Source organism: Periplaneta americana, chromosome 1, assembly GCF_040183065.1.
Source record: "Periplaneta americana isolate PAMFEO1 chromosome 1, P.americana_PAMFEO1_priV1, whole genome shotgun sequence".
In the NCBI taxonomy this organism is placed as follows: domain Eukaryota; kingdom Metazoa; phylum Arthropoda; class Insecta; order Blattodea; family Blattidae; genus Periplaneta; species Periplaneta americana.
This window is the reverse complement of record NC_091117.1, coordinates 139,960,239-140,032,327: the sequence shown is the minus strand read 5'-3', so window position 1 is coordinate 140,032,327 and position 72,089 is coordinate 139,960,239. Positions and strand designations below refer to the sequence as shown.

Sequence of the window (72,089 nt, the reverse complement as noted above, 5' to 3'; positions counted from 1 at the left end):
TTCTGTGATTACTGCTATGATTTTATACATATTGAAGATTTACGAATCTATTCAGCCGGGAAGTATGTACATGAATTATAATAATGTTTACTCCATAGAATATCATTGGACGTTTTCATGTCAAATTTACACAAAATTGCTATTTATTCAGTCTTCCCCTGTTTTCTTCTTTATTCATAAAAATTCATACCAATTAGTACACAAGATCTATCAAGTGTTAGGATGTTGATTGTATCTGCATGTTTGTGTTTAGGGGTTTAAGGAGAGAAACATTTCTGGCTCTTAACAGGGTCGATTGGTTAAATGACAATTACCTATTCAAGTCTTCATCACATAATGTATTGCTGCACTGTTCTACAGTCACCAATCTGGGTCCTGACCACACTTAACATTTCTGCTACCACCCATCCAGGTCTTGACCGTACACTATGATGCTGCACTTTCTGTGAGCCAGCTATTTCGAGAATAACTCTTGGTAACTGACCCAACAAATAGGTTTCCTTTTCCATACCATGGCTGACAGACATGCAACTCAGAAGCATTGGATGTCTCTACATCTAGAACATAGTGCAAATACCTAAAAACCTCACACCATGGTTTGCGGAGAGAACTCAGGAATGTATCAGCTATTAAGAGTGGTAGTACTCTTCACTGTTATTATGTATCATAAAATGTCCCAACGGCAGATGTTAAAGCAGATATACATCATTATCACAAAAGGAACTTCAATATGTTATAAAATCATGACCATTGAAAGTATAAAAATTCTATTTGCAGATTTTGTTCAACAACAAAAATGAAATACAGTCAACTCTGGGTATAGTGAACTCGGTTATAGTGAACATTCGGCTATAGTGAACCTAAATCGTTGGTCCCGACCCGCATACATTATAAAGTACATTAATATTTCCGTTTATAATGGACCTTGTATCCTGACAAATTCTTATTTGAAGTCAGACCTTCTTGTATAAAATTGAAAGAATATGTTGAGAACAACATTCTAAGTTTCTTCTTTAGTCAAAGGATAAAGGTAGGATTAGTGATTCCTAGACAATGAGCTGCACTGTAAATCCAGGCAACGCGTGACGACCTTGCCTTACTCCACCGTCGAAGGGTTGACATTCTGTTCTCAGGCACTCTACTCTAATGTTATTTCTAATCCTCCACCGTCAAAGGGTTGCCTTTTGTTCTCAGAAACATTGAAGGACAGCATTGAAACAACAGAAAATGAAATTGCCTTCTTTTATTAAAAGGGGACGGACGTTATGTCCAGAGCATAAATGAAGGTAAGATTTCGATAGCTTTCAAACTCCATTAGCCCCCTCCCAATTTCCATTAAGTGATCCGGGAAATTTCAAGGCTGAGTACACAGTCACACCATAACAGCGTTTGTCAGTTCTACCTGATCAGTCTGTTTCTAGTGTTCCAACAGTGAATGTACTGTATTAAAATGTCGAAGCTTAAAGTGTTTTCTTTGAAAGATAAGGCGAATATTATAAGTGACATTGAACGTGATCTTTCACAAGCAGACTTGGGGCAACAGCACAGTTTAAGTAAATCAACTATGAGTAACAGTTTACAGTGTAATCCATTCCACAAAAATGAAATATTTTAGTTTCTTGTTCACAATTCCATTCATTTCTGTCATTTAAGGTTAGGGGAGAGAGACTTCGGATATAGTGAATGAAATATGCAAGTCCACAGTGGTTCACTATATTCGAAGTTGACTTTATATACATATCAGTTAGGAAGTGGCATTTTAGACTACATTTAAAAAAAAAAAAATACCACCAACTAGGCCAGCCATCGGCAAGTTTGTACTCACAATGACACTAGATGCAAGCCGCAAAAGTAAGATGTAATATCAATTGAGGAGTATAGAGCACTCCATACAGATGCCAGTGGCAGACTCTCAACATAAGCATCTGATGCAGAGTACACATTTATGATTTATAGATAGGTAAATTATATTTTATTTCACCTTAATTTTTACTGTGCCATAACAAGGTAGGAAAATACGTCACTATTTGTCACTCTTAATACAACTAATAAATTTTCGTCTGTTAGCTATCTTTGTTTCGATTTTACAAGTTTTCGTTCAGAAAGCAATTGTTTGGAAATATACTGAATGTAGAGCCAAACATAGCAGCTATGTATGGTAGCTGCAGGCGACCTAAGATAGGGCTGTAGATATTTTTCTATGAAGAATATTTTAAATAAATCTAAGCCAGTCTGATGTGTTATATAATGAAACATTTTATGTCCTCACTTATTTCCAGGTCTCTTTAGTCCATCTAGTAGACTTTTCTTAAACCACTCTTATTTCTAGCCCCATCTGTTACTACAGATACAATTGCTTATATTCAGATTCTTTTCTTCTATGCATTTTTTTTATGCTTGAAATAACTCTTCTTCTGTTGTATTTCCTTTAAGTGGAATGACATCGAGCAAAATTCTTATATGGAAAGATCCTCCGTAATTCCGCTTGTGAAAATTACCAAATTCTACTGTAGCAATACCGGTGTTTATACCTAAAGCAAGAAAATAGATCACATATTTATACATTTTTTATTTTATTTCTCGTTTAGCTAGTGTTTCAGTGTCCATTATCCTCCTCTGTATTGTCTGTTTGGATTTCATACTATTAAAAACAACAGATTATTCGGGACAAACAATGTCAGGAACTTTATTCAGACATGTTTTAATGAACTCTCCTTCCTTATTGCACTTCAATGATTTTACGATTTTCAAACATAACTGACATGGAGTTCTCTTTCACTCATGTCTTGTTCATCATATTTTAGTACCGAAACTATTATTTCAATTTCGTTTTTTTAAATGTTTTAATTGCTTCGCCCTGTCCAGTTCTACGAAAAGAAAATGATTTTTATCCTTATTTTCTGCTATACACAATTCTGTTTACAATTAGATTAGATATGTTCATGCTTACCTATTATTTCGTGATAATCATTATAGCATGTGTCATAATGCCGTCCGATGTTTGATAAGTGCCACAACAAATACTGTTCCTCCCATTCTTCCTTAAACACACGTTTCCAAGCAGACATTGTAGATTTTGAGAAAGAAGCAATCTAAATCTAAGCAGCTAACCCGCCACTGGCAGGTGCTTGTGTACTGGAGTTGTAGGGGAATTGGAGGAAAGGAAGGGGGTGAAGCAAAGACAGTTTACTGCGCTGCCCAAGTGGCGTCACTATTGCTAGTAATCACGGTTACATTTTTGTCAATCCCTGAACTAGGCTGTCCATTTATGATTGGCACAAGAAATTTGAAGTACAGTAATTACAGTAACGTGACTTCTATATCAGAATAAAAGTCCTGAAAAACCACGTGTGTCAAATAAAAAAGTCCATTATTTAGAAAATCTAAAGAAATCGACAAGAAATGGAAATTTAAAGCTATAAATTCCACTGCTGACCATTTGGAAAATTTTACAGAAGAGCTAAAAATTGCTTACAAACTTTAGTTTCTACATGCTCTAACTGACATATTTGGCAGGAATTTGACTACTGCCTTGAAATATACCGTGTGTTTCAGAATGTACACTGTAGATATCGAACATTTTGTGAACTATTGAAAGGAACTTCAAGAATGTATTTACAAAACAATGTAAGTTGGTTTTCGATATCTTACAGTTCTGTTCCTGTAACTTGTTGAAGTTGTCTGTTTCTTTTTTAATCACTAGCTATAACAGCAGTCTTGAGAATGTTGTCATTTTGTAAATGAAAGGTAAAGTATCTGTAAGAATGTAATGATAAATAATTTAATGAACCTTTATTTGTTGTCAGAGTATAAATGTTGTTTTAATTTCTGCGTAAAATATATATATATATATATATATATATATATATATATATATATATATAATTGAATGATATACTGATATTTTATTTGTGCATATATATGTTAACATAATTTTAAGAATGTAAGCTTAATTTTAGATGGAATGATTTTCCTTGAAGACAGCGTTTTTTTTTTTTTTTTTTTTCCCCACATAGAATATTTGGTTCTATGCTGGGCTGTACTCATTCGATATGCAAATGAAGAAAAATATTTATATAATATTAACAAAACCTTAACAGATTTGAGTAAATTTATGGAAAACTGTGACATTCATCTTAAGCTGAAAACAAGGAATGCAAATAAATCGTTATATGGCTGCAAAATAAAACTCATGGATTTATTATACAGCCTTGAAGTATAAGGAAGGAATACAGGTTTACTTTGAATAGTTACTGAAGATTATCCTTATGAGATCCCATTATGCTGAGAAAGTACAGTCAACTCACGATAATTTTCCATAATTAATGCACAAACAAACTTCCGTGAAATATCGAAAATAGCTAATTATCCGCAAAATTATTATTATTATTTATAATCCAGTAAAAGTTGCTCTGATAGGTTTAATTACTAAGATACATTTCAAATTCAATTTCAAAATGTAAAACAGTGTAAAACATTTTGAAACATTATAATATTATACAGTACTGCAGTGGGATATAATCTTAAGACAAGAAACATCAAGTTTTATAAAATATCATAAGACACTTTGCTTTAAAAAATATATTGTTATTCTTTTTTTGTTTCTTAGAGGAGTGTTCATTTTACTGATTTAAGATCGCAAATTTCCTTAGAGGAAGGAAGAGAGCATAAATCGAGTAAAAACAGAAATGACGTAACTTCGCCCCCTCCCCTCCCCCAGAAGAAAAGGATCGATCATGAATTACCTGGAAAGCAAATTAACCACACGTGAATTATCGGGAGTTAACTGTACTCTGATTTATGTAACATAGCATAGAATGGCAATATGAGTACTGATACACATAATTTTTTTCAATTTTTCCAGTTTTCCAGTTGCATTTGGTGAAGTGGTCTTATTTAATTTGTATCATTTTTCAGGTCTCCAGCTACCCCTATAACACACACAGAAGACAGCAATTCAGCTGCTACTCCCATCGTGGCTTCCCCTTCAGTATCCCAGTCTGCACCAACTACTCCAAATAAAAAAGAGAGAGGGAAGAAACTATCAAAGGATTTGAATCCGTGTAAAATTCTACTTGAAGATTTGGAATCACATGACGAAGCATGGCCTTTCTTACTTCCTGTGAACACGAAGCAGTTTCCTACATACCGCAAAATCATCAAGAGTCCTATGGATCTGAGCTCCATCAAAAAGAAGTTGCAGGATGCTCAGTGAGTTACCATTTCATGATAAGTCTTAAAGTTATTGTTGTTTTCTAATGCCAGGCATTTGACAATAAAGTCATTTGACCTCTTGCACTCCAATATTTTTCCAAGATAATGTCATGGTCAGCCACTGAAGCACAGATTTTGAGGTGTTACGAATCTATTTCTTGGTTTGATGATGAGTCTTAAAGTACTTACAGAGAAATCGCCAGGATAACAGCTGTGACAGTTTTTGATAGTCATGTCATTAAATATTAGTCAGCAGTAGAGCTTACCTCAAAAATCAGAAGGAAGTAAATCCAAAGTCTCCATTTTGTAATGTGATGAGTTAAGCCTGCTATAAATGTCTCATGAAAATACGGAACATTTTTATTATGGAACTTTTTGTAAGGAAATTGAAGTTAGAGGTTACTGAAAAATGTATTAAGTAAGATTGAAACAAGGAAGCTAACGAAAGAAAGAACATTATTGCCTTTAAACGATGTCTATTCTTGTCAATTTATTTATATCACTTGTCAGTATGTAGGCCTACTTATCATTTTCCACTTTTTTTTCTTTCATTTTCATTCATTGTATTCCATAGATCTTACTGACATTGAAGCTTTAAAATGTAAAACAAGTAAAGAGTCTAACAGTAACCGTTTGGTTATTTCAAAACCAAATATTCGCAAACATTATTTTATACAAATCAAAATAATTTAACTAGGGATGCCAACTATCTGTTAGCTGATTCCTGGACATACTGTACTTCAAATTTTACATTTGAGCCTGAATGTAAATACTGACACGAAATAACTATAGAAGTGTATATACTGATCATCAATTATAATAGACTAGTGTCCAAAAGTTAAGCATAATTCGTAAAATAGAGAAATGAAAGGGAAAACGGTGAGCAATCGCTATAAAACTTTATCACAGTGTGTGTCGCATCATACTTGTGCGCTGTGCATAAGGAGGGGGTACTCCAACCTCTGCCTCCCCTCCGAATAAACACGTGTTTCGAAGGTAAGCAAACAGACCCAGTGCGACTCATTCGTTCTTGTTCTCTCATTGTGAACAGAGGGTAGTTTCTTATCACAGTGTATACAGGACAGCACCAACATGCCACAGAGACGCCAACTGGACCCTGTTTTAAAGGGTAGAATAATCAAACGTCTGGAAGCAGGTCAGACACAGACCGAAGTCTCTCGAGCCCTGAATGTGGCACAAAGTGTCATTTCCAGGCTTTGGCGACGGTTCGAAGACACAGGAGATGTTCGTCGTATGCCTGTACAAGGTCTCCCATGGGTCACAATGCTGCAAGAGGACCGATATTTGACCTTAACAGCACGACGTAATCGGACAATGCCGGAAAGACAACTGTCTTCTGAGCTTGCAGATGCCTCAGGCGTTCGAGTTTCCAGGCACACTGTATACTGGAGGCTCAGAACAGGCGGTCTCTGTGACAGATGACCAGTAGTGTGTATCCAGCTCACTCGAGTACACATAAGGAACCGTTTACAGTGGAGTCGGCAATATCAACATTGGACTTTGGATGAAAGGAGGAACGTGCTGTATACAGACGAGTCCAGATTCAGTTTGATCAATGAATCCCGTTGCACAATAATCTGGAGGGAACGTGGAACCAGGTTTCATCACACAAAAATCGTGGAAAAACGCCATTTTGTGGTGGTGGCGGCATACTCATGTGGGCAAGCATAATGTTCAATGGACGTACAGATCTGCACATCTTCGCAGCTGGTACTGTGAATGCCCAGAGGTACAGAGACGAGGTATTGGAACGACATGGGCAACTTTTCAGAGATTCAGTTAGTCCACACTTCATCTTTATGGACGACAATGCACGTCCACATAGAGCCAATCTGGTGGACGAGTATCTTAAGGGGGAAGATATCCAGTGCATGGACTGGCCAGCGATGTCCCTGGATCTGAACCCTATAGAGCATGCCTGGGATGCATTAGGACACTTTCAACCCTCCGCAATGCTCTTCATCAGGTTGGAAACAGCTGTCTGCAGAGCTCTTGCACCACCTGACAGAGGGCATGCCATGGCACTGCGACGCCTGTGTAGCCATGAGGGGTAACCACACCCCATATTAACTGCTCAGCATCATCATTGTTGTGGAAGTGATAGTCAGATTTTGTACCATGATTGTGTAAAATGTGTCCCTACGCCACAATAAAACAAAATTTGCTGATGTGTGTTACTTTGTTGCATACTAGATTCTGTGTGATTCATTTGATAGGTTGGGAACAAAATATTGAATTATGCTTAACTTTTGGACACTAGTGTATTTAATGGTCTCCACAACCACAACACAGCACAATGGAAATTTGAAACACTAGGTAGGCAGTATTAACTTTTTAATGAAAAATCATCATTAATTAAAACTGTATTTCTTTTCACATTTTACTAGGATTGTTCTTAAGAAACTGGACAATTTCAAAACATGATACTCCAAAATTAACTTTTACTTGCAACTCTGCCTTGCTACAGTCCATGAGGATTTACTTGTCTAGTCCCTTTTAGAAAGAGAGAGAATGCTCACCTTCTCTCTCTACCCTCATTTATGATGGTCGACACTCCTTCAAACGACCACGAGTTACCAGTGGTGGCATTCTCTTCCTCTTCAAATTCTGACTCCACTCCGCCAGAAAGTTCGTCCATGTCCGTGTCGTCCAAATTGATTACGAATGAATAATAAATTTCCATCTACAAGTCCATCCTTCGCCCAATAAAATTTTTCAACTTTTTCTACGTGTTTACAGGCCTTCCTCTAATTTTCTTCCGTCACTTTTGCAAGTGCGCTCATTTTTAACCTGTTACACACGTTTTTTAAGAATCCTATTCGGGGGTTTCTTTCCTGGAGATCGCAGCACGCTTCCAATTCCGCTTCCGCTTTCTTTCTTTTTTTTTTTCTTTTTTTTTTTCTTTTTTTTCTTTTTTTTTTAATCCTGTTAACACCACGAGATGATATATCTGTCGCTGCAGCAGTTCTTTCGATAAAACTCGGCACAGATATTGTTTGTTTTCCGCATTTCAGTGCCTCATATTCTCCAGTAAAGAATTTATGTGCATTAATAACCATGTTCATACCGTCCGACTTCAAGGCTTTCCCTCGTTTTCCCATATTGCCTACCATTATTATTAAATACAAGAGCACAACACTCTTTACAATATTTAAGGTAACAGTGAAACCATGCATCTCCGAAAACATTTTAATTTGTGAATTATATTATATTAAATTGGTACAACAAGATACAAACTCGTCCACACCTGTGGAGTAACGGTCAGCGCGTCTGGCCGCGAAACCAGGTGGCCCGGGTTCGAATCCCGGTCGGGGAAAGTTACCTGGTTGAGGTTTTTTCCGAGGTTTTCCCTCAACCCAAAACGAGCAAATGCTGGGTAACTTTCGGTGGTGGACCCTGGACTCATTTCACCGGCATTATCACCTTCATTTCATTCAGATGCTAAATAACCTAAGCTGTTGATACAGCGTCGTAAAATAACCCAATAAAAAAAAAGACACAAACTCACTTCACTATTCACAAAATACTACTAACTAATGAACTCAGACAACCCCGAGACGCCACTGAGAGATCCACTAATTGGGTTTGCAAAAGTGTGAAGGGAGAAGGGAGGAGAAAGGGAATTCCAAGAATTTTACAAAAGGAAACCTCTTGCCCGTCACATCTGGTGGCATTCGGTAGACAAGGACCTCAGACAAGAGCAGTAGAAATCACGCCAACTTAATCCTCATGCACTGTAGATTTTCAGACAGTTTGTTTCAGTTATCTGTCTAGATGTGATCAAGTAAACTGAAAATTCTTTCACAGAAGGCATTAGATACTGGAATTAGCATGAAAAAGGTTACAAATTTCAGTAATTCACTCATATCCACAGACTGTTCATCAGGAGCATTATATTCATACACACTTCTTAAAATACAGAGACCATCATATCATCCAAGTGAATATCCAGCATGAAATCTCAATTCCTGGACATTTCGACATTCAGGACAGGATTAAAATGTTGCGTGGACCAAAAGTCCTTGTCTAATTTCAACATTAATTTATGAAGTAAACATCAGTTAGAGAAATTATTGATTTTCATATTGTGAAATAAAATTTGATTAAAATACAGGACTTCTGTGTGTCCTTTCTAAAATTACCAGGATGCAGGAACACAGGCCAAAAAAAGGAAACTGTCTCGTTTTTTACAGAATATATGGTAAGCTTGTGATGAGGTGAATGTTTCACTTTGCACATAGCTTTATGACTTAATCCCTTTGTATATCGAAAAATATATCCATCCCTACAATTCGGAAGTACAAACGTCACAACAAGCATAAAATTGTATACCATATATGAATCAATTATAATCTAAAAATCCACGTTTTAGCACATACTTTCTTTTGCCTTCTGATGCAAGAAGCTTAGTTCTGTCCAATCTCCTTCTTAAAGTGCCACAACTTCGAAGTATTAAAAGTTTTGGTCTTCTCAACAATTTTCCTTCACTCTTTTCGTCTTGGATGCATTTTATTTAATTTTTAATTTTCAAATCTTGGAGAGGCCGAGACGTAGATGGGAGGATAATATTAAACTGGATTTGAGGGAGGTGGGATATGATGATAGAGACTGGATTAATCTTTCACTGATGGCGGGCTTATGTGAAGGTGGCAATGAACCTGCGGGTTCCTTAAAAGCCATTTGTAAATAAGTATATATGATTAGGTTTGAGACTCCTATAATTATATTTTTAGCTTGTTTTCTTCCAAAACAACACGAATCCTTATCTAAAGGTTTCTGTTATTGTGCATGTCATCTGAAAACTCGCTAAGTCCATAGACAGGTGGATAAAAAACTAGCCCAGTCCTTTCATAAAAATGGACTTAACGCGTTTTGGGATCACGTTCTTCAGTTGTAGGAAGCTTGTTATTTTCATTGCTCAAACGCAAAAAAAAAAAAAAAAAAAAAAAAGCATAATAGATACCAAGAGAAAAATTTTTTATTTATTTAGTTTTATATTTTATTTATAGTAACTCCTAGGCCATATTGTGACTGTCTTCAGTTTACTGTTGGAAATGCTTGTTGCTGTTGTTTTGTGTCTATTATTTCGTGGTAATTTGAGTCCAATCCAGTATTCGCCTTCATTTAACTGAAAATTAGTTATATCCAATCGAGAAAAACAACGAAGAAACCTCGATCAGATTTGTTGTCACCGGGAATCGAACCCAGGCCCTCCCGAATGCGAGTCGAGTGCGTTATCACTGATTCATCTCTCGCTTGGTCCGAGTATTTTTCATACAGCTATGTTAAAAAATATTGCACCGAGTTTGTTTGTCTATTAAAATCAATTTTTATGCTTGTAATGTTTTAATATTTTGTTCTTGTTTCAGGTACAAATCAAGAGAAGAGTTTTGTGCAGATGTGCGTCTCATATTTAATAATTGTGAAACATTTAATGAAGACGATTCTCCAGTGGGAAAAGCTGGTCATAGCATGCGATCATTCTTCGAGACTCGGTGGGGTGAACTTAATGGTAGCCATCCTAAGACATCAACAACAACAGCAACAGCAGCGACAACAACAACAACAATAACAACAACAACTACAACGCCACTGTCTTAAAGGATATCTGCACGAAGGTGACAGTGATAGTAGACAATGTTTGGGGGTACATGTAGCGGTATTTAGGATACTGGAATTGCTAACTAGTGAGAAGTGACACTGTGTCTGTCTTGTGAGTGCTGTTGTACGGGTTTTTTAGTGTGTTTGTCATTCCTGTAAACCTGGGGATCCCATCTTGTGATTGCCTTACAATAGACTTGGATTGTAGGTAGTGAACACACGAGTAGAGAAGTGAACTCCTGTCGTCGCTACTATTACCCACCATTCTGACTGCCATGATTAGTTTGAAGAGAGCAGCTTTGTTTTAAAATGATCTCGTGTTATAATGTTTAGTACTGTCAATGCTTGCATTTATTGCAGTTGAGATTAAATGCGTAATCGAGGCAAACAAAGATCAATTGTAATTGAAGACTTTGGTGTGAAGAAATAATTTGCTTTCCGACATGTGGTACACTGCTGTTCCGTTTTTCTGGACTATAAATTAATTTTCTTTATGTTGAGAACAGTAAAATTGTGCAAAAAAATTACAAAAAATTAATAAGAAAAAGTCAGTGTGTTAAATTGTGTGTTTTCAGAAGTTGAAGAACATTTGAGAGTGATGGGAAGATCGTAGTATATACTGCTGTTAGTAGTGTAATTGAATTATTTAATTATTTTAATTTTCGGGAGAGATAAAGTATTTACTTTGTATATGTCTAGGTGTTAAAGCTCTCTAACCATAAAAAATGAAATTGTTTGAATTAACTTTTTCGCAATGCTTCATTCCACTGGCAATGTTTTTTTCCTAGTATTGTGTTTTCAGTATTGAATGAGAATGTTCGTCACACCCACGTAACAGATTACAACCACCAATAAGGAACTGACTACTCGGATCTTCGTTCATTATGTTTCCATCGTTCACTACTGGAAATATTTCTCAGGCAATTAAAAAAAAAATCTTTGTGCTCTCCTCGAAGTGTAAGTGTAATTATGAAATCATAAGCATGACATTAAAGACTGCTATAAATGTCCTCCACTGTGAAATAAGTTAACACCGGTTTTTTCAGGCAAGTCATGGCTTATTTGCCATAATAATATATGTATTTTTTTCCTGATAAAAATAGTAATATTTCCTAATAAAATATTGGATGTGAAATTTTGGGATGTGATTTAACAGAGAGGAATTTAAAACAAAACCACATGCAAGCTGATAAAATGGCAGACGGTAGAAAGTCATTAATTGTGTATTGATATGTGGGAAATACATTTTTTAAAGCAAATAATAAAATCTCCTGCTATCAGCCACAAGTTTTCAAGTATTGATTTCTGAAAATGTGACACAACCATCCTTGGTCTTGAAGTATTCTCATTTCATTCTTAGCTTTGAAATCTCCCCCGGTTTCTCTGGCAACAGTTTTTATTCTTGAGATTGTTGTCTCAGTGTTCAACAAAGAATAATTACTTAAGTTGCAAGAATAGACAACTTGTCACTTAGGTAATGGAACGTTCTGTGTCAAATGTTGTGGAAGATGAGTTTGAAGTTACACAACCTATGAAATGGACACGAATAGGAACTTATTTTGTTCCACTTGAAATTGAATATGCTGAGTGGTTCGTGAAGTTATACCGTCACTTAACAGGTCTTATTTTTGGAGAAATTTTGAGTAAGACAGTTAATGTAAATATCTGTCCACTTCGCAATAATTGCCGGTACAGTGTTCTTATCAATTTAAATCTTGAGAAAATATAAAAAATAGGAACTTCTGAAACAAATGGTTACAAGAATGTACTTAATTAAATCACAAATGTTACAATATAAAATTTTGGAAGCCTTTGTTCCAGTTGCATAACGTAGTGTATTTCAGTCCAAAAAAGAAAATAACAGTTATATTACTGGCTGTTCTGTATGGTTGTGAAACTTTAACTCCCACTTTGAGAGAGAAACAGAGGTTAGGGGTGTTCGAGAATAATGTGCTCAGGAAAATATTTGGGGCTAAGAGAATGAAGTTACAGGAGAACGGAGAAAGTTATACAGTGTAGAACAGCACGCATTGTATTTTTCACCGAACATAATTAAGAATATTAAATCCAGATGTTTGAGATGGGCAGGGCATGTAGCGTGTATGGGTGAATCTAGAAATGCGTATAGAAAGTTAGTTGGAAGACCTTTGGGGAGACCAAGACATAGATGGGAGGATAATGTTAAAATGGTTCTGAGGGAGTTTGGATATGGTGGTAGGGACTGGACTAATCTTGCTCGGGATAGGGACCGATAGCAGGCTTATGTGAAGGTGGATTCTTCAAAAGCCATTTGTAAATACGTAATTATTAGGAATGAGTGCTTTATAAATGACAAGTTTGTATCGGACAAACTTTGTTCTTTCTGCACTTCACAGAAAAACTTGTAACTCTTTTCTTCACTGCTTCTGGTCACTTGGTTGTGAATTATGTGCTACCTTCAAACACTCATGCTCCAATTAGTTGACTTAAAGAATAAGTTTTATAATGCCAGTATAACTTCATGCCGGTAATTTATTTATATTAGTTAAAAAATAATCTAAACACTTAATTATGTGCTTTATGTGACTTCTTCTCAAGATTAGTATAATCTGAAATTTCACATTTACAGACTTAAGTAAGATGGATAAAATGAAGTAGAGCATTGAAAATATTATCTAATAATCCAAATGTTCCATCACAGTGCTGACGATAAAATGAAGAGGATAGCAGTAAGGTAAAGTATTACATAATTGATTATATTACATGTGGTGAAGTGTTATGGCTGCTTGGTTTTAAGTGCCTCCAGATAAGGTCACTTATGTAGATCTTGTTGGGCTCTTCTAGTCTCTCAGTGTCGAGCTAATTTCTAATGTGAGCAAGAAATGGACTGGAGTCCTATTATTCAGGGAAGAATTTCTTTTAAAGGCCATAAATGTAGGACATAAAAACTCGTGGACAACATTTTTATTACTCCTAAAAATCTGTCACCTTTAATCAAATAAGAAATTCGAATCTCTGGTCTGATAAACATGACACCCGTCCTATCACTGAATGTGACAGATAAAATACAGTATCAGTATTTATATGCCGAAACTTGAAAGTTAATTGTAATTAATTTCTCTGTTATGTTATATCCTGCGTATTCTTAAAAAAACATGAGCTTCTAGAGAAGTGAAAAATATTGGAGAAAACTACCTTAGTTTTAAGACAAAGAAAGATATTAAAGGTCGGCCTGGGTGGCGCAGTGCTAGCATTCTGTGCCCAAGGTTGTGGGTTCGATCCCGGCCCAGGTCGATGCCATTAAGTGTGCTTAAATGCGACAGGCTCATGTCAGTAGATTTACTGGCATGTAAAAGAAGTCCTGCGGGACAAAATTTGGCACACCGGCGATGCTGATAGAACCTTGGCAGTTGCAAGCGTCGTTAAATAAAATATAATTTATATATATATAAGATATAAAAATACAATTCTATTTGAGATTTCTCCTGCAACTAATATACTTAATGTACCTCTTATTGAAAGTCAGATGAAGATATTTATCCTAAATTACGAACTTATTTAATCAAGCATAGACATTATTTTTATAAACAGCCACTTTTTTTTTCTGTCTTTCTTTCTTCCCCCCCCCCCAAAAAAAAAACTGGTGCTTTTCTTCTGGGGAAAAAGGTATGTAGAAAATATTATAGCAGATGGGGAAATGATTACTATCCAGTTCACGGGTATTTTGTCATTTTTAACCTTCTTTTCGTCCAACTTCAAAACTTTCAAGACCTAAGCTCAGTTCAAAGAAAAATTGCTATTGGTATCTATAATGAAATATACAATATAAAGATCCTAGAATGCTGTTCTGGCAGAAAGTGCCAGAAAAAAAAAAACACGTCAAAAACTAATACTGAAATAATTCTGACTTATTCAAGTATATACAATGTTGTTATTAGAACCCGAAATCTGTCAAAACCAGTTTCAACTAGTAAAAACTGGTTTTAAAAATATAGATAGATGGAAAGCGAGTTTTCGTAAGATCTAGAATCACTGACAGGTTTGGTTTGTTTAGGTTTTTGTTTGGTAACCTGTCATCGATTCTAGAACTTACGAAAACTCGCTTTCTATCTACCTACATTTGCTTAAACTAGTTTTTACTAGTTGAAACTGGTTTTGACGGATTTCGGATTTTAACGGTAACATATACATGTCAGGTAGACAAAAATGTTGCTGATAATGAGATGTGAGAGGAAATGTAGGCCTGCCTATTAAGAGAAATAAAAAGGATACTTAAATTATCGAAATTATTTGACGTGTAAAAATTTATGTGAAAGTTGTATTTGTTTTTATAACTCTGAGCACATTACATTAAATCAAACCCTTTAACTCTATTAAATATAGAATATAATCTAAATTTAACAGAAGAAATACTAAAATCAGAAGTAAACACTGAAATACTAAAACAATTGTCTTTAGAGACAATTAATATTAGGTACCCTCCACAAAACTGGCTTCATTTATATATACACTGACGGATCTTTGATCTCCAGAGAACAAGGTGCCAGAGCAGGTGTTACATGCTGTCTCTTCTCACTTTATAGATCTCTTGGGTATGGAACAACAAGTTTTGATGGAGAAATCATTGCAATAAGTGAAAGTCTCAGGAATTTTCTATGCCACATCAATAAATTTAGGAATGCAGTTATATTGTCAGACTCCAAAGCAGCTATTCTATCAATAGTCTCTAAACACACACTTTCTTCTCAAACAGCAGCAATAACTAAAATGCTCTCAATTAATATCACTCAATAAAAGAATTATATTCCAATGGATACCATCCCATTGTGGAATCCTGGGAAACGAGAATGCGGATGCTTTAGCAAAGAAGGGCAGCACTGCTACTTACAGACCTGTTACTAAATCTACGTATTACTCTGTGAAAAGATTTATTAAATCTACATACTTAGACTTCAGCAAACAAAATTTGATAACACAATCCCAAGGGAAAAAATGGAACTCTCTGCATCAAAATCCACAGTTAATTCCCGATTTACCACGAAAATCGTCTGTAGTTGCATTTAGATTGGCAACAGGCCATGATTGTTTGGTCAAACACCTGCATAGAATTGGAATATATCAGTCTCCTAACTGCCCATTATGCAACTCAAACCAAGAAATGGATTCAGAACACCTCAAAATCTGTGCTTTAGTGGCTGGCCATGATAATATCTTTGAAAAATATTGGAGTGCAAAAGGTCAAATGACTTTATTGTCAAACACCTGGCATTAGAAAACAACAACAACATTACAAGTCTTTATCCTCTTCAACAGCTTTCTGAATACTTATTCACTGAAGGTCATACCGGTATCTAAAGGCAGGACATAATTATTTTATTTACTGATTTTATTATTACTGAAATTAATTACCCATACCGCATGCCTTTGCCTAATAATCTGGAGCCACACTGAGGTGTGGGCTCGATTTGCGGTTGAACTGATTATCTAGTCGGATTTTTCCGAGGTTTTTCCAATTGTAAATCGAATGTAAGGGAATCACACGGTGAATCCTAGGCCTCATCTCACCAAGTACCATCTTGCTATCACCACCTGGCAGTTGATATAGCGTCATAAATACAGTAGTAGACTAAAAGGAATTACACATATTAACATGTAAATGATTGTACTTCGGTTAAAATCGAGAATTATTCTGCATTTAAACAACAAGATTTTTGCGAGTGCACATATAATTTAGGTATAAAGATACAACCACATACAGATGTTCTTTTGACACTAACCAACATTAATACTAATCAGTCAGCTTATGTGCTGTAAATAATGAAAGTCATGTTCCTGAGAAATAATAACATCTTGATTACACAACTTTTAACACTATATCATTTTGAAATATAAGTTGACTAGTAATTAACACGTGAAAGAAATATAAACTTTATATTCCATAATAATAGTAATAATAATAATAATAATAATAATAATAATAATAATAATAATAATAGGTGGTGGTGGTGGTTCCTAGCACCTTCATGTAATGACAATGAAGACCTTCTTGGACTCTCTTAGTCTGTGTTTGGAGAATTTATTCCTAGGATCAGAGCTACTGAAAGGCAGAATTTATAACTCTCAATACAGTAGTAGGAAAGAATAATGACCAACAGATATGAAAAGAAAGGTCAGTAAATTTTGCATGTAATTCTTTTTAAATGACATGGATCACTGTATTTTATTTCCTTCTGAAGGAAGGAACGTTAAGAAATTTTATTATCATTAAACATGTATTGTCCTTGGTTGGATTTGAACCTATACACCTTAGATATAATGGCAAGAATGATATGCATAGATTATCAAGGACGATTATAATAATGTGATGTAAAGAAGTTCGAAAGTGAAAGATTGTCAAGTTTATTTAAAAAGAATAAAAGAAATCATGATTGGTTAATGATAATTATTATAGTTACATATTATATATTTATATTTCGATATTTTAAAAATAATTGTTAGTGCTTCACAAAATTGGAACATTTGCTCATCTTTCTTAAATTACCTATTTTACACGTCTTCAAGATCAAGAATAAGCACATTAAAAATTCACCTGTGAAACATGGTTCTTAAATTACATTTACTTCCATTTTTCAATGCTTATGTACCTTTTTCTCTGCAACAATTAGGAATAAAAATATGAAATTTTGCGCACAAGCTTAAAACTCTCTCCCCTTCCCTCCCTCTCCCTCACTCTCTCCCTCTCAAGGTTTCGTGAGAGTCATGGCCAGCATCGTTATCGGAAAGAATTTCATTAACAACATTCATAACTGCTGCTCTTCTCTAGATTAGAAGGGTAGATACTATACCTTGTTCTTTGTTTTATGCAGTATGAAGCAATTTGTTAGAATAATGAGAATGACTCACATTAATTCTCAGAGCAAACGGTAAAAGATTTCTAATTTTTTTCTCCCCCACATCATGTAGATAGTTTTTTCATAAACGCATGAATTGTTGCTCTCTGATTCCACATTAGGCAGATTCCGCAATATATGAAATAAATAACACTGTAATGACTATTCTGTCTACTGGGACCAAAAATTTGTGTACGTTGCACAAGTTTCCACCTTAGTCACATACCACAGTCAACAAGTTTTACTGTATTTTCGTTTTTATAAATCGGAAACCATGGTAGTGCTGTTGTCCATGATTGTTTCTCTGACATATTATAGAATGTTTCAACTCTTAAATATATTTAACACATAATTGCACTAAGCAGAGATTACTTGAAAAGTTACAACGTTATACAACTCCCATAAACTTAGTATTTCATTATTTATTAAATTTATTTATTTTATGATATTCCCTGAAAATACGAATAATCAACAGCAATTCTTAACATTCCAGCAATATTATTAAATGAGTTGGAAAGAATTGTGTTATTAGATACAATAATACATGTAACCGGTAACAGGTCTCTCTACTGTGAAATGTTAAATAATTAAACCTGTTTTCAGAATGCATTGCAAACATAATTTACAGTATAAGAATTCGCAACAGTGTCGTCTTTTTAACTTATGTACCAAGCATTTTAAATTGTAATTTATTATATATCAGATTTGTGTTAGATGTAGTTAAAATCTCCGAATAATATCTATTTTAAATGTGTTAGCAATAGTGTTAAGATTTGGATGGTGTGACTATCTGTTAAGAGATAATCGAATATATCTAATTTTTACTCTCTTGGACTGACTGTCTTCAGATGTGGTTATTGTTGGACAGCAATGACTCCGATTGACTTGCACTAACATAAAAAATAAATGAGCAAAAGCATTTGGACAGTGAACTAAACTATGTAAAGAAGCCAGTGTTAAGAATACTGTTACACAGTACCTAGAGTTTACGATTTTTTCTTCTTCTATAAATGAATGAATAGACGGTACAGATAATAACATTGACAGCTGTATGATATAAAAAAAATGTGCATCTCTTAGAGGTCTGTATTGTCTCATGAGTTGATGTTGATCAATATGAACTAAACTAGAAGCGTTTAATTTGCACGATGCTCTTTTTTCTTCTACCTGCAATAATTAACAACATATGATACTCAGACATATTTTTGTTTGTTAATAGTAAGTCAGTATCTGCATTCTGTACTTGTTCCATCCTGTAAGATGCTGAATGCATTTTATTTTTTCAAACTCTTCCAGCTAATACTCAAACAAATGTTTTTATTGGCAGTAGTTATCAAGTGAATAAGAATTTTATTTTGACTAAAAAATTCACTCTGCATTTAGTAATATAATTTGATTCTGTACAAATTAAATTAATAAAAAATATCCTTCTGCTCATGGTGATGCTTCTTACCAGGATTCTAGAAAAAATGTCGTCATCAGAAGCATGAGGCAGGTGAATTTCATTCTTGTTCTAATTATAATATAATCTGGACTATCCGAGTTAATGTGGACCAAGACTACCTCAGATAAGCAAAAACTCGGGTGGTTACTGAAAAAACTGTTTCTTGATTAAAAATTAGACAAACTCTAGACGTTTAACAATACTGTACAGTATTTACAGTAATTTCTTTTTTCCTTTATTTTCTTACTTTTTTTTTTATTGGGCTCGAATAACACAGAACCTCTGTTAATCGAAACTGGATAATCAAGATTCTACTGTACATAGAAGTAAACTATAATATGGGTAAGTTAGATGTAGTTTGCATTTCTGGTGCTCTCCTCATGTCTGATTTAAGTAGTTAGCTCAAAATGAGTCACATGAAAACAAAATGCAACAGAACACATATTTCGTTTTCATTACATTTCCTTCAATATGTACTGTAACTTTTCGATGTAGAATATGTATTTCCCCACACCGAGCATGGGAAACTGTTCCGGGATTCTTGGTGTAAATAAAAATTACAGAATTTCAAATTTATTAATAATGGAGAAAAATTTGCTCCAACACTGGGGGTCGTCAAACACACAACAGAGAATTCTGTAGGACCAAAAATTAATAATATCATCATATAGATTTAATCGTCCAACAATACATAACTCGGAAAAAACCCAATCAGGTAATCAGGCTAAGTGAGAATCGAACACGAGCCCAAGCGCAACCCTGGATCGGTAGGAAAACATCTTAGCTGACTGAGCTACACCAGTGGCTTATTAGTAGTTAAGCCATGAACCAATGTAATGTTGGCCACACTCAATAATGCCACCTCTCCTCACTACGGCATGAAAGCACCAAAATCGGGCACATGGCCTCTCTCAGTAATATCTCAACATCGAGAGCGGCTACAGACCTGTGCTTACCACTCGTTTAATTTGTAATCACAAATTGTGCAAAAATAAAGTGATAATAGATACGTACGATACCGGTACACTTCAATGAACTGTAATGAAAAATTTTTTTGTGAGCTGAGACTAATTTCGGAATGTTGTTTCACATGAAGAGGAAATATATTGCATACCCTTCATTAATTACTATAGTTGTTTGAAAATGTTTTTCTTTAATTAATTATTTAAAATGCAAAATATGATTTTATTTGTTATTATTTTTGGTGCCATACTTTCCATCAGACCTTTATTGTCTTTACACACTTAGTCATGTAAAGTGCTGAATCTATAACTACAGCCACAATCTTTTTTTTTTATCAATATCAAAAGTCAATGGCATTTGCATAGTTAACTCCATTCTTTGACTAGATAAATAAATAGATACACAGACAAACAGTTAGGTAGGTAGGTAGGTAGATAAATACATAAATTCCATTTTTGTCCATGACTTTTCTTCATAAATCAGAAACACATCACTGTCTTTCAGTTCTTCGTTAATTTCATTCTTATTTTTTTTTTTTTTTTTAGTAGTAAATAATGTCGAATTCTATTGGTAGAAGGTATATCACTACTACGGCGAACATATTGTAACAGGCAGGATGACTGGATTTTTCAACAGGAATAGTGCACTTCACAAAAGTTTCGGTGTGCAATATAAATGAAATTCTTCTTTTACTTCTTCCGAGTTCGTAATTGTTTCTACTGATGTTGCCAACCTAGTTTCTTTTTGTTTCTTGATTCACGTCACTTCACGTGCTTTTCCAACTGGCTTTGCTTCACCAGCGCATTTTTTCATTGATAAATTGACAATCGCAGTATCTACAGATTAATATACTGGTACAAACCCATCGGATTTTAACTCTGTAGCTCGTTCTGATAAATTTACTCTACATTATAAATATGGAAAGAGTAGGAAATGGTGTTATTTCGCTATTTAAATTTGCATTATTTGAATATATCTGGTGTATATAAATAAAAATTATCTATTCCAACCACTAATTGCAGCATGTAGTTTTATCGCTAATTAATAAAAACAAATATCTCTAAACTACTTCTCATATCATAGATCTATATTCTCCGTTTGTAAAGTGAAACGAAGACTAAAACATTCCAACCAACAAAACTTTAGTTTCATTCCCGAAACTGAGTGACTTATTCTACGTGGCAGTGTGTCCCTGATACATGCAGAACACAAATTGTTCTTTATTTATTTCTGTCATATTCGTGGAGATACACTATGTGGACAAAAGTATCTGGACACTGCCTTCATTTTAAGTCCAAGTTTGGGCCATCCTCCATCGGGAACACTGGCAGTTAATAAGATGTTGGCTCACTCTTAGCTACTATGACAGCCTGCACTCTCGCAGGCATACTTTTCAATTAGGTGGTGGAAGTTTTCCTGGGGAATGGCAGCTCATTCCTCGTGGAGCATCAAAGTGAGAATAGGTTTCCATGTGGCTGTGGTCTAGCACAAAGTCGGCGTTCCATAACATCCCAGGGATGGTCTTACTTACTTACAAATGGCTTTTAAAGAACCCGAAGGTTCATTGCCGTCATCACATAAGCCCACCTTCAGTCCCTATCCTGAGCAAGATTAATCCACTCTCTATCATCATATCCCACCTCCCTCAAATCAATTTTAATATTATCCTCCCATCTACGTCTCGGCCTCCCCAAAGGTCTATTTCCCTCCGGTCTCTCAACTAACACTATATATGCATTTCTCGATTCGTCCATAGGTGCTACTTGCCCTGCCTATCTCAAATGTCTGGATTTAATGTTCCTAATTATGTCAGGTGAAGAATTACAATGTGTGCAGTTCTGCATTCTCCGTTCTCCTGTAACCTCATCCCTCTGAGCCCCAAATATTTTCCTATGGGATGGTCTATGGGATTCAAATCCAGACTCTGCGCAGGCCAGTCCATCAATGGGACATTGTTGTCGTCAAACCACTCACGCACATGCCTTGCTGTATGGACAGGTGCTCGGTCATGTTGAAAGACACAATGCTCATCCCCAAACTGGTCTTTGACAATAGGCAACATGAAAGTGGTTAAAATGTCAGCGTAAATTTGTGCCATAACAATTCCACATAAAGCAACTAGGGGGGCCAAGTCCCTTCCAGGAGAAACATGACCACACCATAACACCTCCACTCCCGAATTTCACAGTTGATACTACATAGGCTGGTAGATGTCGTTCACCAGGCATCTGCCACACCCACACCCTACCATTGGATCGTCACATTGTGTACAGTGATTCATCACTCCACACAATGTTTTCCACTATTCTAAGGTCCAGTTTCGATCCTTACACGGGGCAAGACGACGTTTGGCATTTGTCTGTGAGATGTGTGGCTTATAGGCAACTGCTCAGCCATGGAAACCAAGTTTACACACCATGCACTGAACAGTCTTGGTGCTTGGAGTAGATCCTGATGAAGGTTGGAATTCCTGTGTGATGGTGGCTATGGATGATTGACGATTACACTGTACAACCATCTTCAACACTCGACAGTCTCTGGAGGTGAATGTGGGAGATCGGCCTGGACGATTCTGGGTTGTACACGTCCCTTCACGTTTCCACTTCACTATAACATCGGAAACAGTGGACCTGGGGTTGTTTAGGAGGGTGGAAATCTCGCGCACAGACTTCTTACAAAATAGCATCCAACCACCAACGTTGGAAGTCCATGAGCTCTGCAGAACATACCGTACTGCTGTCTCGTGCTGTCTGTTAACTACTGAGGTCGCGGACCAGATATTCCTGACGGTGTAATAGAGAAACAAAGTTTTCTGGGGTGTCTGGATACTTTTGTCCACATAGTGTAAGTGTACAAGTACGGCGATATGTGTGGAAAACAGCATACATCTGTTTTGCTAACTGTGTTCAATACAAATAGTTCTTATGCCCATATTATGTGCTAAAGATCTTGTTGTATTCTTGGCTGTGAATATGCTACACTTCTTGGAAAGTGATACTGAAGATAGTAATGGAGAAGTGGTGAAATTAGGGCAGAGGAAATGGGAGTAACCCAAGAAATTCTGTCCTGATAGAAATTCGGTTACAGATTTCTACTTGGACTAACTGGGATTTTAATCAAGAGATATTATTTTCAGCCAGCAGGAATACAGTTCCTGTCTGCTGCTGTCACCATACAATATTAGGTAGTCATATTGCTTAACTTTTATTTCTATATAGCAAGACTTCATGTTTGTTACATTTAATTCGAATTAGTTTCAAATTTGGTACATATGCCATGCTAAACATTATTATTTGTACAGTTCTCTTTTAAATTTAAATAAACGACTTGCCTCACTTATATACCTTTTGTTACAGCAATACGTAAAGAAAAAATTTGTCTGTGATCATAAAACTGTTATTTTATTATTTTTTTAAATTATGTTAAATTATAGTTTTGAGAAAATATCACATTAATATATTTTGCCGGAAAATGATTCTTGCATCAGAGTTTTGTAATAAAATTATTTATGCTGCAGTATTTTATTTTACTGTATAGTAATTTTTTTATATTTCACTTAAATTTTTAAAAAAATCTTCACGTAAGAATTTGTTAGTTATGTGCTACATTAAAGTAACATAAAGACGATAAAACATGTTTCACAGCACTGCTAATCATCACAAGAGTTATTCTTAATTTTTAAATCTGTCTTAAGTGTCTTATGTTTTAGTCTAAGTTATAAGAGCAATATAAAAATGTTGATTGTTAAAAGTTGCTGTCATATGCGACTGCAATCAAATACCCGTATTAGTAATTCAAGGTAAGAAGTTAATTTTCAAATTATATTCATTAAGATACTATATTCAGTGGATTAGAAATACTTTACTGATAATTAACAGAAGTAGACTACCGGTATTTATTTTTGTACATTGAGACATAACAAATAGCTTTAAAAGTTATGGTTAGTTTTTCATACCTACTTTTTAATTTATTTTATTCTAGAGTATAATTTAATAATAATTTATTGTTATTAAATAAGAGTTCTTAACAAAGTATTTCATCACCATGGTTGCAATGTAGTATAATTCTTTGTGAATGCAATTTTCAAATTGTGTAGTTTTCTATTCAGTACAGGTAGCTGTATTTATATTGTTTATTTACGTATAGACCTATAATTTGTATCACTACTGTATCAATATTAGTTTTAAATAAAATGGGTACATAATAAGTGACAAATTCTATGAACATAAGGTATTTTAATTTAAATGAAGATTAAAATGGAGTCTGTGTTGACTGGATATAATGAAATGAAATGATTAGCCTAAAAGTGTCCCATCTATTTGTCTCATGCATAAGAGATGTTTGTATGCTTGAGATTGTTCACTTAGTTCACATTCTGCACTGTTTTGATATTGTTTGCTTGTTCCTATCGCATTGGTTTTAGTCACTATTCACTTGTGTTCTTAGATTTTTCCAGTCGTTCCTATTTCTTGCTTTGCTTGACCAATGGCTTCCTACATGTTCTCTGAAGAGGTCGGCCCATCTTGTTTTTGGTCTTCCGTGTGATCTCTTGCCAATGCGGGGATCCCATAGTCTGACTTTCTGTGTTCATCTTCCGTCTCTAAATCTTGCAACATGGCCTCCCCACTTCCATTTGGTGTTGATGGCTTGCAGTGCTAGATCTTCAATTGCTGACATATTTTGAAGCACTTCGTTTGGAACTCTGGATATAATACTGGTATGAAAATATTGACGTCATTGAAATACTTCTTCTTATTCTTCCTATTTATTTTAAAATTTAACTTAATCAAAATTTTGAAATTAGACTAAAAGTCTGTTCAAACCACTGTCAGACCATCCCTTTCTCAGCTGATCTACCTACTTTGTCCCCTAAGCGATTTATCTCTTGCTAATTAATATTTGAGGAGAAAAATTCGCTCTGGCGGTGGGAATCGAACCCGGGTCCTTGGTTCTACATACCAAGTGCTCTACCAAGGGAAACATTGAAGGAGGAGGGTTCGGTCTGGTGCTGTGGATTGAATTCGGCGTAGCTCAGTGGTCAGAGCGCTTGGTACGTAGAACCAAGGACCCGGGTTCGATCCCTGGCGCCGGAGCGAATTTTTCTCCTCAAATATTAATTGTCAATATTACAGGTATTATTCTGTAGGATAAATTAATAAATCTATAATATTATCTCTTGCTTTTTTATTAGCTTGTCATTGTCCATTTTGTTTACATGTTTGTCCCATTCATTCCTTCTAACATTTACTCAATCATTAATGGACTGAATTTTACACCATTCTCTTATTGTATCATTTCTAATACGATCTTTTCATGTTTTACTTACAATTCTTAAAATTTTCTTATCTGTAGTTTCATTTATTTGTTATGTTTTTACAATTTCTGGTCTAATTTCTACAGCATATGTAAGAATGGGACGAATCACGGTTTTATACATTCTTGTTTTTGTTTCTGTTCTTATTGTTGCCTAGGGCTCCAGATATCCTTCATGCTTTATTAGCTTTATTGAAAACTTCAAGATTTAAATTGCCATGAGATGTTACTGGAACTCCAAGATAATTATATGAGCTAACTTGCTTAATAATATTGCCTTCAATTTCTAACTTACCTTTTGAAGAAATTTACTTATAGTAAAGCATTTGGTTTTCTTGTGGACACCTCCATGTTGTATTTTCCACTGGTGGTTACAAATTTGTGAAGAAGTCGCTGCAGATCATCTTCATTTTCAGCGATATGTACAGCAACATCAACGTAACACAATTGATATTGTTCTTGTTCCCATATTATATCCATTTTCAGAATTAACTTTTTTTTATAAGTTGATCCATTTTCATATTTAATAAGAGGGGACTCAAAGAGTTGCCCTGATGAATATCATTTTTTATATTTATTGAAATAGTTTATATTATAAATTTTAATCATTCTATATGTACTACATTTCTGGATTTTCTCTTCAATAAGCATACAATCTTTCCAAGTTCATCTAAATTTTTTAAATGTATCTAATTATACCAGGTGTTTCAGACCACCTGTATCAGCCTTTTTTCTCAAAAACTATATGATAGTGGTTGTTCATAAAAAATTTTGATAACCAAAATCTATGTGAAGAATCGATTGGTGGCAGTACCATTTCCCGTAACAAACCAGAATTAGGGGTACTTGTGGTCAACTTCGAAATTTCAAATGAGAATATGGGTCATTGAAGATACCATTGGAAACTACTTTTAAAAAGAAACAACTTTTACTGAAACTTTTTTTCTAACGTTTATTGTTTACTCACAAAGCAACAAAAATGGTATCTTCTGAGAAATGCTGTATGTTGTTTATGTAACAGTGAAATAGGCTAAAAGTAAACAAACATTTACTATAGTAAAACCCAGATAAGACTCTATTCAAGTGACTGCATGTAAACCGTGTATTAACAGGGACCGCGTATTAGGTGGGTATACTAATTTTCACTTATATACAGTATCTATCAGCATTTTCCTTTATTGAAATACATGATTCATGAAAGTAACACAGTATTACTCCATTATGTAATTACTGTGCTGTACGTCAAAGACATTTACATTATGTATTGTACTTAATTCTTTCGAAAAAAGTCATTTATAGTTGTTTGCCGTGTGCATGTTCTCCAAGTCCTCATGTTTACCACACTTCACTTTCCTGCGCTTACATCCTCTCGACGTCGCAGCTGCAGTGATTAAGTCGCAATTTTTATTATCGTCCTTAATGTCGATGATGAGATTCCTAATGAATCAGAGAGTTGTTTCTGATTAATAGTACTGTTTTCATCGTACTTTCGTAAGATTTCCAAATTTTCCGACACAGAAAGCACTTTTTTGTTTAACACTCATTGTAATCACACTCATAGACACTTCAATACACTAAAGAACAACAAACTGACCAGCAAAATTTCCAGAATTTTATTACGTCTGAGTGAGGAATGTTGTTTGAGAGAGAGGGTTAGCAAGAGGATGTAGTATTGTAACTGTATGTAGGCTTTAAACGCTCCGGTAAAGAGTCAAATAAGAGAGCGTAACAAGAGAGTGGAGTATTGAACAGTAAGAAGGTTTAAATGCGCAGGTAAATGGTCGAATACCAGTACTTTTCAGGTTAATAGTACCAGTGAGTTCAATGGCCAAAATGTTTCATTGCTGTTACAGTACATTGCTGAAAATTACATCGAAAATATTTCACAAAAATAGCATATTATGTGGGACTAGAGCTCAACAAATGGGGTATTTCATAAAGGCAAGGACCGGACAAAAAAAGCGTATTACATGGGATAGCGTAATAAGCTTATCGATGTAAAATACGTACAAAAATGATGAGGATTTTTTGTAGAAAATATTTAATAGGGAAAAGAGTTTAATTGAATTTAAATTAAAATTGCATAGTATATCAATTACAAATACGAAAGATTCTGTTACTGAAGCTATCAAAGAATTCTTGCAATTGTATAGAGTGTACAGATAATGTTTTTGAAATAATACTTTAGCTAGTATTTTCGTGACACAATGTAAAGGCGTACCTATTTTTCTTGCCTCTTTATCTTTCTAAATATTGTAGCCGTATTTTTTGTCAGTGTTTTAATGTAAAGATGGTATAGATATGATTTCCATAGAAAATTATATTTCCTATTCTGCCTTAAAATTAGCTTCATTGCTTCTTTCCGAAAACAATACGAGAACTTGTTAATGCAAATGAAATGCAGAAAGATATTGTGTCTCAGTACCGGTACGTTTTACCCTCGCCTTACAAATCCTGTGGTCATCAGAAATCAATGCACTTTGTGTCAGGAGGAGCAGTTAAAAAAATATATACGTCATAATACTAGGGTATATCTTCAATACTTATTCAAAGCATAATGATGAAATGATATCCTTCTAAATGAGAGTAAATTCATTTTTAGACGTTCTGGAGGACATCTTTAAACTATGGCACAAAGATAGTGCAGTGAGAATTCAAATAATTATATTTGAAACTCTTCTAGTTATCGGCATGAAAGGATTGAATCTGTGAATTTAATTATTTTATGCTGCCTGTGCCTGCAGGTAATAAAATTAAATTCGTAGCTGGAAAATAAGGCGTGCTTCTTAAATAGAATATAATGTGATTGCATTAAAAAATAGCACCAGATTCGCCTATTTAATGATGCTAAATGTGCCTCAGACATTATTCTTGAGCCTGGTTGTCGTCAGTTATTGAACTCTGTAGTTTCGACTGGCTTCATCAATAGAGAATTAAGAAGTTTAACAAAAATCAAGACTCTTAAATTAGGTAGACTATGTCTACACAGTATTGTTTCATGATTGGATATAAAAAGTAATGTTTTCTATGTAAGTAAGGGGCATTTGATGAAGAAGAATAATACTATTAAATAAATTGTAAATATTTTATTTTACGTGTTTGTGAAAGGTACATAAATTCAGTTTTTTAATAGAAAGTTCAAATTTTGAAATATTGTGAGTAATATTGTCTTGAGAAATGTTAGATAAACCGTACATTACTTCCCCTTTAAGTAGTTCTTGTAAAATACTTAGCTATTTAATAATGATAATATATTTACCGAATTAACTTAAAAATAAAAAAAATCTTCTCCTTTATCAAGCTGTGACGATATTTGATAAAAATAAGAAAGAATATATGTATTTGTGGATAAATTGCGTTTAGTGGACGCAGTGAACTGTATATGAAACGATATATTATAGCAAATGTGTGAATGTGTTTATTTTCTTTTTTACTTAAGCATGAACAATGAACGTTTCTTATTTATATTCTAATACAGGTTTTTCTGTTAATTAACAGGAAAGTCATAAAAAGAATTAAGTAAAAGAAGGAACGGGTACTACCTCGTTTGATGAAATTCTTGTGCCTCTTAGCTGATAAAAATATTAAATATAATGTATTATACCATAACTTTTTGTCTCTGTTTTATGGACATACACAAATAAGCTGGAAATTGTCTAAATACAATTTTGAAATAAAACAAATAGATCACACACAATAATTTCTACACACATGCATACATACACACACTAAGTATGTACGATATTTATTGTTTTGATAGTGTATAATGGAATTATGTAATTTTGTGTAACTGTTGTTCAAAAGATAATTGTTTCCCTCTCTGAAATGTCATGAAATAAAAAAAAAAGTAATACATTGTGCACCAGAATTTTTGGTTTCATTGTACATTATTCTATAAACAGGACAAATTTATTCCATGTCATTCTTTCAGATCACCTACATTTACTGTTATAAGCCTCTACTGCTAAGGCAGACCTGCAGAACTGTAGCTCCTCAGAGCGACTGCCTTCTTACCCCTTCTACCCCACCCACCTTTTCTACCAGTGTGGTCATAGCGTTCTAGTTGCACTCGGCTATGTCAACATTCATCCTTGCGGCGGCAGGCACACAATACACATACAGTAGAACCTCGTTTATCCGCTACCCTATTAACCGATTGGCGGAATATCCGATTATCTTTCTCTCGCTCGTTTTTTTTTTCGTTACAGAAACATATGAAGTTGATACTGTTGTACGCTATATTAGTATACGTATTTTTTTCTAGAGTGTTATTACAAACATTTACACTTAGGCCTACACAGGTTTGGTCTACTGTTCGAGTTGCTGTACTCTATTACTTCTATATAAAATGTTTTCCATGAGTTTAAAAAAAAACGTGTTGTGCTAAGTGCCAAATAAAATCCAAATAATTAAGTGGTTGGGGAAAGAGAAATTGTGAGTCATCTCGCATCACGATACGAGACTAATGTTACAGCTATGCACGATTTAATAAAAATCAAGGATAAAGGGTATACAGTATGTAAATCTACAACATGAGACCTTTACTATTCCTATCTTTCCGCTGACAGCCATTAAAAGGAGTTTCTTTTACCTCTTAAAAACACGTCTTTGACAACCGAACTTAAATTAATGAACTTCTGATTCACTACCTAGCATATTAAACACAAGACCACGGAGAAAATAACCAGTGTTATTCACTTAATTTACGAAAATATTTTATGGTACGGATTATCCGATTTTTCGATTAACCGTTCAGTCAACCCCCTTCATTACCACGGATAATAGGGGTTCTACTGTACTGCAGTTTGGAGAGAACTGGAACATGGCAAAATCTAAACCCATGAAGAAATACTACATCCAAAGGAAATGGGAATATGATTATTTTGTTGTTGAAAACGAAAGAATTGCATGTTTACTGTGTCCCATCCAATTTATTTCTACTCGTCATTTCACTCCGCAGTGCATATGAAGAGAAGGCTTATGTCACCGTTGATAGTGATTCGTCTGTTTGGATGGGGACGTTAAGCCTGGTGCTATTCGACAGGAGTAGGCTACGTGCCTGCACCGGGTTTCCCCTTCTCCCTTCCTCATCATCATCATCACTCATTCCAGACACTACACTTACACTCACCCTAGCACACGATATAACTCCTCACAGATACACATCATGTACATCGTGACCTGCCGAAGAAAATGGGTCACAGCTCTGCCATCTATTCGCAATATGCAGAACCCGATTCACGCAAGTGAAGTGGGTAGGCATTGGATACACATACACATAGACAAACTTTCGAGTAAGTTCATTATTATGAACTGTATATTGAATATTTATTTATATACTGTTAAATTAAGGACATCACTTGTGTTCATTTTGTATTGAAATGAATAGTGACATTTATATTAACTTTCAAGGAGGAGGGTTGCATTCCCAGACATACATCACTCAATGATATCATTAAGAGATCTCTGACTTCTTGTGGCATCTCGTCTGTTTTGGAACCACCAGGTATTAGTTGCCCTGAAGGTAAATGGCCCGATGGTCTCACCTTAATTCCATGGTCTAGAGGAAAATCTTTAATTTGGAACTCCACTTGCGTTGACACTCTAGCTCTCTTGCTCTAGCTCCATCTCACTTGCCGAATACCTCCAGATGCACAGCATTTGCTGCTGCTGCTGAATTAGCCATGAAGGAAAAAGTCAGTAAATCTGCACATCTTTTAGACAATTATATCTTTATCCCCTTTGCTGTGGAGACTGTCGGTCTTTGGAGTCATGACGCTAAATTTTTGGTATCTCAAATCGGCCAAATTTTGATCTCCATTACCGGTGATAGCCATTGCACTAACACTTAAGTATAGCTATTCATCGCAGAAATGTGTTTTAGGTACTCTTCCTGAATCCAGCCCTTTGGACGAACTTTTCCTTCTTTAAAATTTATCACGTAAAAAAAAAAACTTTCAAGGTTCATTACTTAAATGCTACAAGTTTATGTGTTTCCATAGGGTGGTGATAGGAGAAAAGTTTTGGAAAATCTAAAGCAGGCTAGGTGCAAAGAAATCTCAAAGAAACTACCAACAGAAAATCTAGCATAATCGTAAATCTTGAAATGACATAACACATTATAAATACAGTGACTTTATTACAATTCTTTTTGAAAATTACAATGCCATCACTGATGGACCTTCCACACGTAAAGAATGTCAACAACTCTATGCAGAAGTCGATCATTTCCAATAGAAGTGGAGTGAGGCTGATGTCATATTTCCTCTACTTACGAGTTCTGCAGGTCTACAACTAACATGCAAGACAAAGTTTTGTGATGAATCGGAATATTGACTATACATTTTAAATGGTACTAATAAGATGCTGCAATATTTCAGAATTTTATTCACATGTTACTTTTTGGAAGGAGACATTTAACATTGATAATTCTGCAAATATGAATGTCACTGACATTACCTTGGACTGAAAATAATTTTGGAGAGGTAATAAACAACATCTATATTTAGAAATTGCACCCCCCCCCCAAATGCCTTCATACCACGTATAGAAGATACTTTTATTTATCTTTACTTTGGATTTACCATAAGTGAAATATGATTTTAACAAAAAGTTTTTTATTGTTCTTCATATTCATGTATACTTAATGGTTTAGTAAATCCCTCCTTAACACAGTTACTAGAACTGTTGTCTTGCAATCCACTTAAAGAAAGATGATTCTTCAACTTCCTCTTATCACTATTTAAAATCACACCTCTACACCCTCTTACCTAGCATCTCGTTTTATTTACATTTCACTCCTCACACCATGTACCTCTCCTCTTGACTCACCCTGTATAACAAAGCTTAGTTATTATTTTTTGCTTAATCTGCAAAAAAACTACTTCAATACACTATTAATAAAATCGGATACCAGTATTTATATTTATATTGATATCACAAACAGACAGATAATATGATACCAGTGACTAGTTCAAAACATGACTTTTCTGGTCAACAACGACACAAAACCGTTTATAATGTCATTAAATTCCAGTTAATTTGCAGTTTCTCTCGCAGTGATTAGTATTGACATATTAGAATGCCTTTCTTGTACCATAGATGACCATAAGTAATACCTAATGATTTTTAATTTACTGAAGTTCCTTTCACAGCAAGAAACTGTAACTTCCATAGTTAAAAGACTCTTAAAACTACTTACATGTTGGGGTGATTTCTTTGATTCTATTAATGGACTAAAGGACAAGGAGTAATGGATAAGTTTGTGATTGGGGTAAGTACACACATCAAAATTTTTTAAGGAACAGATGAAATTTTATACAAAATTCTTTGTGTACCGGTATCCAAATAAATCATAAACATTGAGTATACATAAGTGTAACCAGTATTTTAATTTATTGACGTTAGGCCCTATTATATTATTACATTATTACAATGATATTTCAGATGGTATGAACTCATTTATAATCACTGATTAACTTATAACTTCTTTACTGTGTTAACTTTTTTAGTAAATTACCTGGCTGACTAGTTTCGAAGTGTTATCCTTCATTGCCCAAAACCTAGTCCTAGCCATTTATAATACTGCTTGATTTCTCAACTTTATAACAACACTTCTGTCATTAATAATAAGTACCACCACTTCTTGCATTTAGTACTGCTCGAATCGTCCTAGACATTGAAGAAATGGGATGAGACATTTAATCTTGATTAAAGAGAAGTGCGAACAGTTGATTTAGAATCTCGTTTTCAATGTCCTCTGGAACCCTCTTTTGAAGGATATCCCACAGATTCTGAATCGGATTAAGATGTTGGGATTGAGCAGGCCACCCTTTAATTTGAATACTGTGTGTTTCCAACCATTCTAACGTTGTTCTGGCAACATGTACTGTGGCATTTTCAATAGATTTTATCATCAGTTAATGGTGTGGTGTAGTTATATCAATTACAGGTGACAACACTTTGAGTTGCGACCACCACGAGTAAACACTTGTGATTGTGATGATGACAAAAATGGCACCATGAGATCTATTCAGCAGGGCCATAACCAGAGGGGTTCCAGGGGTTGCTGAGTAACTCCTAGAGTCTACGGCAATTCAGAAGGCAGTAGTCTGCTAGCGTTTGCGTCGAGAGAGACAGATAGAGAGAGCAAGGCCGTGTACAACATTACCACATCATACTGCAATACAAATAGCGCAGGAGAGAATTTAAATTATCAAAAGACAATAATGACCTTAGCCGTTGATTATTGTAAGCATGACACCAAACAAACCCTCCTTCCTTCACTAAAAATATTCCTTGCACGGTTCTCAATCCCACAACACATTCTTCTGCAGTCGTTTCTTTCGCGTTGGCAACGTTGCAGTCAGCATCAAGATGGCCGGCAGCATTCTGCCCGTCAACGCTTTTTAAAATAATTATACACTTTAAACACTATTTTCCGCGCCTGCCTGTGCAATACTTGTCGTTTTACAATCTTTCCTTCCATTTATTTATCTTACACACACATAGTAAATGTTAGTTTTACTTATTCAATGTATTTAAACACTCACACGTGAACAAACAAATTCGGGAAGTACTTGTTACAGACTGATTCCGATTGGTTCTACTGTATAAGCTTGTGACGTCACATGCCAGAAATGCTACGGCACATATAGCAGCTGACCGCCTTCTGAAATGCCATCTAGTCTAGCTACACTGCGAGCAACCCCTAAAATTGTTCCTAACCTCATATATGTGTAACTTAATGCGCAAAACACTGTGTTGTACTGGATGATAGTTGATTACAGTAATTAAAAAATGGTCTGTAAGTACAGTGAGAAAAAAAGAAAACTACAGCTATTTTAGGTTCATAAAGTTTCACTTCAATCCTTTCAGGTGACATTTAAAATATGTAGTGTTTCATGTTTTATTACTATTGTACTAATGATGATTAGTAGATAAATAACAGGGCAATAATTACAAGTGATTTATCAGGTTTTAAGTGGCTGCATGAAGAAAAATATAACACTTGGAATAATGTATGATACATCAAAATAAACGAAAACTGTCCAAGTTTCGGACACATCTTCACAAGTGTTCGATGTGGCTTTCTCTCGTTACATGACACACATCGATGTGATATTGAAGTTCGTCTCATATGTGCAGTAGCAGATCCCTGGTAATGGTCGTAAATGCATCTACAATGCCACCTTTGAGCTCAACCAAAGTTGCTGGTAGTGGTGACGTGTACATTATGTTTTTTACACACCCCAGAGAAAAAAATCACAGACGTTAGATCAGGAGATCTAGGAGGCCACTGTAAAAATGCTAAGTCATCTTCAGTGCATCACCCAATCCAACGGCGAGAGAGTTCTGTGTTCAGGTAGTGATGCACTTCAGTGTGCCAAAGGGGCGGCACCCCGTCAAGTTGGAATATGAAGTTACTGGAATCCTCAGTCACTTGAGGAAACAACCATTGCTGCAGCATATCAAGGAATGACATATTGGTTACAGTTGTCTCCGTGAAAAAAAAATGGGGGCCATACATCATTGATTTAGATACTGCAGCAAACCATTCACTTTTGGAGAATCTCGTTCATGTTGCACTGTCAACCATGGTTTTTCAGTATCGCAAATGTGTACATTATGGCAATTAACTTTGCCACTCAAGTGAAATGTGGCCTCGTCACTAAACACTAGAAGGTTCTCAAAACCATCGTTCTCCTCCATAGTGGGCTGCATGGAATTACAAAATTCATATCGTTTGGCGAAGTCTTCCAGTTTTAGCTTTTGCAGTAACTGTATGCAGTACCATTTCATTCGTACCATTTCAGCTTCGTAAAATTTTCCATTCAGTCGGTTGTGGAATATCAATTTCCCGACTGGCACGATATGTTGATTTCTGAGGGCTGTGAATGAAACTCGCCCTCATTCACTCCACTGTTTCATTAGAAACGCATGGGCGTCCGCTGCTTTACCTTCACTCATGGTACCAGTTGCCTTAAATTGACGATGTCATCACAGAATGCTTTGGTGACCTGGCGGTGAAGTTTCAGGGCATTGTCTCCGAAACACATGCTGTACGGTAACAAAGGAAAATGACTTCTCATATTCAAGAATTGAGAATGCTTTCTCTTTCTGTTACATTGACACCATTTTGAAAACTATGCTTGTGCTGCCGTCTGTCTACATGCGCCAGAGTTACAACAATGGAAAAGTAAAGTTTCAGAGTTTTTCTTGCGATTCATGATTAGCACAAACATATTGCATCCATAATTTTCGCAAATATTTGACTTAAAACCTGATGAATCATTTGTAATTGCTCTATATTAAATTAATAATTTTATGTCTGATATTTATTGAATTGTGTCCAATGTAAAAAAAAAAAAATCAGCTCAAGATCTAGTTCAGTTGCAACCCCTAGTGCTGTCTGCTGATGACTGCTCTGTTATTCAGAGACTGAAAACTATTGATTGTCAATCTATTTTCAGTTGGGTTTCGTCATATAATGTCTTAAAATTGATTATTTAGATCTATTGGCGCTGTCTGTTCATTATGACGATGTTTCAATTATGTTAGAATGTTCTTCCAGAGTTCAAGCTATATGTAAAGAAATAAACAGTAACAGTAAAACTGTTATACTTTATGTTCACTACTCCGTCCATTGTTGAAACCTTGTCCAGGTTGATGTCTGCTCTTCAAGTCTATAAAATAGACTCGCATTTGACTTGTTTTGGTGTCATTCAGATTCTCTGTCTCCATGGAAGTGAGCAGGCCTGCAGTAAGGCATTATACCCTTATATTACACGTATTGGAACATAATTTGTATCACAATTGGAAACAATGAATTCACTCTCCATGCAGTAAGTGCTGGGAAATAAAAATATCGCAGTATTTTGCAAAATTTGCAGAAAATAAATGAAACCACACGTCTTCTGGAGGTCAAAGCAAAAGCCTGTGGTCATAGTTTCTCATCAACAAAACAGATTGGTGCAAGATCTTAATCTCGCTCATTCCATCTAGTACAGGTAAATTAAGTTCTGGAGTTTGAAGAAGCTTGCCGACTTTAACCAACATCTATAACACTCAATGTGTAATTTCAAGGACAAATATGAACACCATTAATATATAATCTCCATCTTACGATGTTTGGTGACGTATACACGTCCGTTGATGTGACATATTAATGAATTTAAATACTATTACAGTCACAATCATGCCATGGTATGAAAGAAAAATTTCACAACCTCGAGCGGGAATCGAACAGGAACAGGAAGTCGCAGGTTTGATTCCCGCTCGAGGTTGTGAAATTTTTCTTTCATACCATGGCATGATTGTGGCTATAATAGTATTTAAATTCACCATTAATATAGTTGTGGCATCTTATGCATATCCACCTTCAAAGTGATCTCTCTCAGGTATGATGCATCTTGTTAACGTTGTTAAAAAGTCCTGAAAAATATTTTTCCAAATCAACCAAAAGTCTTGTGTTGCAGTTGTGATAATTTTTTGCCGGTAATCAAAAGGATATTTGCAAAATATTTTTCAAATTGTCCCACTTAGCATTGCACTATCGGCCCTTGCCTTATCAAACATTTGGTGGAGTATTTTCAGAGTTTCTGTATCATTTTATCTAATAAAATGTTATATTTGTAGTCTCTTTGAATGTTGACACAGTTGATGTAAGCTAACATTGTTTACACAACCATGCAAATAGATTAATTGAAGGCCTATCTTTCGAAAGGGGCTAAGTGCCAATTTTTCAAATTTCATTTCATTCAATCTAAGAGAGGTACATGAATATGAGAGTATGGACTCTGTCATAACTCAATTGTAAGTGAATCATCCGTGTGCAGGAAGATGATGTTGGAGGAATCTCAATATGCATTTGGCAGTGTGTTTTTAATCAGTACCGGTATCTTAGAAAGTTGTTTTTGGCACTTAGCCCCTTTGGAAAGATAGGACTTCAATTGCTTGTTGTCAATGAAAAGTATATAGGTAACACTAACACACAAAATTACTTCTGGAACAATATGCATGCTGATATTACAGTCACCATTACATGATGCAGTAGCAATAGGACTATTTCTGTTCTTCGTCTTTTGTCAATAATAAATATGATTGTATGAATGTGGTCTGTATAAAATTGCTTCATTTCTTGATGAACTCTGCTGCGATTTGCTCACGTGACTTTCTGTGTGTCTCAGGAAGGAAGAAGAACGCAAAGGCTCCACCCATAACAGAGACAGCTCCGAAAAGCAGAAACACTCCACCTGGTGAGTTGATGGCCGCATCAATTGTAGGATATAGCTTCACGATAAGGAAGGCAAACAGGTTGGAACAGGCCAGTGTGATGCCACCTGTCAGCCCTGCTATCCGTGTGGGGTACACTTCGCCCATCATGATAAGCATTGTGTAGATTGCACCACCTGCGAAGATCTGCAACACAACACAAGTAAGTACAGCAAGATAGTTCTTGGTGTGGAATGGTTACCATGCTCATGACTAGGTCCTCCTACAGACAATAACAGTTATTTTGATATCTCATAAAGACGTTAACATTATGAGAAACGGAAAAGACAACCCTCTTAACGGGAGTACCTAAAATACATTCAACTTTCTAGCAATATGCCCATCATGTGTTCAGGAAAGATTTGGATATTATGCACCAGATGGTTCAATATTGTTGCAAATCAATAACACATAAAAATTCTTCTCTTTTACTTTAAGGATAGAAAATCTATAAGCCTGTTGCGTCTCAAAGACTATCTTCCCAACATAGTGTAGGTCGACCAACCATACATCGATCTTTGGGTTTGTATTGTAAAGCTTGTTTGGTATGTATGGAGGGATTCTTTACCTGGATAACTTGATTCCAAGCAGAATTCAGTTGTCAGCTGTTTCTTCGCCCCAACAAATCCCTGCTTTGCAGATAGATGATTCTACATGTCATCATAGTGAGATAGTAGAAGTCTGTTCAGGACATATGTAGACTGCATATTAAGTCAAAGACTGTAAATGTTATCTTTCTCTCAGACCATTCTCCATAGTGAGCATTCAAAAGAAATAATCAGTGGCATAGCCAGGATTTTAAGATGGTGGAGGGCAAGTTTTGGGAACATCACTTGACAAATTTGTCCATAACTTACATGTAACATAATTATCTAAGGACAATAATACTATTGTTTAATATGGGTACTATGCAATTTAAAATCGATTTGAACTCCCCAAAATTTGTTACATAGCAAAATCCATTCAACATCATTGCAGAGTGAATCAATGGATGCTGATTCAAAATAAATTACTTAATCTAGTTGTTGTGTTGATAATGATAGCTCCATAATTTCTTTGAAAATCGTTGGTCAATTCAAAACAACTTATCAGCATAAATATAAAGCATTTGTTATTCTAAACATTGGTAATTGTCGTAGAAACAGTTGAACAATATTTTTCTTTCAGTGTCACAGTTGCAGTGCCAATAGTGGATTATTTCTTGATGCAATACAATTATTTTCATTACTATCACCATTATTAGAGGTAAAAAAACATTAATAGTCATTACTTCGATCCAAGTCAAGCCATGTCCACTTTATAATGGAGGACTGGAAAGAACGGAGGCTTCAATTAATTGCTCTAATCCAAAATGGCTTTTCAGCTTCAGAGGCGAACCATAGACTAGTTTCTCATTCTACGGCGAAAAGGTGAGCTCATCGTTATTGGAATCAAGGGGAGGTCAGTAGACGTCCACATGTTTCAACCAGAAGTCAGGACGAAGCCTTAGCAAGGCATGTTTTGAGGACCTCTTCCATTCTGCTCGTCAACTGAAGGGGTTGTATTGCTTTCCAGGCTGTTTACGAATGGTTATTAACCGTCTGAGAACAGATTTTGATATTAGACCAGGCAGCAACTAAAGAAAAAAATTAGGAACAAGCTGTAACTGGTCTAGATGATGGTTTCAATTGGATGAAAATCATTTTCTCCGATGAAACTGCCATCTCGACCGATTACAGCAGATCTGTTGCAGTATGTCAGGAGCCCAGCCACAGGTATGACAGGTGAACTGATGTGGCAGCTCGTAATGCATTAGTGTGTCATGCTGGGGCTGCATATCTCGGGATGCGGCAGGTATCTTGGAGAGGATCTATGGATGCTAGGATTCGGCACAATATAGACACATTTTCGAGAATGTGTTTTTCCCATCCACCTGGGAACATTATCCCAAAGAACATTATTGTTCCAGTAGGGTAACTTTTCAGTGCACATAGCGCAGGTTCTTTAGTTCTGGTTCTTGGGGAGGCAAGAGATCGAAGTGATCGCCTGGCTGCCTAAGTCGCAAGATTTGAACATAATAGAGAATGTCTGGACGAAGTGAAGGAGAGAAGGCGCGAGTTGTTCGAAAATGAACCCTCTCAGAATGAGAACGAGCTGTGGGTCCAAGTTCTCGATGCTTGGTAAAACCTCGCTCAGGATTTGTGGCTATTTCCGCCAGCTCGTTGTTTCCATGCCTCATAAGGTCAGAGCAGTTGCAGAAGTAGACAAGCGGTGGATGAGTATTAAGTTCACCATTTTTGTTTTAATTTTTTTTTTGGTTATTATGATTATTTTTTTTATTTGGAAGACAAATTAGATCTTCCAATTGATTTTTATTTTTTATTGTTCTCCACGGGATCAAGCCAAATAAAATCCCACAATAGATGGCAAATAAATTATTCCATATACGGAAATAAATAAAATGAAATTCAGTCGCAGATGTCTTAACAAAAACTCATGTAAAAAAATTCCTGTCGTCAATTTCACCTGAACCCATACTCTTCTGCATGACTGACAGACAACGTAACAGCCTGAGCTATTACGACGACTGACGAGACAGAAACCCTCTCCTCCACGCAGCATGTCGAACTCCTCACAATCGACGGTCGGGGTCCAATGTTACTGACAGGCAACATTGTGAATCGCATTCTGTATGTCCTTAGTTGGCTTCCCAGGTGGGCAATCGCTTTGTTTAGTTTTTTACAAAGGTGATACTTCCCCCATGCATTCTTGGAGTTCAGTAATCACATGCAGTGTCCAGAGTGAGGGCATAGTTAGTACAGTCTCTGTCGGAATAGTACGGTCTACAAAATGCGTATGGTAATTTTAACTACCTAATCTAATTTCGTTTTAATTTTAATGATGTCTAATTTATTTTACACGTAATTTTTAAGTGACTTCTGTTATTTGTATTATTTTAATGTACCGAAGTACATATGAAGTTTCCATGCAGATATTCTGTGTCATCGTACGATGAAAGAGTAGTGGAACGGAGAAAAAATCTCTCCGGCACCGGGATTTGAACCCGGGTTTTCAGCTCTACGTGCTGATGCTTTATCCACTAAGCCACACCGGATTCCCATCCCAGTGTCGGATCAATCATCTCAGTTTAAGTTCCACCTCTTGGGTTCCCTCTAGTGGCCTGCCCTCTGCAATACCTCATAGATGTCTATGAATGTAGGACAATGTCCACATATTATGTGCGGAGGTGTACTCATGTGAGTGACTGATTGGCAGGGATCCGACGGAATAAGCACCGTTTTAAATCACAAAGCGATTTACGCATATCATATATATTATTTTAATGTACCGAAGTACATATGAAGTGCGTCATCGTACGATGAAAGAGTAGTGGAATGGAGAAAAATTTTTTCCGGCACTGGGATTTGAACCCGGGTTTTCAGCTCTATGTGCTGATGCTTTATCCACTAAGCCACACTGGATTCGCATTCTGGTGTCGGATCGAATTGTCTCGGTTTCTTTCATCTGTTATTTGTGTTGAGACAATGTCTCCAATTATTTCGAAATTAAAAGAAAATATAATTCATAGTCAAGAATCGTGAAATTGTGATCAGTATTTATGAGTTCATGAAAAATGAGTCAAGCAACAAAGACGAAGTGTGTTCACAGGCATAGCTTATAGTAATAATAATAATAATAATAATAATAATAATAATAATAATAATAATAATAATAATAATAATAATAATAATAACAACAATAATAATAATTTCACGACGTATTTACTTCAACCACATCAGAAAATGAATGTTTTGAATCATTTCGTTGGCTCTACTCTCATGTATCTCTTTCAAGCAACTCCAGTTGATAAGATTCAAAAAACGTTTCTCATTAAAGCTGATAGATAGTCAAAAGTGCAGCTTCCTCATGACACTCAGACATGTTGTATGCTAGTACAAAATGTAAGGTCTATCGATAATGTGCACTACATGGGAGGCGTACTTGCAGCGTGAAGCCTTGGAGGATCCACATATCTTTGTTAGAAACTATGACTCTGTAAAAGCTGTTTGTTTGGCCAACGTACAGATAGATGTAGGCAATGCTGCACGACCTGTTAAACAATTTCGAGAGCTACTTTGACTATGAAACCTGGTGTGCTTATCCACAAAAAGGAAAAGGTGTTTGTCTGTTCGAGGAAGTTCCATCTGCCAATTCATAGGTCCTGAAGAAAAATAGTTATCAAGCTCCGAACGTCGTGATACGCTGAAGACAACAGCAATGGCGGAACAGGTACATTCCCTTCTGGATTGGTTCACAAGCACAACCCACTGTAGGCAATGCAGTGAGACAGAAACTCTGCCTCATGTGCTTGAGACCTGCCTCCAGGGAGAGTTACCGAGGATCAAATGGCACAATATATAAGAACCATGATTGCCAATATCCTTCTAACCACAGGCCCAGAGGTCCATGAGAAGATCCATTGTGTGGCCGAGAATGGAAGTAACTGCAGAATAGATATTATTGAGATCAAGAGGAAGAAACATTGCGGAGATTATAGGTCCTATTTTGAGGTTCGAGGTTTCATCATATCAGCTAGCTGAGGTGGACTCTGAAGAGAAGAAAATTTATGAATCTACCTACCATCCCTTTTCAAAATTCTTACAAAATTCATAATATTGAAGTGACTGGCCTATTTTTGGGAGCAAGAAGCACCATTTTTAAATTTTTTCAGCAATGGAGGGAAAAGTATAAGCTTCATGAAAGCTCCAAGATGACATAATTATAACTGTAATTAAATAGTCATGAATGTCATGATATTTCGAAATCATTTTTACGGTAACAAAAGTATATAGAAAAGTTATTTTTTATTTATATCAGAAACATATTGTAATTTTTTCCAATGTTAATTGTAAAACTCATTGTAAGCTATTCTCTGTCAACTGGCAAGCATGTGGAGTCAGACTTGAAATTTAATCTAATAATAATAATAATAATAATAATAATAATAATAATAATAATAATAATAATAATAATAATAATAATAATAACGGACGCGACAGCCCTCTTGAGGGCCAAGTCTACCAGCTGGCTTCTGGCTTCAAGTCCACATTCCTCACCCAGCAGAGGTGAACGATCATTCAACCAGTACGAGGATATTGTATGGTTAGCACGATGATCCCCAACCATTACAGCTGGTATTCGGAACCGGATTTCACTACCTATCGTAGCTCTCAAAATCATCAAGATGCTGGGTGGGCAGTGATCCCATACATTGGCCGAAATTTAATGAGAAAATTTCTTCCCCATGAGGATTCGCACAGTGCTCATTTCGTACCACAAGTCCAGTCCTTAGACTGCTTTGCAACGGCGCCGGGCCATATTGACAAATGATTGTCCATATTCTAAAGTGACTGTACTCTGCAATTCAATGCTGACGAAACTATAAACACCAGTCGCCCGCTGTTGCTCCAATAGGCTACTGAGTTGAAACTCGCATCCAAGCTTCCATATAATAATTCCACACTTCAAAATCGCTGGCACGGACTTATAATAGTCTAGTGATTGCAATACCCACCCAATGGTTCGGGATTCGCGGAGTCATAGTCGGTTCACGTCGCATTTTGATGCCCATAGTCCGCAACTCGCCCGAGCCGTGGCATTGTGTCGTTGTCTAAGGCATCCAGCCTAGGATTCGCTTTATGGAATGCGCGCTGGGTCGAGTCCTCGTGAAGAAAGAAATTTTCTCATGAAATTTGGCCGTGTAGGGACCAGTGCCCACCCAGCATCGTGATGCACTTTGAAGCTATAATAGGTAGCAAAATCCGGTTACGAAAACCAGCTACAAGTATAAAGCTGGTGGAACATCATGCTAACCACATGATACCTCCATTCTGGATGGATAATCGTCCACCTCTGCTTCGGAATGTGCAAGTGAGGCCAGCAGTCGCTGGTCGGTCTGGGTCTTCAAGGGGCTGTAGGTTGACGGAATTGAATTCAGTTCGCAACTCGCTCTTTCCTCAGTGTTCCTAGTTTCCGAGCTTACAACTTGCAAATAAATTTAATGTTTGCGTAGCGGGAAATCGAAAAGTAAGCAGAGCGAGCGTAATTTATGTTACCGTACAATGTTGATAACTTTCACTGGGAAAATTTCCTGCAATTTTGGAAACTTTTCTACGCACCACGTTGCGCGGCTCTAGCACATGGCCTATGTTTGCCTAGTGATTAATCTGTCACTAGGCCATGGCCTATATTAGCCTAGTAATTAATCCGTCACTAGGCCATGGCCTATGTTTGCCTAGTGATTAATCCGTCACTAGGCCATGGCCTATGTTTGCCTAGTGATTAATCCGTCACTAGGCCATGACCTATGTTTGCCTAGTGATTAATCCGTCACTAGGCCATGGTCTATGTTTGCCTAGTGATTAATCCGTGACTACGCCATGGCCTATGTTCGCCTAGTGATTAATCCGTCACTAGGCCATGACCTATGTTTGCCTAGTGATTAATCCGTCACTAGGCCATGACCTATGTTCGCCTAGTGATTAATCCGTCACTAGGCCATGACCTATGTTTGCCTAGTGATTAATCCGTGACTACCCCATGGCCTATGTTCGCCTAGTGATTAATCCGTCACTAGGCCATGACCTATGTTTGCCTAGTGATTAATCCGTCACTAGGCCATGACCTATGTTCGCCTAGTGATTAATCCGTCATTAGGCCATGACCTATGTTTGCCTAGTGATTAATCCGTCACTAGGGCATGGCCTATATTAGCCTAGTAATCAATCCGTCACTAGGCCATGGCCTATGTTTGCCTAGTGATTAATCCGTCACTAGGCCATGGCCTATGTTTGCCTAGTGATTAATCCGTCACTAGGCCATGACCTATGTTTGCCTAGTGATTAATCCGTCACTAGGCCATGGCCTATGTTTGCCTAGTGATTAATCCGTGACTACGCCATGGCCTATGTTCGCCTAGTGATTAATCCGTCACTAGGCCATGACCTATGTTTGCCTAGTGATTAATCCGTCACTAGGCCATGACCTATGTTCGCCTAGTGATTAATCCGTCACTAGGCCATGACCTATGTTTGCCTAGTGATTAATCCGTGACTACGCCATGGCCTATGTTCGCCTAGTGATTAATCCGTCACTAGGCCATGACCTATGTTTGCCTAGTGATTAATCCGTCACTAGGCCATGACCTATGTTCGCCTAGTGATTAATCCGTCACTAGGCCATGACCTATGTTTGCCTAGTGATTAATCCGTCACTAGGGCATGGCCTATGTTGGCTTAGTGGTTAGTGCGTCACTAGGACATGGCCTATGTTGGCCTAGTGATTAATCCGCCACTGTTTTTTTATTACGTACGACGACGGAGTTTTTCAACTTACAAAGTTCATTATTAAAAATAGAAGAGGAATCCACCACAAGTCACTTCCTATCAGCCCTACAAACTCGTAGGTTCCCAGGCCAATCATGGATATTGTCGTTCCTATTGTCGATATCAGATAAAATGGACGGCGACCGTATCTGTAACGAAAGTAAAATTAATTGAAATATTATATTAGTCGCCAAATATGAATGTATTCCAATTTTAAGGTTTGCCACCTACCTGCTGAAAGAAATGCTTATAATGATTGCAGCTGTCAACTGCAAACATCCAAAAAAGGCGTTCACTAAATAGGCGTTAATCTTGATGCCACTCTCTTCCGCAATCGTTATAGCATATACAGGCATTACGTAAAGACCACTAAAATGTATGAAGAAAAAATTCGAGATCATAATTGCTAGAGGTTTCCAAACATCAGCACTTCTGAGAGAAGTCACTAGCTTCTTAAATCTCTCAACATTGCTACTCCCTTTGCCACATGTTCCTACTTCTATATCAGAATCTCCAGAATTCGTTGCTTTGAATATAGTTGAGTTGTAATTATTATTTGGAAGGTTTTTTGAATTGCATATCATTCCCTCAAACTCTTGTCTGAGCTCAGGTGGCATTTGCTCACCTTTGTTAATTTTCCTGAGCCATCTGAAAGAAACGTCAGCTTCTTCTTTACGTCCCTTTGACAGCAGCCATTTGGGACTCTCTTTGATAAATATGAAGGCGAGAATAAATACTATTACAGGAGGTGCAATGATGATTCCAGCAATCAGTCTCCAGTTTCCATCGAGAAGCCATGCTAGAAGACCAACCAAGGGAACGGCTATTGTCATGCAGATGATGGACAGGGTTAGTAGCATTCCTCTCTTGTCATTTGTTGAGATCTCGGCTATGTAAATAGCAGGAGGAACTGAAGAGATTCCGGAGGCCAAGCCTGTAATAACTTTCCCGACAAAGAGCATAGTGATGGGAATAGGTTTAGGCGACAGACATAGAATGAGCCATCCGATGACGGGAGGGATGTTGACAGTGATGAGTGTTTTTCTTCTGCCGATTGCGTCTAATAAAGGTCCGCACATTAAGGTGCCGATCAGTACTGAGATGTATTCCAGACTGGCTGAAACAAGACAAAAATTCATTAATGAACATTGCACTCATTTTTCTGAAACTACAAATAGCAATAATAGCAAACGTGGGTGGCATTACATGATAAGTCTGGATATAGTTCAGGCAAACAGGAATGTGCTTAGGTGCAAATTATAAAGAAGAAATTTTGGGAACAGTTGTCCACAAATACATTTCCTAAGACTAAACCGAACAAAGCATAGATTTATCAAGTTCGCAGCAATCAATTTGGTTTCACAGTTAAGTCAAATGTAATTACTCATAACTGTAACCCTAGATCATATATGTAACAGATATGTCGGGCTTATAGGCTTTGAGGTTAACAACTTTTGTCAGGTTTACTACGCTGCCATCTAGTTGTTACATAAGGAGTCACGTCATAATTCCTATTTGAATTGCATTAGCGACTGTGATGCCATCTCGTGTTCGTTTACGGCGGACAGGTGGCGATCCTGGTGGTTGTTCTCTTCAAAGTGCTGCCGATTTTAACGTGAGGAGTTATCTGTTACATATATGATCTAGGCTGTAACGCATGAACAAAATGCTTCATTATATTTCGATTTCAACAAAGGATTCGATGTAGATACACTTAGCATCTTACTTCGGAAGTCTGCCTCCAAGTTACGTAAACAGGTTTTAAAACTATCTTACAATAAAGTGATAGACAATCTTGTGCAACGACTGTTTAACGAAGTTTCCGATTCATTCAATTCATATTGTGTTCAATTTTAGGACCTCTTCTTTTTATAATTTTCATAGCCCCTCTCTCCCCCTCCCTCCCCAACCCCTCCCTCACCCCACCCCACCCCATCCCTCCCTCCCTCTCTCTCTCTCGAATGTTGGCGAATAGGGGTTTGCTTGTGTTCGTGATTGTGTGTTCGTTCGTTATTGCAGCTGAGAATGTTGGCTGAATACGGTTTTAGAATATTTTTATTGGTCTTCAGATTGTGTTCCAGATTATGTAATTCAATCTATTTATTCAATCTATTATGTTTCTCCTCAAATATTAATTGTCAATTAATATTACAGAGATTATTCTGTAGGACAAATTAATAAATCTTTAATATTAATTTTATTTATTTATTTATTTATTTAGTTTAAATTATTTAATTTTATGTATTTCATTGTATCTATTTAGTTTCATTCATATATGTATTTCATTTAAAACCTTTAATTTCATCTATTTCATTATATTTACCTATACTTTATTTTATTGATTTAATTCAGCTTATGAATTTAATTTATAAAATTAAATTTAATTAAATAATTTCATTACTTTATTAATATGCATATTTAATTTATTTTTATTACATAACTTATTTATTTATTTAATTCAATCAATTTAATTTATTTACTTTCTTTAATTTCATTTTTATTTAACTGATTTAATTCAATTTATTTAATAAAATTTATATAATTTAATATTTATTTATCTATTAATTTAATTTATTTATATTATTTAATTTGTTTTATTTGATTTATTTCATGCTATTTATGTTTTTTATTTATTTATATAATTTATTTTATTTAATTCATTATAGTTAATTGATTAATTTACGTAATTTAATTTCCTTATTTACATAATTTAATTTAAATTTATTTTATTCTTTTATTTGATTTATTTATTTTATTTTATTTACTTAATTTAATCAATTTATCTAATTTATTTTATTTCTTTTATTCATTAATGTATTTAATTTCATTTATATAATTTATTTAATTTGATTTATTCATTTAGTTAATTTAATTAGTTGATTTATTTATAAAATTAATTTATTTTATTTACTTTAATTCATTTAGTTATTTATTTAGTTTCAATTTATTTATTTTATTTAATGTATTTAATTTATTCAATTAAATTAATTAAATTTAATTAGTTGTTCCAATTTATTTAAATTCATTATATCTATCTAATTTTATTTATTTATTTCAACTTTATTTATTTATTTATTTATTTATTTATTTATTTATTTATTTATTTCATTTAATTTACTTAATTTTATTTCATTTATTCATTTTTCATTTATATTTTTATTCTATTTTATTTCATTAATTTAATTAATTTAATTAAATTAATTAATTAATTAATTTATTTATTTTCTTTAATTAATATACATTACTTAATGTATTTATGTTAATTTACTTTATTTTTTTATTTTATTTAACTGAAATTTGTACTTGGCATGCTGAGCATGCACAGTGCGCTAAACTGAAAATTTTACTACTGAACATGTGCAGTTTGTATTAGCAGTAACTTGGGATACTGTGCATCTGCAGTGTCTTAAGCCTGTAACATGGGATGCTGAGCATGCCCAGTGTGTTAAAAACTGTAACTTGGGATAATGAGCATGCACAGTATGTTAAACCTGGAAATTGGAATACTGAGCATACAAAGTGTGTTATAGTTTTAACTGTAACTTAGGATACTGAGCATGCGTAGTGTTTTATAACTGTAATTTAGGATAATCAGCATGCACTATGTGTTATAATTGTAACTTGAGATACTGAGCAGGCGCAATGTATTAAACCTGGAGCTTGGAATACTGAGCTTGAGCAGTGTGATAACAGGAACTTGGAATATTGCGCAAGCGCAGTGTGATACAAGTGTAACTTGGGATACTGAGCATGAGCAATGTATTAAAGCTGGAACATGAATACTGAGCATGCGCAGTGTGTTAAAATTGGAACTGGGAATACTGAGCACACACAGTGTGTTATAACTGTAACTTGAAATATTGAGCATGAGCAATGTGTTAAACCTAGAACATGGAATACTGAGCGTGCACAGTGTGCTAAAACCGGAACTTTTAATACTGAGAATGCGCAGTATATTACAAACTGTAACTTGGATCACTGAGCATACGATGTGTGTTATAACTGTAAGTTAGGATACTCAGCATAAGCACTGTGTTAAAACTGGAAATTGGAACACTGAGCATACACAGTGTTTTATAACTGTAACTTGGAATACTTAGAATGTGCAGTGTGATATAACAGTAGATTGGGATATTGAACATGCGCAGTATGTAAAACTGAACCTTGGAATATTGAAAATGCGCAAGTAATACTGAGTATGCACAGTGTGTTACAACTTTAACGTAAGATATTGAGCATTAGAAGAGTGTTAAAGGTGGAAAAATGAATACTGAGCATGCGCTGTGTCTCAAACTGGTACTGTACTTTAAATACAGAGCATGCGCAGTATGCCATAACTGTGACTTGGAATGTTGAGCATGCGTTGTGTGTTAAAACTGGAACTTTGACTACTGAGCATGTACAGTATGTTATAACTGTAAAGGGATAATGACCATGCATAATGTGTTATTACGGTATCTTGGCATGCTGAGGATGAGCAGTGTGTTATAACAGGAACTTTGAATACTTAGCGTGTACATTGTTTTAAATCTGGAACATAGAATACTGAGCATGCGCAGCGTATTATAACGTTAAATTGGGATATTGTAAATGTAACTTGGAATACTGAGCGTGTGCAGTGTTTTATAACTACTGCATGGGATACTGAGCATGCAAAGTTTGTAAAATTGGATCTTGAGACACTGAGCATGTGCAGTAATACTGAGCATGCTCAGTGTGTTACAAGTGTAATCTGTGATAGTGAGCATTAGCAATGCGTTAAAGCCGGAACTTGGAATATTGAGCATGCACAGTCTCTTAAAATGGAACTTGGAATACTCAGTATGCGCAGTGAGTTATAACTATAACTTGGGCTGCTGAGCATGCGCAGTATGTTATGATTTGAACTTGAAATTCTGAGCATGCGCAGTGTATTATAACTGTAACTTGGGATACTGAGTATGCGCAGTGTGTCATTACTATAACTTGGGATACTGAACATGTGCAATGTGCTAAACCGTAACTTTGATTACTGAGCATGCGCACTGTGTTATATCTGTAAGTTGCGATACTGAGCATGAGCAATGTATTAAAACTGTAACTTGTGATACTCACCATCCACATTCAGATATAACTGTAAATTGGGACACTGAGGATGCGAAGCATGTTAAACTGAAACTTTGAATTTTGAGCATGGGTAGTGTGTTACAACTAGAACTTGGGACACTCAGCATGAGCAAAGTGTTAAAAATGGAACTTGGATTAATGAGCGTGCACAGCGTGTTATGAATGTAACTTGGAATACTGAGAATGCGCTGTGTATTAAAGTGGAAATTGTAATACTGAGGATGCGAACTCTGAACAGGAGCAATGTGTTAAAACTGGAACGCGAATACAGAGCATGTGCAGTGTGTTATAACTGTAACTTGGGACACTGAGCTTGCAAATGTGTTAAAGCTGGAACTTTGAATACTGAGCATGCTCTGTGTGTTATATTTGTAACTTGTGATACTTAGCATGCGCAATGTGTTAATACTGTAACTTGGGATACTGAGCATGCGCAATGTGTTAATACAGTAACTTGGGATACTGAGCATGCGCAATGTGTTAATACTGTAACTTGGGACACTGAGCATGCAAATGTGTTAAAGCTGGAACTTTGAATACTGAGCATGCTCTGTGTGTTATATTTGTAACTTGTGATACTTAGCATGCGCAATGTGTTAATACTGTAACTTGGGATACTGAGCATGCGCAATGTGTTATATCTGTAACTCGGGCTACTGAACTCTCTCTCCCTCTCCCTCTCTCCCCATCCCCCACCCTCCCCATTTCATTCCCCCTCCACCACCCTCCCCTTTCATTCTCCCTCCTCCCCCTCGCCCTCCCCTCTCCCGCTCATCACTCCTTCTCTCCCTCCTCGCTCCCTCCCTCCCCCTCTCCCTCTCTCTCGTTATTGCAGCTGAGAATGTTGGTGGAATACGGTTTTGGTATATTTTTCTAGGTCTTCAGATTGTGTTCCAGATTATGTAATTCAAACTATTTATTCAATCTATTATGTTTCTCCTCAAATATTAATTGTCAATTAACTCTGTTATAACTGTAACTTGGGATACCGGTACTGAAAATGAGCAATGTGTTAAAACTGGAACCTCGAATACTGAGCATGTGCAGCGTGTTATAACTGTAACTTGGGACACTGAGCATGCGCAGTGTGTTAAAGCTGGAACTTTGAATACTGGGCATGGTCTGTGTGTTATATTTGTAATTTGTGATACTTAGCATGTGCAGTGTGTTAATACTGTAACTTCGGATACTGAGCATGTGCAATGTGTTATATCTGTAACTCGGGCTACTGAGCATGCGCAGTGTGTTATAATTGGAACTTGGAATACTGAGCATTCGCAGTCAGTTAAACTGGAACTTTGAATATCGAGCATTCGCAGTCAGTTAAACTGGAACTTGGAATACTGAGCATTTGCAGTAAGTTAAACTGGAACTTTGAATACCGAGCATTCGCAGTCAGTTAAACTGGAACTTGGAATACTGAGCATTCGCAGTCAGTTAAACTGAACTTTGAATACCGAGCATTCGCAGTCAGTTAAACTGGAACTTGGAATACTGAGCATTCGCAGTCAGTTAAACTGGAACTTTGAATACCGAGCATTCGCAGTCAGTTAAACTGGAACTTGGAATACTGAGCATTCGCAGTCAGTTAAACTGGAACTTTGAATACCGAGCATTCGCAGTCAGTTAAACTGGAACTTGGAATACTGAGCATGAGCAGTGTGTTGTAACTATAAGTTGCGATACTGATCATGAGCAATGTGTTAAAACAGGAACTTCGAATACTGAGAATGCGCAGTTTGTTTTAACTTGGGATTCTGAGCATGCACAGTGTCTTATACATGTAACTTTGAAATCTGAGCATACACAGTGTCTTATAAATGTAAATCGGGATATCGAGCATTTGGAGTGCGTAAAACTGGAACCTGTCATACTGAGCATGTGCAGTATGTTTCAACTGTAACTTGAGATACTGAGCATTAGCATTGTGTTAAAACTGGAACTTTGAATACTGAACATGCGCAATGTGTTACAACTGTATCTTGGGATACCGAACATTGGAAAAATTTTAGAACTAGACAACATGGAATACTGAGCATGCGTAACTTGTTATGTCTGTAATTTCGAACACTGCACATGCGCAATGGGTTAAAACTGGAACTTAGAATACTGAGGATGAGCAGTGTGTTAAGACTGTAACTTGGGATACTGAGCCTGAGCAATGTCTTAAAGCTGGAATTTGGAATACTGAGCATGCACAGTGTGTCATAACGCTTAGACCGTAACTTCGAATTTTGAGCCTGAGCAATATGTTAAAACTGAAACTTAGAATACTAAACATGGGCATGTGTTACAACTTCAACATGGGCTAGTGAGCAAGAGGAACGTGTTAAAAATTGAATTTAGAATACTGAGCATATTGAGTTTGTTAAATACGAACTTTGAATATTGGGTGCGCTCAGTGTTTCAGTAAATGTAATTTGGGATACTGAGCTTGAGCAATGTGTTAAAACTGGGACATGTATACTGAGTATGCTCAGTGAGTTGCAACTGTAACTCAGATTAGTGATCATTCGCAGTGTGTTAAAACTGGACCTTTGAATATTGAGCATACGCAGTGTGTTATAACTGTAACTTGGAATTCTGAGCATGCGCAGTGTGTTATAACTGTAATTTGGGCTAGTGAACATTAGCAATATGTTAAAGGTTAGAACTTGGAATACTGAGCATGCGCAGACTGTTATATCTGTAACTTGTGATATTGTGCATGTGCAATATGTTAAAGCTGGAAATTGGAATACTGAGCATGCACAGTGTGTTATAACTGAGACTTGGAAAACTGAGCATGCACAGTGTGTTATAACTGTAACTTGGGTACCGAGATTGAGCATGTGTTAAAACTGGAACTTGGGATACTGAGTATGCTCAGTGTGTTATAACTGTAACTTGGGATACTGAGCATGCGCATTATGTTGTAACTGTAACCTGGGATGCTAAGCATCCGCAGTGTGTTAAAAACGGGAACTTTGAATTACTCAGCATGCTCAGTGTGCTATAAGAGTAAAATGGGATACTTAGCATGTGCAGACTGTTATATCTGTAACTTGGGACACTGTGCATGCGCAATGTGTTAAAATTGCAACTTAGAACACTGAGCATGACCAGTGTGTTAAAACTGTAACTTGGGATACTGAGCGTGAGCGATGTGTTAGACCTGGAACTTGGAATACTGAGCATGCGCAGTGTGTCATAACTCTCAAACTGTAACTTCAGATTCTGAGCATGAGCAATATGTTAAAACTGCAACTTGGAATACTAAACATGCGCATGTGTTACAACTTTAACTTGGGATACTAAGCATGAACAATGTGTTAAAAATGGAACTTGTACTGTGAATGCGCAGTGAATTACAACTGTATCTTGTATTACTGTTCATGTGCAGTGTGTTAAAATTGAATCTTTGAATACTGATTATAACTGTAACTTGGGATTCTGAGCACGCGCAGTGTTTTATAAATGTAAGTTTGAATTCTGAGCATGTGCAGTGTGTTATAACTGTAAATTGGGATATTGAGCATGTGCAATGTGTAAAACTGGAAGTTGCAGAACTGAGCATACTCAGTGTGGTTCAACTGTAACTCGAGATACTGAGCAGTAGCAATGTGTTAAAACTGGAACTTGGAATAATGAGCATGCGCAGTGTGTTAAATTCGAACATTTAATACTGAGCATGCCCAGTATGTTATAACTAATGGATAGTGAGCATGCACAGTATGTTAAAACTGTAATGGATAGCGAGCATGCGCAGTATATTAAAACTGTAATGGATAGTGAGCATGCGCAGTATGTTAAAACTGTAATGGATACTGAGCATGCACAGTATGTTAAAACTGTAATGGATAGTGAGCATGCACAGTATGTTAAAACTGTAATGGATAGTGAGCATGCACAGTATGTTAAAACTGTAATGGATAGTGAGCATGCGCAGTATATTAAAACTGTAATGGATAGTGAGCATGCGCAGTATGTTAAAACTGTAATGGATACTGAGCATGCACAATATGTTAAAACTGTAATGGATAGTGAGCATGCACAGTATGTTAAAACTGTAATGGATAGCGAGCATGCGAAGTATATTAAAACTGTAATGGATAGTGAGCATGCGCAGTATGTTAAAACTGTAATGGATACTGAGCATGCACAGTATGTTAAAACTGTAATGGATAGTGAGCATGCACAGTATGTTAAAACTGTAATGGATAGTGAGCATGCACAGTATGTTAAAACTGTAATGGATAGTGAGCATGCGCAGTATATTAAAACTGTAATGGATAGTGAGCATGCGCAGTATGTTAAAACTGTAATGGATACTGAGCATGCACAGTATGTTAAAACTGTAATGGATAGTGAGCATGCGCAGTATGTTAAAACTGTAATGGATAGTGAGCATGCACAGTATGTTAAAACTGTAATGGATAGTGAGCATGCGCAGTATGTTAAAACTGTAATGGATAGTGAGCATGCGCAGTATGTTAAAACTGTAATGGATACTGAGCATGCACAGTATGTTAAAACTGTAATGGATAGTGAGCATGCGAAGTATGTTAAAACTGTAATGGATAGTGAGCATGCACAGTATGTTAAAACTGTAATGGATAGTGAGCATGCGCAGTATGTTAAAACTGTAATGGATAGTGAGCATGCGCAGTATGTTAAAACTGTAATGGATAGTGAGCATGCGCAGTATGTTAAAACTGTAATGGATACTGAGCATGCGCAGTATGTTAAAACTGTAATGGATAGTGAGCATGCGCAGTATGTTAAAACTGTAATTGATAGTGAGCATGCACGGTATGTTAAAACTGTAATGGATAGTGAGCATGTGCAGTATGTTAAAACTGTAATGGATAGTGAGCATGCACAGTATGTTAAAACTGTAATGGATAGTGAGCATGCGCAGTATGTTAAAACTGTAATGGATAGTGAGCATGCGCAGTATGTTAAAACTGTAATGGATAGTGAGCATGCGCAGTATGTTAAAACTGTAATGGATAGTGAGCATGCGCAGTATGTTAAAACTGTAATGGATAGTGAGCATGCGCAGTATGTTAAAACTGTAATGGATAGTGAGCATGCACAGTATGTTAAAACTGTAATGGATAGTGAGCATGCGCAGTATGTTAAAACTGTAATGGATAGTGAGCATGCGCAGTATGTTAAAACTGTAATGGATAGTGAGCATGCGCAGTATGTTAAAACTGTAATGGATAGTGAGCATGCACAGTATGTTATAACTAATGGATAATGAGCATGCACAGTATGTTAAAACTGTAATGGATAGTGAGCATGCGCAGTATGTTAAAACTGTAATGGATAGTGAGCATGCACAGTATGTTAAAACTGTAATGGATAGTGAGCATGCGCAGTATGTTAAAACTGTAATGGATAGTGAGCATGCACAGTATGTTAAAACTGTAATGGATAGTGAGCATGCGCAGTAAGTTAAAACTGTAATGGATAGTGAGCATGTGCAGTATGTTAAAACTGTAATGGATAGTGAGCATGCACAGTATGTTAAAACTGTAATGGATAGTGAGCATGCGCAGTATGTTAAAACTGTAATGGATAGTGAGCATGCACAGTATGTTATAACTAATGGATAATGAGCATGCACAGTATGTTAAAACTGTAATGGATAGTGAGCATTCGCAGTATGTTAAAACTGTAATGGATAGTGAGCATGCGCAGTATGTTAAAACTGTAATGGATAGTGAGCATGCGCAGTATGTTAAAACTGTAATGGATAGTGAGCATGCGCAGTATGTTAAAACTGTAATGGATACTGAGCATGCACAGTATGTTAAAACTAATGGATAGTGAGCATGCGCAGTATGTTAAAACTGTAATGGATAGTGAGCATGCGCAGTATGTTAAAACTGTAATGGATAGTGAGCATGCGCAGTATGTTAAAACTGTAATGGATAGTGAGCATGCACAGTATGTTAAAACTGTAATGGATAGTGAGCATGCGCAGTATGTTAAAACTGTAATGGATAGTGAGCATGCGCAGTATGTTAAAACTGTAATGGATAGTGAGCATGCGCAGTATGTTAAAACTGTAATGGATAGTGAGCATGCACAGTATGTTAAAACTGTAATGGATAGTGAGCATGCGCAGTATGTTAAAACTGTAATGGATACTGAGCATGCGCAGTATGTTAAAACTGTAATGGATAGTGAGCATGCACAGTATGTTAAAACTGTAATGGATAGTGAGCATGCGCAGTATGTTAAAACTGTAATGGATAGTGAGCATGCGCAGTATGTTAAAACTGTAATGGATAGTGAGCATGCGCAGTATGTTAAAACTGTAATGGATAGTGAGCATGCTCAGTATGTTAAAACTGTAGTGGATAGTGAGCATGTGCAGTATGTTAAAACTGTAATGGATAGTGAGCATGCGCAGTATGTTAAAACTGTAGTGGATAGTGAGCATGCGCAGTATGTTAAAACTGTAATGGATAGTGAGCATGCGCAGTATGTTAAAACTGTAATGGATAGTGAGCATGCGCAGTATGTTAAAACTGTAATGGATAGTGAGCATGCGCAGTATGTTAAAACTGTAATGGATAGTGAGCATGCACAGTATGTTAAAACTGTAATGGATAGTGAGCATGCGCAGTATGTTAAAACTATAATGGATAGTGAGCATGCGCAGTATGTTAAAACTGTAACTTAGAATACTGAACATTGGCAATATGTTAAAGGTAGAATTTGGAATGCTGAGCATGCGCAGAATGTTATATCTGTAACTTGGGACACTGCGCATGAGCCATATGTTAAAACTGGAACTTGGAATACTGAGCATGCGCATTGTGTTAAAACTGTAACTTAGGATACCGAGCATGAGCAATGTGTTAAAGCTGGAATTTAGAATACTGAGGATGCGCAGTGTGTTATAACTAGACTTCGTTGAATTGCCACACGTAGCATGCAATCAGGTTGCCAATGTACGGTAGTATAGAAGAGGTGAGCGACCTCCCGGTCTCGTAGTATAAGCAGTTCATGTTAAGAGTTGTGACCATCCAAATAGATAGAGCAGCTACAGCTAATGTATACTATGTAAGCACTTGTTTTTGCATTACTGGGGTTGGAATAGTCAAAGCTTAACATTTGTTCAGTGCAGACAAGAATTCAATCAAACATTCTACAGTGAGAGTGTTGCTGTTCCAAAGAATTGCCCCTGGAATACATTACCCCCGCAGCCAATCTTGACCCGTTGGAAAATGTGGTTGGATGCTGTTAATTATTATGCAGAATATTACGGCAAAATAATGGAGGTAATTTATGCATTGGATAGCACTGATAGTTCCGCTGTTGCAGCTATAAAATCATTGCCTTCTGAACAGTTATTGGAAGATATTCTGTTCATTGATTCTAATTTTCAAATCGTGTCCAAAAGCATCATTCTGTTAGAATCGTCTAAACTACAACTCTCAGAAGCCCTTAATATAGTGAATAAAGTATCACAAACCGTTATCCAAAATAACAATTCACTAATTTCAGAAAAAGTGAAATGTAAGTTGAGAAACATTATTGCTAAAAATTCTGCCTATTCACAACTTCGTATTATAAATGATGTACTATCAGGTTGCGATAAGACGTCTGAAGTTGGTGTACTAAATAGTAGTGACTTTCCGTTCTTCAAATATGCACCTATTACATCGTGTGTTGTTGAACGTACATTTTCCCAATATAAAAACTGTTTGAGTGACCATCGGAGGAGGTTCACTTTGCAGTCACTCAAAATGTACGTAACTCTTCACTGCAATGCACATATTCAAGGATGATGTGAGTATATTACATTAAATTTTAATAAGAGTTAATATATCTCACTACAAAATAATTGTGTATTTATATGTTTAGACATTTCCTACTTCAATGATCATTCAGTATATTTCTTGAATGCTGGATACAGGTTTTATTGTAACCGCAGTATACTGCTCAATGTTTACATCAGAGGCATACTCCATCCGTTGCACGTCCTCTTCTCATACAGTCTATACTACGTGCATAGTAAACCTTACGATTCTCGTGGCAATTCCACGAAGTCTAGTTATAACTTTAACTTGGGATACTGAGCATGAGAAATGTGTTAAAACTGGAACTTTTATACTGAGTAAGCTCAGTGAATTACAACTGTAACTTGAATTACTGATCATTCGCAGTGTGTTAAAACTGGATCTTTGAATATTGAGGATGCGCAGTGTGTTATAACCAGGGAAAGGATTTATATGTAAATACATATTTACTTATAAAGCTAATATAATTTATATTTTGCATTATCTTTATGTTTCACAATGTGTAGGGTTGAAAAATCCTACTTTTATTTTCCATATTTTTCCATATTTTAGAGTTTAGTACATATTTTCGTTAATTTCCATATATTTTCCATATTTCATATAAAACAGTCCATATTATATTAGGTTTAACAATAAAACAAAACAAAATTCCATTAACTTTTAAAAATACATTTCAACAATAGAGATTTAAACACATGTTCAGTAATCCCTTTAACATCAGAGTTATTTGAAAATTAGCAGTCCTATCAACAATGGGAAAGTAAGTTACAAAACTGTATTAATTTAATTTAAAATTTTTAACAGACTTCAGTTGTGCAGCTCAACAGTTAAATGCCAGTCAGAGTACACATAGGTTCAGTTTTGTAAATCATACTATAAAGACGGTAAATATGCCAAAAGTACGTCATTCAGTCAATTTAAAATCAAAACTAACAAGTTACATTTCAGAATTTAAAGAAGATGGTTTATCAACTGACAATAAAATATTATTTTGTAATTTGTGTCAGTGTGCAGTATCATCTACACAAAAGTTCCTGGTGCAACAACACATTACAACTAGTAAACATCAGGCCAACAAACAACTAAATTCCAAGCAGAGACAATTGTTTTTAACACAACCAACAACATCGAATGTAAGATCTGAGTTTAACATCGACCTGTGCCGTTCTCTCATCTCTGCTGATATTCCTCTCTACAAACTAAAGAATAAGGTCTTCAGGGAATTCCTTGAAAAATATACTCAACATACAATCCCGGATGAGTCAACACTTAGGAAGACGTATGCTCCATCCATCTACGATGAGACAATACAGAAGATAAGAGATGAAATTAAAGATAGTTCAATTTGGGTTTCCATTGATGAGACTCCCGACAAAGAAGGTAGACTTGTTGGTAATGTAGTTATCGGTTTGTTAAGTGAACAATATTCTGAACGAATTCTTTTACATTGTGATGTTCTAGAAAAGTGCAATAACAAAACTATAGTTAAACTGTTCAACGAAGCTATGGGTATCCTGTGGCCAAAGGGTATTATGTACGATAATATGTTATTCTTTATTAGCGATGCTGCCCCTTATATGGTCAAAGCTGGACAAGCATTATCTGTTGTATATCCTAAATTGACTCATTTTACTTGTGTGGCGCATGCATTTCATCGTGTGGCAGAAGTGGTCAGAGACAATTTCCCTAAAGTAGATTTGTTGATTTCATCAGTGAAAAAAGTATTTCTCAAAGCTCCCAGTAGAGTTAACGTGTTGAAAGAAATGTACCCTGAAATTCCATTGCCACCAAAGCCAATTTTAACTAGATGGGGTACATGGCTAGAAGCAGTTGAATATTATGCCGAACATATAGACTCTATTAACAATGTTCTCCTTGCATTGGACTCTGAAGATGCAGTCTCAATTGATACTGCGAAAACAGTTACCTGTGACATAAGTGTGAAGAATGACTTAGCTCACATTCAGCATACATTTTCATGCATCATAAAAACGCTCAAAAGTCTCCAAAATAGGCACCTTTCACTATCTGAAAGTTTTGAAATTATAAATAGTACTGTGGAACAACTGAATCGTGGTAGAGGTAAAGTTGCAGATGCAGTAAGAGCTAAGGTGGACACTGTACTTTCAAAAAACCCTGGATATGAAGAACTACAAAAGGTTGTTGCTGTGATGAGTGGTGAATCAACAGTGAAGATTAACTTGGACTTATCCCCAGCAGACATTGTGAAATTGAATTATGTACCAGTTACTTCTTGTGACGTCGAACGCTCTTTTAGTCAGTATAAATCTATCCTCAGAGACAATAGAAGAAGATTCACTTTTCAGCACTTGAAAGAAATGTTTGTAACCTATTGTTATGGTAACAGACAATAAAAATTGTGTTTTGTTGAAACTACATTGGAAGATAAGGTACGTCCATTATATTTTTTGTTTAGTTTGATTAAAATGTATCAATATTTAACGTACATAGTCATTTTTTTATAATTTTAAGTCCATATTTAATTCCATATTTTGGTAAAAATCCATATTTAATTCCATATTTTGGTAAAAATAACTACATATATATTTACATATTTCATATATTTTTAGTCCATATAAATCCGTTCCCTGGTTATAACTGTAACTTGGGGTTCTGAGCAAGCGCATTTTTTATAAATATAACTTTGAATTCTGAGCTTGCGCAGTGTGTTATAATTGTAAATTAAATATTCAGCATTCACAATGTTTAAAACTGGAAGTTGCAGCACTGAGCATATGCAGTGTGGTTCAACTGTAACTTCAGATACTGAGCATTAGCAATGTGTTAAAACTGGAACTTCGAATAATGAGTACGCGCAGTGTGTTAAAGTCGAACATTTAATACTGAGAATGCGCAGTAGGCCCAAGTTATAACTGTAAGTTGGGATACTGAACATTGGCAATATGTTAAAGCTGAACCTTGGAATACTGAGCATGCACAGTGTGTCATTACACTCACAACTGTTACTTCGGATACTGAGCCTGAGCAATATGTCGTCGTCTTCCTAACAAGTATTAGGCCGAGTGGCCTGTTACGGTCCATCTCTTCTTCGGACGACCTAGAGATATTTTGCAATGCGGATGGTAATGAAACAGTGCTTTTGGAATTCTGCATCGATCCATTCGTTCGAGATGACCCTTCTGTTGAGACTTGAAAGCAATATGAAAATGACGCTCAATGGGTGGCAAGCCCAGAGAGGTACAATTGGTGGGGTTTTCACCTATGCAGCATTTCCTTTGCATATGACATTTCAGTTATACCGCTGATAATCGGTCCCCAGAGCCTCATTTGTTCAAAACAGGTTGCACCACGTGAAGGTGAGGCTGGGATTTGGGTAGGAGAAGTTGTAGATGGAATGCACATCACTACCCTTTAGCAACCCTGAGCATTATGTTAAAACTGGAACTTCGAATACTGAGCATGCGCAGTGTGTTATAACTTTAACTCGAGATACTGAGCATGAGCAATGTGTTAAAAATGGAACTTGGAAACATTGCGCGTACACAATATTTTAAATGTAAACTTCATCTTACGATGTAGGATGACGTATATACGTCCGTTGATGTGACATATTAATGAATATTTAAATACTTATATAGTCACAATCATGCCATGGTTCGAATCCCGCTCAAGGTTGTGAAATTTTTCTTTCATACCATGGCATGATTGTGACTATATAAGTATTTAAATATTCATTAATATGTCACATCAACGGACGTATATACGTCATCCAACATCGTAAGATGAAGTTTACATTTAAAATATTGTGTACGCGCAATGTTTCGTGACTGTAACTTGGGATGCTGAGCACGAGCAATGTGTTAAAACTGGAACTTGTATACGCAGTGAATTACAACTGTAACTTGGATTACTGATCATGTGCAGTGTGTTAAACCTGGCTCCTTGAATGCTGAGGATGTGCAGTGAATCATAACTGTAACTTGGGGTTCCGAGCAAGCGCAGTGTTTTATAAATGTAACTTGGAATTCTGAGCATACGCAGTGTGTTATAACTTTAAATTGGGATATTGAGCATGCGCATTGTGTAAAATGGAAGTCCCAGTACTGAGCATGCGCAGTGTGTTTCAACTGTAACTTGAGATACTGAGCACTAGGAATGTGTTAAAACAAGGAACTTGGAATTCTGAGCATGCGCAGTGTGTTAAATTCGAACATTTAATACTGAGCATGCACAGTATGTTATAACTGTAACTTGGAATACTGAGCATGCGCAGTGTGTTTTACTGCAACTTGGACACTGAGCATTCGCAAAATGTTAAAACTAGAACTTTGAATGCTGAGCATGCGCAGACTGATATGTCTGTAACTTGGGATACTGACCATGAGCAATGTATTAAAACTGGAACTTGCAATACTGAGGGTGCGCAGTGTGTTATAACTGTAACTTGGGATACTGAATATTCGCAAAATGTTAAAACTAGAACTTTGAATACTGAGCATGCGCAGACTGATACGTCTGTAACTTGGGATACTGACCATAAGCAATGTGTTAAAACTGGAACTTGGAATACTGAGGGTGCGCAGTGTGTTATAACTGTAACTTGGAATACTGAGCATGCTCAGTCTATTATAACTGTAACTTAGGATACCGAGCATGAGGAATGTGTTAAAACTGGAACTTGGAATACTGAGGGTGCGCAGTGTGTTATAACTGTAACTTGGGATACTGAGCATGCGCAGTCTATTATAACTGGAACTTGGAATACTGAGGGTGCGCAGTGTGTTATAACTGTAACTTGGGATACTGAGCATGCGCAGTCTATTATAACTGGAACTTGGAATACTGAGGGTGCGCAGTGTGTTATAACTGTAACTTGGGATACTGAGCATGAGCAATATTTTAAAACTGGATCTTGGAATACTGAGCATGCGCAGTCTGTTATATCTGTAACTTGGAATACTGACCATGTGCAGTGTGTTAAAACTGGAACTTTGAATACTGAGCATGCGCAGTGTGTTATAACAGTAAATTGGGATACTGAGCATACGCCAGCCTTCACTTGGAGGAAGCTGAATAAAATTTATTCAAAATAATTTCGTTAGTCGTGATATTTGGAAGAAGAAGATTCTTCTGAAAGTCTATTGCAATACTCTCTATATCTATGGTTTGTTGTGCCCTTTTTCTGACTCCTTTCTTCCTAGAATAAAACACTTGTGCCCTCTTTTTTATGAAATTTGTTTGTGACATTTAACTCCTTAATTTGTTTGTCTATTTCCAAGCATTTTTCCGAAGCAACTGGAACCGCAGCCAATTTCTTTTCTTGAATTTTCATCTCAGATTTATATTCATCACATTTGCTGCATATATCAGAGCTTAGGTAGCCAAATCCAGCGTTGAAATGATTAGTAAAATTTGCCTTGTAATATTCATATGACACTTCAGGATACCCATCCATTATATACATTTCGAAATTTTTTTAATATTTAAATCTTCTGGTAAATACAGTTTGGAAGATGATTTTTTTCAAACTATAGTGACTCTCTCTTCCCTTCAATGACCTAATGTGATTCATTACAGCACTTTTGGTTTCATCAGACACTTCTCTATGATAATTGTCAAGTTTACCCCTCATGTCCTTTGAAGATCTGCAAGTCTTCTTGAGAGCTTTTTGTAGTCTCTCGACTCTTTTCTTCTAAATCCCATGCAATAACTCCTATTCAGTGGCAGCTGAATGGCTGAGGCAAGTGAGGCCGGGCCTCAGTCACTTTGGTCCGTTAAACTCAAAATTTGAGTGGTTTTTAGTCGTATATAACATATTATATTAGTTATTTCAATGAAGCGTATAGAGTTGTAGAAGTAGAAAATTTTGTTATGAATATAGATCTGTCTTGCAGTAAAATTTGTTCCTGAGGCCAGGATCGCTCGTACCGGGTCTGGCTTCTGCATTTCGTATGTTTCCACTGGTTTTAAGGTTGCACTCGGAAAGCTAAACTGAGGCACATTTCTTGTGGCCTCGTGGCCTAGCAGGTACTCCCTCACCCGTCAGTCTTCACTTCTCCCATTCAGTACCCTGTCTTTTGTCAATGCCGGTCTCAAGTGTTGGTTGGGATGAGAATAACAGTGGTGAATCGTCGTGAGGTCTACTGTGGTTATGTGTTTCAGGAAAACAGAAATCGAAAGAAATGCGAGAAATAATGATGATAATTGTAATAAATTCATTGTTAGAGTATTGTTATCGATAGGAAATAATACTGAAAAAAGGAAAGTTTTAAATTAAGACAGACCTACGCCATCACTGACAATTTTTCAGAAAGATAATCTTAAAACACGAGCTTTCAATGCATCTGGGTGTGAGTAACATAAATGAGTCTTTGGTAATGTGGTGTGAAATAAACTTTTCTGTTGGTCGTGCTTGTTGCTGTCAGAAAACAAAAGAAAAACAAACAAAAAAGAGAGAACAGCGTGTCTACTGAAACTTCAGCGATCTGAAAAATATTTCCAGGGGAATTTCAACACATGCTTCTTCAGTTGAGCATAATATTCGTTGCTTTATAAAAATTAAATAGGTAAGCCTACTGAAATCAACTCACAGCATAGCAACTTATTTGAGGATTGACATATTATTTTTCATTAATGATAATGATAATAATAATAATAATAATAATAATAATAATAATAATAATAACAATAATAATAATATCAATCATAATAAAGTATCACCAATAATAAACATTTTGTATGGAGGTAGCCTGCTTAAACTACTTACTGCAGGCCTCACCGAGGATTTCGGTCACCAGCCGCTACTGTTCCTATGTGCAAAATATAAAATTGTTCAGTAGGAAGAAAAACACATTTATTCATTCTATGGCAATATTACATAGGAGACTGTGAATTCTTAAATTTTCGAAAGAAAGAAATATAATTACATATAGGAGAATTTATTATTTGCTGTATCACTATTTAAGTTACTTAACAGAGTAAAAATCTGAAAATCGATAAATATGTCACATAGGAGTTATTGCAGGAACAACGACGCTTATATAATATCCTAACCACATTCATTTGGACTTGACAGAAGTTATTCAACCAAGAAAAGGAAGAGAGTATTATTTGAAATTTGCATCAGTGTATTGAAAATTTTAACTGTTGGAATTTTAAACGTGTAACTCACCGAACCAGGAAGAATCATCTTCAGAGAGCTTGTCCGGACCATCAGGATCGGTTAGAGCATTTAATGCAATTGGTATGAATCCCATACCAGCCCCTACCACTATCGAAGTGCTGGAAGCTACCAGGGTGAGTCCAGTCTGAGAATAAAGTCACAGATTAAATATTTCAACACATTTTAATTAACTAGAATGTAATTGTAAGATGAAGATTATTCAAAAAATCCAAATAAATTAAATAGAAGTAAAATAAGAAGTAAAATTAACAAACAAATTAAATATTATTCATTGTTCGATACACTCTTTCAACACTTATAATCACGAATAACTTTATGGTATTTTTACTGTGTTAACTTTTGCAATTTACCTGGCTGAGCAGTTTCGAAGTGGTATTCTTCATTGTCCGAAGCCTAGGCTTCGAAACTAGTCAGTCAGGTAAATTGCGAAAATTAACACAGTAAATATATCATAAAGTTATTCAGCAAATTAAATACTTAGTACGAAAAGTATTAATAAATTCTTTCAATATTACATATTTACATACAAATTAAATTCCAAAGCTGTGTACAGTAACACTCTTAGTAATGATTTCATGTGAGCAGTGCTCTAAAGTTTTTACTAACCACAGATCTAGATAAGGTTATGGTATATAGTTTTCTCCAAAAGTTGTAAGTTTAGAGGATATATTTTAGTGAATTTTTATTTTATTCTAAATTTTCGAACAATTTATATCTGCTTATGTTATTGACTAGGTTACAGTAGGTATGGAAAATCAGCAGTAAAAAAGATCGAATTTATAAGTGACAGGTTGTCGTATTTAGTACTTAAGGGTAGATGGTGCGATATCACAGTTGTAAATGCTCATGCCTCTACAGAAGAGAAAGACGACCATATAAAGAATAGCTTCTATGAGGAACTGGAACACACTTTTGTTCAGTTATCTAGATATCACATGAAAATTTTATGAGGGGATTTCAACGCTAAAGTATAAAGGAAGGGAATTTTTAAACCGATTATTGGAAAAGAGAGCTTACACGTAACTAATAGGCCTAATGATAATGGAGTTAGGTTAGCCAACTTTGTGACATCAAAAAATTTTATTATCAGAAGTACAACATTTCCCCCATTAGGATATACACTTTAATATACTTGGACTTCTCCAGATGGATTGACACAAAACCAAATAGATCATGTCTTGATAAATAAACGGAGACATACTAGTATAGAAGACGTTCGAACTTTCAGGGGGGCAAACTGTAATTCTGACCATTATTTGGTAATTGGAGAATTAAGAGAAAGACTATTAGTAGCCAAGCGAGTAGAGCAACAAGTTAATATTAGGAAATTCAATATTCTGAAATTAAAGGACGAGGAAACTAAGCAACATTATCAGGTCAAAATTTCAAATAGGTTTGGTGGTTTAGCAACTTCCGACGAAGTCGAGGAAGAGTGAGATGTTAGTAGCGTGTGGGAAAATATCCGAGATAATATCAAAATTACAGCTGAGCAGAGCATAGGCTATTATGAAACTAAGAAAAAGAAACCGTGGTTTGATGAAGATTGTCCCATAGTAGTAGAAAGAAGGCAACAGACAAAATTGAAATTCTTACAGGATCCAGTTGAGGCGAATAGAGATAATTACTTCAATGAAAGAGGGGAAGCAAGTCGTACACTTTGGAATAAAATGAGAGATTACTTGAAGGCAAAACTGAAAGAGGTAGAAACAAATAGAATAAAAACATTCGAGATTTATATAAGGGTATAAAGGAATTTAAGAACGGATATCAGGCAAGAGTAAACGTAATCAAGGATGAGAATGGTGACTTGCTTGCAGACTCTCATTCAATCCTGAACACACGGAAGAACTATTTTGGGCAACTACTAAATGTACATAGGCCAAATAGTAATGATCGGGACGAAATTCAAATACAAACTGCTGAGCCATTTATACCCGAACCCACATTTTCTAAAGTCAATTGCGGTAAAAAATCTGAAAAAATACATGTCTCCAGATATCGATCAAATTCCAGGAGAATTAATACAAGAGCGTGGAAGCGCATTATCTAGCGAAATTTATAAGCTTATATTTGCTATTTGGGAAAAGGAAATTGTACCAGAACAATGGAAGGAGTCCATAATTGTACCTATTTTTAAGAAGGGGGACAAGACTAACAGCTTGTCTCCGTGGCTGATACGGTTAATATTTAAATATAGTTATTTGAAATCAATTTCTTAATGCTTGTTGTTAAAGCATTTTACATTTTTCAATTTCATTGTAATTGTTAGCTTTTAATATACATGCATTTACACTGTATATGTAGCCTATATATATATATATATATATATATATATATATATGTGTGTGTGTGTGTGTGTATAATATATAAATGGTGTAAGTGCATTCATTAGATTAACGTTTATAATATTATAATTTGTAATTTTGTATTGTCTGTGATCATTAACACTTCATCTCAGGACTCTATTTCAACGTTATTGAGACAAAAAAAATCGTTAATATAGACTAAAATTCGAACCATCACTCTTCTGCACAATATGCAGAAAACTTAACATCTGAGCTATTGAGACAACACAAAAGCTTTCCTTTGTGCGCGGAGTGTCGATCTAGTCATGAAGGTTCAAATGTCGATTTAACTACACGATTTATGTATGTATTTATCTATTATTTAAGTCATATTACCATATTATTTGCAGTTTTTAAAGTGAATTTCGGAACGATGCTAGCAACAAACCAAATAGCCTTAATTTAAGTAACTCAAGTATTCGTCATCTTGTGTATCAGTGCTCTGGTCTCCTCCTATCATGCGCAGTATCTTACATCTGAGACTTAAAAATATTCCATCGTCTTATTCCTTTTTGGGGGACCTGTACATCTATTATCAGACAGTACATCTCACTTGACGATATGTGTCAGGAAACTCCAACAGGATTTATGGGCCCCTGTGCAATATTGTGCTCGGGCCCTGTTGAAAAAAAAGTTAAAAATAACAAGTTACCAATTATTATGACGATAATAATTATTTGCAAAATAAATAAAAGATAACCCCATACACAGATACGAATCTAAAAATATACACTTTTGTTACATTGAAAACTTTTAGCAAAACTTCACATTACCACAATATATTATATTCATCACGCTTCTTTTTCAGTAGGGCCTACATAGTATGTTTCGTGACGAAACTTTAATCTTTTCGTTGTCGTTTGTTTCGTTTCGTTTTCATAAAACACTATTCTTAAACAGCTGTAATTTCTTACTTTCAGGCTAATATCAACAAATAAGCCTGCTTGACTTCATTGATGCAAAATCATCAATTATATCATGAAAATTTAAAGACCTAGCAAGATCGCTCTCCAGACTAAGGAGGCCAAGGTTACTCAGTCTTTATTGGCACATTGTTACTCTGAATACATTTTTATTTCCTTCATTTTGTTTGAAGTTGGTGTGAAATTGAGCGTTGCTAGTGAAGGTGCAGAAAATAAACCAATCTCAAGCCCGTCTGTTCAGGTTGTCAAAAATGGAGACAGTTCATGCTTAGAAGTGAATACTGATGGTTGTGGCTGTTTAGAAAAAAATTCTGATAACAGTAGTATTGAATCAGAACAAGCAAACAATAGTAAAAATGATGTGTTAATATGTGCAAGTGAAACAAATTTACCCACACCAGTTCCTAACTCTGAGTCATGGCAAGTAACATGCGATCTTGGAAAACTAAAAAGTGGCAGACAAATTGTAAGTGTCATTGAATGTGTTGTTCGAAAAAGAACCCCCAACCTGCCTAATAACCTTCTAAGTGACGAAACAAGAGCCTTTCCAGTATTATTTTCAAAACTCAAGAATGGAGAATGTGTTCCCAGAGACTGGCTATGTGCAGTGAAACAAAATCAGTCCCTGTACTATTTTCCCTGATCTGTTTCACTCCACACTAGCCAGTCTCTGGGAACACATTCTCCATTCTTGAGTTTTGAAAATACTGTAATACTGTTTTTGGAAAGGCTCTTGTTTTCGAACAACACGTTCAATGATACAATTTGTCTGCTGCTTTTTAGTTTTCCAAGGTCGCCCAATTTCACATCAACTTCAAACGAAGTTCTACTCCCTTTCTTAATATCTTCCAATTTTTCTGTCTCTCCTTGCTCTTCTCAGCTCCCGACTTATGCTTCTACTTGTACATTGTCTGCTGGTAACACTAATGAGCAGAATTTACTAGAAAAACAACAACGAAAAGACGAAAGTTTCGTCACGAAACATACTATGTGGGCCCTATTGAAAAGGAAACGTGATCCTACGGCTTGGATTTGGAAGAGTCCACTAGCATATTGCAGTGGGCCGGCAGGGGTTGGTAGATAAGAGGACAAGCCAATTGAACATGTTCGGTACAAGCGCCGGGAACATATTTCAGGCAAATCCGGAGACCTCAAGTGTCGCGTCAATGATTGTTAACGTGGGAAACCGATATTCTATTATATAAAAGTTAAACATTTCAGGGGCGTATTTTGCGGGCTACCGGGGCTACCAGCGGTAGCCCAAGGAAATTACAAAAGAAAAAGTTTATAATATAACATAATGTAATAATTTTGTATTATTAGTTTTACCATAGTAATTAAAATTAAAGTAATTGTTAGATATATTTTGTGTAATAATAGGGTCAGCGGTAGCCCAAACCCTTTAACCAGTATATGCCACTGAAACATTTACATAATGAAGTGGTAATTTGTATTAATTCTACTATTGTTGGTTAATATGTCAGATTCATGCAACAAATGTTCTTACAAAATTGTATAGTACCGGTATGTATCTGTGAATAATTATTCGTGATAATGAAGAGTAATCAGATTCACTTAATCTGACGGGCCCTTACTGCTCACAGGCCCATATGCACTTACCCCCTTTGCCCCCCCTTCTCGGAGGCCCTGGTCAGAGGAATAACAATAATTATGCATCTGAAGTCTGATTAGTGTAATATGTAATCGGCGATGTATACAATGGAGGGGAAAGGGAATGGCCATCCTACCTCATTATCTCCTGGTCTAGTTACCTCATAAGTGGTGCCTTGTTGGTATCACTTGTGAGGTTCAGACCTGTTTTCGGACAGTTGACTAAACAACAATAACAACATGCATGCATATTTATAAATGAACACATTTATAGCCCTGCATGTAGAGTGTAAGTGAAATAATCCTGTAGATTTTCAGAGTGAATAGCTCATGTTGTATGCAATAAAAAAGTTTAATATCATATTGGTGGAAAGTTCATAGTTTTCTCAGAAAAAAAGTCCCCCCCCCCCAAATGTTTAACACCCTCTTATTCGGTAACTATTGTTGCGAGTAGGGTCGTGATTTTTGTCCATATCGATAGAAAATCTAATTTCTTCTTCTTCTTCTTCTTCTTCTTCTTCTTCTTCCCTTCAAGTATTAGGCCAAATGGCCTGTTACGATCTCACAGTGGACGGCTTTCGTGTTAATTTAATTTAAATACCACTCATTTCAAGCCACTAAATGATGCAATTCAGTGCAGATTGCAACGCTGTACCAGAGAGAAACTTTCAACTTAATTTTCTAATTAACCGTGCATTTAATCACGAAACGTAATATAGGTGTTCTATTCATTTAAGTGTACCTTATCATCCTTTTCAATCTGCAGGATTATTTCACTTCCATCCTGTACATACATACATACATACATACATACATACATACATACATTTTTTAAGTTGGTTATTTAACGACGCTGTATCAACTACGAGGTTATTTAGCGTCGATGAGATTGGTGATAGCGAGATAGTATTTAGCGAGATGAGGCCGAGGATTCTCCTGACATTCACCTTACGGTTGGGGAAAACCTCGGAAAAAACCCAACCAGGTAATCAGCCCAAGCGGGGATCGAACCCGCGCCCGAGCGCAACTTCAGACAGGCAGGCAAGCGCCTTAACTGACTGAGCCACGCCGATGACTACATACATAAGTGTATACAAATAATACGCGCGTATACAAATATACACAGAAAAATAAAGTTATGACTAAATAATAAATTATATGAATGCAATATAAAAAATAATGCAGTGGTATATTGACAGGGTGCTTGAATGAACACAAAAACAAATACCGTTAGGCCCTATATATTGCTGTAAATGCAGTTCGAAATGTCGAAGACCTAAATTAAAAGAAGGGCTTCAAATATTAACACAGCTTACAATTCCGTTGCAGCGAAATGTAGAATTTGTTTATATACACACCTGTCTGGATATCATTGCAGCTACTCGAACACTATCTACTCATTTCCCTTTTACTTAGTACTGCTCATTATCCATAAACCAGTTTTAAGGTCAGGCGATTGCATATCGCCCTATGTCAAGTAATCAGCTGACTGCTAACAATAACCACTCGACATTCCAACATGAGCTTCCTATCTTCTGTGAAATCCAAGTGCTCAGAATAACCCAAATAGCGAAAGAAGTGATTTTTTTGTAGTTAATGTAAGAATAAATAAACAGTGTCATCAAAATGACACACAGTTTTTTAAAACGGTTATTTAACGTTGCCCTCAACTGCGATGTTATTGCAATGGAATTGGTGATGGCGAAATAAGTCCGAAGATTCGCCATGGAGTTACCTGACATTCATCTTACAATTGGGATAATAATCTCGGAATAAATCTAGCCAGATAATCAGCCCAAGCGGGATTAAACCTATATTCGAGCACATGCACACATACATACACACTGGCCCACTTACGCGAACACATTCACAGACTCTTAAATTCACACGAAACAGATATTCATATATTATAATCTCTTGTAATATATTTTTTATTACTTTCCAATTTCGATATTTAAGACTGATACAAAATGATACTTCAACTTTTACTTTTTTTTTTATTGTACATTATCTTTAGTTACTATTGTTATTATTTTGTAACGAAATTGTATTTCACATACCTAATGTCTACGTAG

The 72,089-nt window shown here is 35.9% G+C and overlaps 2 protein-coding genes across 21 annotated transcripts in view; one reads left to right on the top strand and one right to left on the bottom strand.

Annotated features, from left to right (window-relative positions):
* LOC138701480 (bromodomain adjacent to zinc finger domain protein 2B-like) overlaps positions 1 to 12,123 on the top strand; it is a 1,224,400-nt gene extending 1,212,277 nt beyond the window's left edge. For 18 of the 19 annotated variants that reach the window (XM_069828464.1, XM_069828446.1, XM_069828482.1 and 15 more), the window contains 2 exons: positions 4,918 to 5,211; positions 10,605 to 12,123. In XM_069828464.1, the coding sequence (XP_069684565.1) occupies positions 4,918 to 5,211; positions 10,605 to 10,836 (526 nt within the window). In that variant the 3' untranslated portion in view covers positions 10,837 to 12,123. Of the gene's footprint in view, positions 1 to 4,917; positions 5,212 to 10,604 lie in introns of those variants that run through there. The other variant, XM_069828542.1, reaches the window with a different exon arrangement.
* A 20,668-nt stretch (positions 12,124 to 32,791) lies between these two features.
* On the bottom strand, positions 32,792 to 71,637 carry LOC138701471 (facilitated trehalose transporter Tret1-2 homolog). Of its 2 annotated transcripts, XM_069828368.1 has the most exons (5): positions 71,373 to 71,637; positions 65,124 to 65,259; positions 45,294 to 46,179; positions 45,073 to 45,211; positions 32,792 to 37,845 (listed from the first exon to the last, which is right to left on the bottom strand). In XM_069828368.1, exons 1-5 carry the CDS (start codon positions 71,385 to 71,387, stop codon positions 37,558 to 37,560), a joined length of 1,464 nt encoding a protein of 487 aa, XP_069684469.1. In that variant the 5' UTR covers positions 71,388 to 71,637; the 3' UTR covers positions 32,792 to 37,557. The 2 variants fall into 2 exon arrangements, with proteins under 2 accessions (XP_069684469.1, XP_069684479.1); XM_069828378.1 differs by lacking the exon at positions 71,373 to 71,637 and having other exon boundaries at positions 45,294 to 46,175; positions 65,124 to 65,260.
* Positions 71,638 to 72,089: the final 452 nt, after the last annotated feature.

Coding starts and splice junctions, on each gene's coding strand:
- LOC138701471 (XM_069828368.1), bottom strand. Junction 46,180..65,123: donor AGATGATTCTTCCTGGTTCG/GTGAGTTACACG, acceptor GTCTTGTTTCAG/CCAGTCTGGAATACATCTCA. Junction 37,846..45,072: donor TATTTTTAATAATGAACTTT/GTAAGTTGAAAA, acceptor GTTGTGTTGCAG/ATCTTCGCAGGTGGTGCAAT.